Source organism: Strongylocentrotus purpuratus, unplaced genomic scaffold, assembly GCF_000002235.5.
Source record: "Strongylocentrotus purpuratus isolate Spur 01 unplaced genomic scaffold, Spur_5.0 spur5_scaffold_17, whole genome shotgun sequence".
NCBI lineage: Eukaryota > Metazoa > Echinodermata > Echinoidea > Camarodonta > Strongylocentrotidae > Strongylocentrotus > Strongylocentrotus purpuratus.
Genome location: NW_022145602.1, coordinates 78,353 through 150,441, shown reverse-complemented (window position 1 = coordinate 150,441; position 72,089 = coordinate 78,353). Strand labels below are relative to the sequence as shown.

The 72,089-nt window shown below is 37.2% G+C and overlaps 2 protein-coding genes across 3 annotated transcripts; one reads left to right on the top strand and one right to left on the bottom strand.

Annotated features, from left to right (window-relative positions):
* Window positions 1-17,882: 17,882 nt before the first annotated feature.
* On the bottom strand, window positions 17,883-21,375 carry LOC100890526 (trace amine-associated receptor 5-like). The gene has a single exon (XM_030988362.1). It carries the CDS (start codon window positions 20,614-20,616, stop codon window positions 19,540-19,542), a length of 1,077 nt encoding a protein of 358 aa, XP_030844222.1. The 5' UTR covers window positions 20,617-21,375; the 3' UTR covers window positions 17,883-19,539.
* A 14,915-nt stretch (window positions 21,376-36,290) lies between these two features.
* On the top strand, window positions 36,291-65,527 carry LOC577222 (carnitine O-palmitoyltransferase 1, liver isoform). Of its 2 annotated transcripts, XM_030988361.1 has the most exons (20): window positions 36,291-37,229; window positions 41,914-42,095; window positions 42,588-42,727; window positions 43,719-43,890; window positions 46,418-46,519; window positions 46,948-47,163; window positions 47,993-48,189; window positions 48,531-48,641; window positions 49,251-49,328; window positions 51,006-51,129; window positions 53,019-53,090; window positions 55,778-55,914; window positions 58,035-58,185; window positions 58,531-58,695; window positions 59,605-59,739; window positions 60,117-60,188; window positions 60,474-60,554; window positions 61,137-61,250; window positions 62,357-62,449; window positions 63,408-65,527. In XM_030988361.1, the coding sequence occupies exons 1-20, from the start codon at window positions 37,220-37,222 to the stop codon at window positions 63,480-63,482; spliced, it is 2,427 nt and encodes an 808-aa protein (XP_030844221.1). In that variant the 5' UTR covers window positions 36,291-37,219; the 3' UTR covers window positions 63,483-65,527. The 2 variants fall into 2 exon arrangements, with proteins under 2 accessions (XP_030844221.1, XP_030844220.1); XM_030988360.1 differs by lacking the exon at window positions 60,474-60,554 and having other exon boundaries at window positions 36,411-37,229; window positions 60,117-60,269.
* Window positions 65,528-72,089: the final 6,562 nt, after the last annotated feature.

The window sequence follows — 72,089 nt, the reverse complement described above, 5'->3', positions numbered from 1 at the left end:
TTCTTTGATTATATAAAGCCCGGAATAAATATTGCTTGAGATAATATCGGATCAGCCATTAACATAACTCGAGACTTCATTAAATATTATTTCATTTATAATTACAGATAACGTTGGCACCATCGAAATGATCAATATTGATGGCGCTTTTCACGGGAGGGAACTATATTCAAAGTTCAATTCAATTCAAAGTTTATTCAACACTCTTCATAAAAACATTTAAAACATACAAATACAGAATGGAGTTATAACAAAAACAAGAAAGTGATAACAAATACTGTGGCAATTTATAAGAGCATTTTGGATAGGCAGAAAGGAGGGATTCCTTATATAAAAGCCTACCCCTAAAAACACACATACAGGAAAACGAGAACAAAAGAACAGAACAAAAAACAAAGAACATACTAAAACTTACTATTATGCACGATCAGAGTAAAAAAAAAAAGTGTCAAAATTTGCCCATGCTGTTAATACTGATGATTATACTTATTTAACAGAAATTGTTTATATTTAATTTTAAAAAGATTGACAGTTTTGCATTTTTTAATTTCCTGAGGTATACTATTCCATTATGGTCCTTTAAAAAATAATTAATTTTTCATACAAGTCGTTCTAATCATGCATTTGGAGCTCCATGTATATCTTAATAATTAAGAAGAAACTCCCCGTGTATTATCCATCTCCTTCAACTAACCATGGGCGATCGTGACGATGTTCTTATTTTGGAACAGTTTTATCCGTACGACCGCGTGTGATATTACGTGAGAGCAGTGGCGTACGCAAGATTTTTACAAGGGGGGGGGGGGGGGGGGGTTTAAAATCGAGTCCAAAATTTCGCAACGACTTCAGGAAAATTTGAAAATCGCGCCGACCAAAAAGTCGCTCAGTGGGGGGGGGGGGGGGGGGGGGGGGTAAGCGGACATTTTTTTTTTTTTTTTTTGGGAGCCCAAAAAAAATCGCAACCACTCAGCCAGCCGAAAAGTCGCTCAGTGGGGGGGGGGGGGGGGGGGGGGGGGGGGGGGGGGGGGGGGGGGGGGGGGGGGTAAGAGGACACATTTTTTTTTTTTCTTTTGGTCTCGGAATTTAAAAATTTGACATTTTGCTCCGTTGGGGGAAGGGGTAAGGTCAGCTTTTTGGGGTCAACCATGGGAATTTTTTTTTTTTTTTTTTTTTTTTTTTTAAAAAAAAAAAAATCCAAAAGGGGGGGGGGGTTTTAGAGAAACTTAGGGGGGTTTACACACAAAAAGTTACCAAAGGGGGGGGGGGGGTTTTTAACCCCCCAAACCCCCCCCCCCCCTGTGTACGCGCCTGCGTGAGAGACTAAATGACATAATGATACAATATGCCGCATTATTTAATAATCGTGTTAACCATTTCACAATACCCGACCCTACCTGAGTGATTATGTGATACCTAAAATTGCTTCGTCAGAGAATTGTCTGATAGCCAATGTCTGACACTGTGTTGATGACGCGGCATGTCTGATAGATTTAGGTACATTAATGTTCACTCGAAATGTAAAGGAGTGAAAATCCAGTTTAGGGAGTGATATTAGGATTCAATTTGATACAGTAATGGTTTTTAATGCAATCAAAATATATTTGTACAAATGATTTTACATGAAAAGCAGTCGAAGCTGGATCATCAATGTTTACGCATAATGTTGGCAAAGTGTGTAACATTGTAAAAAGATAAGAACATGTTAAAACAAACAGACATTAAAAGGTTGATAAAGATGGCATTCCAAGATTATCTGTTAAGAATAGATATTGCACCGTGATCTGATTAAGAATGAATTCCATTTGCCCTGGTTGAAAAAAAATGATCAATCACCTTGTTTGGAATGACAATTTGTTAGATATTGCAATACAATTACCACGTAATGATGACTTGTATATACTTAACTAGACGTTTGGGGATGGAGTATGACTAAAGAACACCACAGGAGCTCGAAATAAATACTGAAATTACGAATGGGGGTTGCCCCTCCCTCTTACGATATCCCTGAGTGGTCAATCAACCTCTTGACCAAGGTCTCCGGACCTGTGTCCGTCCGGTGTAAGGGTCTGTTCTGTGAAGGTGGTCAGTCTGGCGGTGTGTAAGGGTCTGTTCTGTGAAGGTGGTCAGTCTGGCGTCGTGTAAAGGGTCTGTTCTGTGAAGGTGTCATGTATATCAGCCTCACCGTGCATGGTAATCATCCATTTCCTGAGCTTGAAACGAAAGGGATCATAAAATGTCATCGCGATAAATCCAACCTTCGATCGATGGGTTTCTTGCTCACATCTCTAAATCTCTGACACTCACTCGATTAGAGTATACCATCTTCATACTGATATTAAAAAGTTTAACATCACTATTACGTCACCTATCGTGGTAGATTATTCCAAGGCGCGTGATTGAATCACGTTAATTCTAATTGACATTGGCTTCAACTCTGAGGTGCTCAAGCCTCGCAGAAATTAATTCCTACTAAATATCAATTGACTCAAGTGGATTGAGGCAATTTATATTCCTTAAAATCCTGATCAGCACGAATGATGTGTTTTAAAGGGGTTGTCTTGTCGAAGAACAGTATGCCTTGCAGGGATTCGAACCCTGACCCAGTTGATCAACAGTCTCATGATTTATCCACAAGGCCCAGGGACGTAGCCAGAGTTTGATGTTTGGGGGGGGGGGGGGGGGGGGGGGGGGGGGAGGGGGGGGGGGGCGTACATACATGTAATCGATCGACGTCCTGGGGAGGGGTCTAAAAAAGTTCAACCGATCTTGGATTTTTTTTTTGGGGGGGGGGGAAGCACGTGCCCCCCCCCCCCGTGGCTACGTGCCTGACAATACCACGTCCACGACACATCAATAACTCTTCCATAGATCTCACTGTCATATTTCTAAGCATTTATTTCCTGAAAATAAAGCGAAAGGAATGCCTAAAATGTCATCAGTACAAATCATATCTGTTATTGATGATCGTGCGGCTTTGATTAGTAAAACTGTGACACTCACCACGTACACTGTATCTTCTTCATAATGGCAACGTGATTGGAAAGACTTTCAAGACAATAATTTGCAGGGCACTTTCAATACCCAAAGGTATTTCCAATACAAGCCTTGTTCGCAATATGTCATTGTCATATTCACATGTTTCATAAAATAGGTGACGCACAAGTCCTTTGAAAATGCCTAGGGGAAATTTTCAAAAAAGTCATTGCAATCGTATTATACAGATGTTAATATTCCCTTGTATTACATCATTATTACGTCATCAATCAAGGTTAATGAGTCGGAACTAGGCGCACGATTTAATCTTAATTTGCCAAGCTTTAGCTGAGCTTTGATGATAAGGTGCTTAAGCTTTGCAGACGTTTCGCGATTAGGCATATAGGAGCTCTCTAAACTCATTGATTACTGATTAGGTCTGCCTAATTTGGTTGAGAGTACTGGTAAATGAAGAGAAATGGGGATAAAAGTCGGTCATACCTGCTTGTTGGCCAAATTTGTAGTCTTAAGAAGCTTCTCCTGCACATTAATGGCGTACTCTGTCATGGGAAAAAAGTGACAACCAAACCTGCACGTTCCCAAATTTATGAAGAGCAATACAATGTGCAAGATGACATGTTATTGCGCGGTGAGCATGTTAAAATATTAAAGTATTCATATGGGCTAAATGCGCCTCAGTGATATCGATAATCGTAAACCCGGAAGCGAGTCACAGGTGTACTAATCACCCTTGACGTATGGTGATCGGCCGCTTAATAACGTCCAATCCCGATAATCCAACCAAGGATTTTTACCTTAATGTGATGTGTCCAGTTATGGTTATGGTGATGTATGTGCCAGTATATCACTGCGCTACTATCCATTGAACGTAATGCGTCAGTCTCTAACGCAGTACTGCGTCAATAACTGACGCATTTTTTGACGCACCATTATGAGACTGGCATCGCGTACAAAGTGAATGGAAAATAATTAGTGCAAACATTGCGTTGAATATCTGGTTTGATTAGCATAGATAATGACGCAATTGAAATGACACCTCGCATGCAACGGGTATGGGGGCTGTGTTTTAAGAGTTTTCTGTAACTGTCTGAATCAGGTTTAAATTAATTCTTATCATAATTCGCTGTCCACATGGATCTTACACAGTGTTTCTAGAGTTTCACCTACGCTATTCTAACCTGCTACGCCTTTCTTTCCCCCGACAATTGTGTACGTTCCATATGTTTTTAGTTTAATCAATGAGATAGGATTAGGTCTATTAAAGCTCCTTGGTTTAATTGTCTTGGCATGCAGTAGAGTGATTATTGTCACATCCCAAACTGTTTATGTTATAGTGGAGTATGTTAATTGACATGTAGGGACTCTATTATATTAAACTAATAGCTTACATGCTCATTGCATAATACACAGCGAGAATATCAAACTCTTTAGCGAGTCTTTCCGATATGCCCAGAGACCAAGTCTGGTATTCATTAACTGATTTCCACTTATTCCACTTAACATACATAATCACCAGATTCGTGATGATTATATTATTGCGTGTATGAACAGCTGACTGGTCTTTCAAAGTGGTCTCTCAAAAACAATTACGAAACCTTCTTTTGCCTCTTTTGGAAAGTGCAAATAAATATGACAGTTGAATTTATATTCTGTTATTGTTTTGGCAAGTGATCCAACCTCAGTGTAATCCGTTAAACATACTTTATTACTAACACATTGGATGAATTATCATAATGAGAAGCATGAATGGTCATTTGAAATTATATATTCATCATCCATGACATCTAACATGTTTTGATCACTGTACAGTACAGTTGTTTGTCTTTATTGTCGTATAATGCTTCTAGAATGATATTTGTATCCTGTAATTAATTGAAATGTTTCATTAAAAAAAAAAATATATATATTTTGAATGAATGACTGCTTATTTATCACAATTAAACTTTATTTCATTCAGCCTGGACCTGCAATTTTTATTCGGGCCCTTTAATGGCAGTTATAGTGTTTACTTTATCTAGTTGAATCAAATATATGATAAGATATACGTATTCAGAATTCTCTTTATATCATGACATATACAATCACGTACATCCTCAGTGATAGAAGATTTACAGCTCATGAACGTACGTCATATCCATGTTCAGTAAGAATTACAACCTATTACATCAATAATATTTTGCAAACAAAATGTTCAAAATGAACAAGGATAAATCCAAGGCAACATGTAGCTTGTATTTCTTTATCCAGACAGAGAAACGAGTTTTCATGATTTAGACAGAAGAAAAGCAGAATGTATACATTTTTTCCAGCAAAATTATCAATAACGTTACTATTACGTAATATTCAAATTTTTGGTATACTTTTCGACTGGTTAATATATAATGAGTAATGAAGGAAATCACTTGAAATAGAGGGAGTGTTAATAGTCATGACAGTGCTATTCTCGATCTTGCTAATGGGTGATTTCTTACTGTAATTGCGTGGTAATTACGAGGTAATTGATTAGCCGATTATTTGATTTCTTTAAGTGATGATTGATCGTGTATTCATATTAGTTTGTAATTAATGGTAATTGAGGGCATTTTCATTACATCATTCTAAAAGGCTCGTTTTCGAATCAAGTACAAACTGTTTATTTTCCTGGTGTTAAAAGGTAATAAGACCATCAAATATTAACCTCAGTCAGTTTTAATAGCTCGAATGTGCGAACATGACAATGCCATATACGTCATCTGAACACTATTTTCTTGGCAGTACAATAGGGTACTAACCATAGGCGCCGGAAGTGGGGGGGGGGGGGGGGGCAGGGGGGGCAGTTGCCCCCCCAGTCAAAAAAGTGGGGGGGCAAAACGCATTTTTGCCCCCCCTAAACGCCCCCCCCCCCCCTTAAAAAAAAAAAAAAAAACAGTAAAGGAGTAAACATGGTTTGTATTTTTAATCAAAAAGAACGTAACAATAATAAAAACCTGAATTAAATCACATATACAATTCCATTCAAAGAAAAAGGAAAGTTAACAGGAATTAAATTTCATAAACATTGCGCATGCCACCTATACGGGATTTATCAATGGAGGTCTCTATATAATAGCGATACGCGCATATCGTGGACATATTGTGCGAGAATGGGAAAGCGTGTCCGTTTTTTTGTTATAAAAGATGAGAAGACATGAGCCCCTGAACGCTGGCGTACTGATGGGGGGGGGGGGGGGGGGGTGATGTATTTTTTATTCGAAACAAGTGATTTGCAAATGTTGATGTTGTGACATGATTTTCCGGGAATTTTTCTCCATTTTTTTTGTAATTCATACCTTTTTATGCGTTTGTTGGAAAAAAAGAAATTCCCAAATTACAGTCAGGCGAAATACGCTTATTTAGAAGCCTTTAGGTCTTGGTCTGCAAAGTGGCTGGGCTCGAGCCCCCCTCCCCCCCCCCTCCTTTTTGAAAAAGTATGTTAAAGAGAAAAAGAAAGAAAGACGAAGAAAAAAATAAGTGACCTGCCAATGTCACAAATAAGGTATAAAATATGCTCATCTGACCGTAATTAAATGCTTAAAACCCCAGAGCTTACAGGGGCTCCGCCCCCGAACCCCACCAAGGGCCCTAAGGCGGGCCCCTGGATGCTCAACTGACCGTAATTAAATACCTAAAACCACTGCGCTCCCGGGGGCTCTGCCCCCAGGACCCCACCAAGGGCCCTAAGGCGGGCCCCTGGATGCTCATCTGACCGTAAATAAATACCTAAAACCCCCAAGATTCCAGGGGCTCTGCCCCCTGGACCCCAACAAGGGCTCTAAGGCGGGCCCCTGAATGCTCATCTGACCGTATTTAAATACCTAAAACCCCTGCGCTTCCGGGGGCTCTGCCCCCTGGACCCCACCAAGGGCCCTAAGGCGGGTCCCTGGATGCTCATCTGACCGTAATTAAATGCCTAAAACCCCTGCGCTTCCGGGGGCTCTGCCCCCTGGACCCCAACAAGGGCTCTAAGGCGGGCCCCTGGATGCTCATCTGACCGTATTTAAATACCTAAAACCCCTGCGCTTCCGGGGGCTGTGCCCCCTGGACCCCACCAAGGGCCCTAAGGCGGGTCCCTTGATGCTCATCTGACCGTAATTAAATGCCTAAAACCCCTGCGCTTCCGGGGGCTCTGCCCCCTGGACCCCACCAAGGGCCCTAAGGCGGGCCCCTGGATGCTCATATGACCGTAATTAAATACCTAAAACCCCTGAGCTTCCGGGGGCTCTGCCCCCTGGACCACACCAAGGGCACTAAGACGGCCCCTGGATGCTCATCTGACCGTAATTAAATACCTAAAACCCCTGAGCTTCCGGGGGCTCCCCCCCCCTTGGAACACGTCAATTGCCTTACAGAGGGCCCCTGGATGATCATCTAACCGTAATTAAATAGCTAAAAAGCCTAAGCTTCCGGGGGCTCAGCCCGTTGATCCCCTGCCGAGGCTCATGCTCTGGACCCCACGCCAATTTACCCTCTACCTGATCGATAATACTCCACTTTGAAAAACGTTCCGCGGGACCTGCTTGTAACGTGTAAGACTGGTGGTGATGCAGATTTTTCGTCTGCCCCCCCCCCTTCCGAACTTTATTTTTCTCATTACGTCACTGCCCCTGGAATGTGAGCCCCCTGGAATGTTTGCCCCCCCAATCCCAAACTGCTTCCGGCGCGCCTGGTACTAACACTGCCCATTGAAGGTGGTTTCTTGAAAGTCTATTCGGTTAAGTGTGTCAAGTTCATGCAGAGCTCAGAGGGTTTTTATTTCTCTTTTAAAATTGCTGTTTTCTCTCCTCTACCCGATTAGAAAACGCACGAACATAACACTAGACAAATTATCATGTTATCAATAATATGAAAGATTCTTAACTTTAACAAAATACTTTCCAATCAAACCATTGTTTGATTTTGGAAGCTAAGTAATATTTGGTTGAGCGATTGTGCTAGGTTTTTAGTTCCGATGACTCTTCATGATCTCAATAACTAGCCGCAATGAATATGAATTACAAATAGATTACAAGTATTAAATTTTTTTTTAAGATGCCTCTTGGAGAGTACATTTGTTGCGAGATGGGTGTGCATTAAAAAAATACTCGATTGGTGCTAAATGTATGCCATGCAGATAGGGTTTGCCGACGGGGTGTGTCATATTCGATCCACCCTTTATCCACCCTTCCATTACAACCTGAACGTAATGTAGTGTAGTGGTTGTTATTTTACATGACTGCTAAGAAAGCATAAATACTTGTTGGTAAGCAACCAGAGGACCGACGCGTCGCGACGGTTTAAGGTCCTCTCCGAGAGACCTGGTAGTGGTAATGAGGTTTAATGCCTTACAAACGAAAAGCAATTATGAGGAACGGTGTTAAGTGATGCTCTGGTGTCAGTATCATAAATATGTACATATATATTTTGTATTTAATAATTTTAATAAAACTTAGGAAAGAAATGGAATGCAACTCACCAATAAAACGAAATTGTAATCGAGTTATGGAGTCAATCACAGTTTCCAACAGTAGATGGCGCACTCACAGCGATGTCTTACAAAAACTGAACAAGGTTGTATACCTTCATTTCCATTATTAACTGTGGTGTATCTTCTAACCAACAAGCTTATTCTGGCTAATGACTATATTTCAAAACATTTAATAGAGTTTTAATAAAATATCATGAATACCCTTGATGACTCATGCAATATTATTGTTCGAACCTCTTCAAAATGAAATATGTGATCATTTTCAATCACTCACTCAATTGACTTTTTAAACTAAACTATTTTGTCCATTGGTTGTAATAATACAATGGTTAGAGAACTCTCGAAATCATTCGATTTATCCTATGTTTTATCAAGTACTCTGTATCGTATAAAAAACAGTAATATATCCATCTAAATTGTATTTAAAAGAATCAATAAGAATAATTTAATTGAAGGAATATAAATCCTGCCATAACCATGATGAATACATTGATACTGTTATTTCATTTCCCCTATGAACAGCAAAATGAATATGCGTGCGAAGCGCCCCTTTATGGCAATGAGGTCAGTTTACTTCCCCCAATATGGGTCAGATAGAGGCCCTAATATACACCTGTTTGCTCATCATCACATAACCCCATGCTCTTGAGTCATAGAGGGGGTGTCAGACAAGGGGTGCAAGAAGACCCCCTATACCACTTCCTTACCCCTCCTATATATATACCAATTCTCAAACCCACACACGAATCAAAATCATCAGAATTAGAGATCGGACAGGCAATTGGATGTTAATGATATCACATCTGAAAGAGAACTTAAAAATAAGTTGTAGGCCTATTATCATATATGTTATCTAAACAGATAGACGTGTGAGGAAACAGGACGTGGGATAAGGAATTTATAGCGATGTGTGACGGGCGAGAGAGAGAGAGAGAGGGGGGAGTATGAGAAAGAAGGGGAGAAAGAGAAGGAGAGAAGGGAGAGAGAGAGAGAGAGAGAGAGAGAGAGAGAGAGAGAGAGAGAGACATAGGGAGGAGGTGAAACGGTGATAAAGAAATAGATAGATGGGTAGATAAATAAGAGAGAGAGAGAGAGAGAGAGAGAGAGAGACATAGGGAGGAGGTGAAACGGTGATAAAGAAATAGATAGATGGGTAGATAAATAAGAGAGAGAGAGAGAGAGAGAGAGAGACAGAGACAGAGACAGAGGTAGAGAGACATAGAAGCAAGGGGGGGGGGGGAGGGGTGAAGAATGAGATCAGATATAATGATGCTATCACAAGTTAAAATCACTACGGTAACCATGTATTTGATATAATTATGAACCGACGAGTCTGTGTTCCTGGAGATGCTTTTCTTCATTCCCATCATTGAAATGAGAGCAAGAATACGATCATGCTGATAGTTGAGGATGTAGTCGGCGAATGTGGTATCAAATAAGATTATGATGAAGTCGTCAATAACGACATCATTCGCAACCTCAAGCAAAGATTATTCATATCCTTTATAATGGTGCATGTGGTCATTTTACAATGAGAAAAATAGCAATAACCTAAAAAGATTGCATAAAAAAAGACTGAAAGATATTCACATGGTTAAACAAAATATTGCGATGACGACTTGTTATATTTGTAATGTGGTTTTCGAAGTGATAATCAGATAATGGAATTAATTTTAGCCCATGAATACTACTAGAAGGTTCGACACTTAAGTAAGATTATGAAGATGTGATGAGGATGGTAATAGATGGTGGCATCTGTCAATACCAATTGGTGCGTGAAAGGTAATGTGGTAATGTGGTAATATTAATCAATCCAAGATGCATGGTTCTTGTCAGAAATGGAAATATATATATATATTATATTCATTATTTTAAGTGATTGACACAGGCAGTCATGCTGTCACGGAAAACAAAAGATTGTTAAAAAAAGGTCCTTTATTCCTATTTCACATTCAAATTATTGGGAATGGGCATATTTACTGATTTACCCAAAACTTTCTAACCAAGCATAAATGAGTTGACGTTTCCCTTCCCTGGGTGTCTTGCAACTGAAGTTCAAATGTATTTATTTCCTTTGTAGATAACCCGTATCAATAGTAGACCGGAATGGGGTAGAACAAGAGAGAAAAGAGAGAGAGAGAGAGAGAGAGAGAGAGAGAGAGAGAGAGAGAGAGAGAGAGAGAGAGAGTGACGGGGGGGGGGAGCAGGAAGGGAAGGGGGAGGGGGGGGGGGAGCAGGAAGGGAAGGGGGAGGGGGGGGGGGGGGGGAGAGATTGGTTGTTCTACCGGGCTAAGAGATACCTTGGTATCTAGGGTATCATGAATTACATTCTAGGGATAGGTAACCTTAGTAGGCCTAAGTCATTTCTCTCCTTTCTCAGTTTAAAGGCAACATGACCAACGAAGCACAACATTCACAAAAACAACAACATGAATATGGATTAAAACACGGAAAAAAAAGTACACAATAAGTAGTGGGCGTTATGTCATTGAAAACTCCACGAAACCTCCAATTTAATAGTTGCACTCTTCCCATATTAAACAATTTTAGTAACAAAGAGGTCATTTGTCAGAAGAATGAAATTCGCAAGTTTAAAAGAAATTAACAGGGAATACCCCCATACCCACACACCAACTAGGAGAAGGGAACATTTCTTAGATCATGACTGGGGATATTAACCACTTCTATTATGTTATACTCCATCTTATTAGAACCAGAACACTTGAAGTAGCTTTAAAATGGAAGAAAAAAAAATGGTTGAGCCCTTCGAGCATAGTAGATATAGCATCACTCATGAATAAATGACTCACACGCTCTACAATCAACAACATGAGGAGCATGATGTTCACCGTCATAATCACATGTTTTACATGATCAGACATTAATCAATTTATTAGACAAACTATGAACGTGGCGGCTCGTTATTTGACATAGTGTCACCCCACCCTACTTTAAAAAAAATTATACTACAGTGTGAGTTTCGCTGATGTATATCCTCCTTCTTCTTCCCATTCTTCTTCTTCTTCTTCTTCTTCTTCTTCTTCTTTTTCTTCTTTTCTCCTTAATCTTCTCCTTCTTCTTCTTCTTCTTCTTCTCTTCTTCTCTTCTTCTTCTTCTTCTTCTTCTTCTTCTTCTTCTTCTTCTTCTTCTTCTTCTTCTTCTCCTTCTTCTCCTTTTTCTTCTTCTTCTTCTCCTTCTTCTTCTCCTTCTTCACCTTCTCTTTCTTCTACTTCTTTTTCTTTTTCTACTACTCCTCCTTCTTCACCTTTTCCTTCTTCTTCTCTTTCTTCTACTTCTTTTTCTTTTTCTACTACTTCTTCTTCTTCTTTTCTCCTTATTCTTTTCCTCCTCCCCTTTCTTCTCCTTCACCTGTTAAAAAAAAAAAAAAAAATCCTTTCCTTTTTTTTTACCCCCTCTCTTAATGCTCCCCTCTCGTTGCTCGTAACTATCCTACCCTCGCTATACTTCCTGTAATAATACTTTAATTTTGTGCACAATGTCGAAATACGATACTTTCTAACCTACGAGTATAATTTTTGCTATTCTTTCTCGATTTCACCCGTCTCTTGATACCAATATATTACGCCCCATTCCTCTTTCATCATCCCTTATGAGTCACGAGAGGGAGATCCTTCTCATTGATCCTTCCTTCACCCTCCTCTTAGCAACCGTTGTTCACGTGTCTTCACTATCATATCTAAAGGAGGAACACAGGGGCAAGTATACCCCCCCCCCCCTGACAGCTTCCCGACAATCAGAACACAAGGTAAATTGTCAGGTAACACTAAACGTCACAAAAACATGTTTGTTCTCTTTGATTCTAGCTCAAAATTGAATGTTACTCTATACAGTTTCCAGTAGTTTCCAACTAAAACAAGTGTCTGACCCCTACCCCTCCCCTGAAACCAGAACCTTTTACAAAATGGATTCCCTTGCTGAACCATATATCATAGTATCTATTGTTATACACAATTGAGAATGATCCTATTTATTTGGACTATAATAAAAAATAATTGAATAAAATTTTAAAGTAAGCTCAGTTGTTTGACCCCTCCACTGTCCAGAGTATGGATGTGCCAATGTAAATCTTCCCTAGTGCTTTCTACAGTCCCCTTCTCCCGACCAAACACCCCTTCCCTTAAAGCCCACAATGGAATATGCTAACATCATAAATAGAATCAAACTGCAGTTAGCAAGGTTGGTTTAGGAAATTAGTTTTTCATAATTGGAGCTATCCGGGACGTTTAAAGATTTAAAAATAAAGATTTACGTTTCTAAAAAACAATCCTAACAAGGAATTTTTTTTTCTTCGTTTATCTTGAATAACGTGAGCACTTCGTTTTTTAGGCCCCGTAGGAAGGGGCTGTGTGTCTGTGTGTGTGTCTGTGTGTGTGTTTGTATGTGCGTGTGCGTGTGTGTGTGTGTGTGTGTGTGTGTGTGTGTGTGTGTGATGGTGTGCGTGTGCGTGTATGTGTGTGTAGGGGGGGGGGGGGTGGATAGGTGCGATGGGTGCGACGAGTGCGATCAAAACCTCTATATTTTTGGAGTAAAAGCGTGTATGCCAAAGCTGATGAATTTCTTCCCTCAAAAAATTATTCGTGCGGAGATGCATAAATAGCCGTAATTCTGTACTAACCCCTGTGCTACCTCCACGAATAAGACGGAGAACCATCCCTGAACAGCATCATGTTAATGAAATTATATATCTTAAATGTGACGTCTTCGATCAGAAGCAAAAAACGTTTCAAAACTGATGATATTTCTGACACGACAAATTTAAACAAAAAACAACAACCAAGAAACAAAGAAAGAACGTATGAATGAATGGATGAATGGAAGAAAGATATACATAAACAAACAAACAAACAAACATCAGAAACGTGTTAGGTTCTTTCAACATGTCAACAAAGTGATGTTGTCACGTACCTTTCCCCGCAGACGGTGATAATGATAACGAAACTTGCAGTGAGACTTTTGGCGGGAATATTTTTAGGACATTTCAATTATCGTCACTCCGGTCATCATTAACGATAATCACTCGCGTTAAAAGGAACTTATCTTGTCAATTTGTTCGCCGTCTGGCATGCCTCATTAACATGTTTCTATTAATATAGTATTAGCTGGCTTCGGCCTACAGATAATAGTCTATGACATGATCACCAATATGTGAAAGGTGGTCTCTCACCTCATTGTATATTTCTATAAACACGATTGCGAGTACTTCAGAAAACATATGAAACTAAGGTCATTTGAATTCGTCCTTGTTAATCGGCTGTTCAAATGGGAGAAAGTTGCAATAATTATTATGTAATCCTAGCGTGATTTCTAGGTTATTGGCCAATGAATTTTGCCGGGCCTTTGAGTTGATTTCTTGAAAATCTTTAAGACCTTGTTCTATATTTTGGAGGATAAACTTTATGAATACAAAAAATAAGGAAAGCATGAGATCTAACATGCTTAAAATTAGTTACCAAGGAATCGATATTAAATATCGCTTTAAATATGCATGTTTATTCGCATATATTGTCTAATGTTTATTGTTAAAAGGATGTCTTAATATGTTGTACTTTTCTCGTTTATGTTCTATTATGAATCTACAGTTTTAACATTCTAATTGGATTATTCTTCGTCCCGGCTGTTAATAATAATAATAATAATAATAATAATAATAATAATAATAATAATAATAATACATTTCTAGAGCGCAGAAACTATCCAACATCTACTGCGCTACCTTTTCTTTAATTAATATAATCATATTTTATCTTATTGTAATTTCGATGCACTATGTGAGTATACTATTCATTTGTAGTCAAACTAAACTATTGTCCCTAAAGTTGGAATATCTTTCTTACCTCTTTCATGAAATGGTTGTGACAATAGATAGATAAGGTTTATATCTTCTCAGTACTATATTAATCAATCTTTACTGATCAATCTTTACTGATCAATCTTTACTGATCAATCTTTACTGATCAATCTTTACTGATCAATCTTTACTGATCAATCTTTACTGATCAATCTTTACTGATCAATCTTTACTGATCAATCTTTACTGATCAATCTTTACTAATCAATCTTTACTGATCAATCTTTACTGATCAATCTTTACTGATCAATCTTTACTGATCAATCTTTACTGATCAATCTTTACTGATCAATCTTTTCATGATCAGTATAGCTCTGAGAAGAAATACGCTTTATCTATCGATGATAAATCCTATTGTTTGAAGGTTTTAAATGAAAAGAAGTGTATTCTAACTTTAAAGGCAGTTATCACTGTTAAAATTATGTTAGCATGTTTGATTGTCTATTTCAATACTGTCGTTTGTTTTTAGCGTCATAAGAAAATCGCTTAATGAAACATCCTGTTGCTAAATAAACATTGGCATCATCACGTTAACATTTGACCATCGTCGTCAAAACTCTTCTTATCTTCTTAGAAGTAGGCCTCACACCTTGTAGTGTATGACGTCATCAATGGATTAGTGGCCTTCTACAATCAAGTATTTGTTATGGCTACTTGATTAATAGTGTTTGTGATGACGGCCAATCGGTGATGATTACACATCATTGTCATAGAAGAGGATGTGACGTACAAATTAAATTATCATAGGAGCACACGTTTTCATACGAGGCGAAAGGAAGGCGGGGGTTGGAAGGAGTTTCTCAAGTGATTGAGATTGACTAGTGGTCAGCTTCCATCAGCTTGACGAGTGGTCAGCATTACTTACGTAGGTGAAGAAGGGGCAACGGGGAGGGGGAGAATTTTCCCTCTTATTGGCCCCTCCACAAAGATTTCCGGGAAAAAGCAAACAAATTCCTATTATAATTATACTTAGTACAAGTAAGCTGGTTACCTGCCAATAGAATCGCACGAAACAGAAAGTAGGGCCTTTAAAAGTTTCCTTTACTGGATCACAATAAGCTGATATTATGCCCCCTCCCTCCCTCCCTCCGAAGCCATGTCCTGGATACGCCACTGAATAGCATGTACTCATGTAGTGTTTTTGGTTTGTTGGATTTCTTGAGTACGCTGGGTTTATTGTAATTCTGCTGGTTAAAAGACTAACATCATAACAGAAGGGGGGGGGGGGGGGGAGCTATATTACAGCTGGTATTGGGGATGTTAGATAGAAAGTTAGATAGAAAGATGCTTTTCCACTTCAAAAGATCATATGGAAACATATAAATGGAGAGGGTATATAGGCCTCTCCCTTTAGTATAGGCCTATCTTATATTTGTGGAAAGATAAAGAGAGAGGAAGAGAATGAGGGAGAGAGAGTGAGAGAGAGAGAAAGAGAGAGGGTGAAAGGTAAGAAAAGATTCGAGGGGGAGAGAGAGAAAAGGAGAGAGAAAGAGACAGAGAAAGAGGAGAGAGAGAGAGAGAGAGAGAGAAAGGGAAAGAGGGAGGGATGGAGAGAGAGAGAGAGAGAGAGAAAAAGGGAAAGAGGGAGGGAGGGAGAGAGAGAGAGAGAGAGAGAGAGGCTAGAGAGAGGGAGAGAATTAGGGGGAGATTGCAGCGGAATAAAGATTCATTATCAGAATTGACCTAGAAAGAAGTACACTCATCACACGTGACAATTGAAAGGGGATTTAAAGTAAACATTATTATAGTGATTAATCTCCCTTGACAATAGTGAGTAACAAGCAATTGTGAGAAGGATGTTAATCAAGTCAAGTTATTAGCATGGCATGGATTCTATCCACCGGTCAGGGCTGACCACGGTCAGGGAAACGAGGGAACATCATAACTCCTAATTTGCGATTGAAGCGGGAGCGAATTCGGACACATCTGAAAATTATCGATAACATAGAAGAAAAAACATTAAAAACCGATGACTAATATCGTCTGTTCGGAGCCAGAAGGGCTTAACATTGATGCCCTTCTGGCTATTTTTATTCATAAAAATGGACCAAGTTAATGCTACTGTCACAAAGGTTCGTACCTACGATAATTTCGTACGAATTTCCCTGTTTTTCCCTTGTCTTTCTGAATTTGCATTGTCTGAAAATCGTTCGTACGGCGTTCGTAGCAGTTCGTAAAGGCATTTGTGACCGAGGCTTTAAGTCCAACTCTCCTCCGTCACATCGCCAAACAGAATCCAAACAATATAATCATCAAATAATTTTGAGTTGGGTTTTAAATCCCCCATGCACATCAACCAATGTTTCAGTTCTTTAAAATAAGTTTCGTAATATGTATGAAGATTGGAGAATGCATATAAGATACTAAATGTTTAAATTAAAAGGAATACCTGTTATGGAAATTAAATAGGTTAACCAAAATAACAATTATGACGTAATAAATCGTTGTAAGCCTGTCACATCACCTGGTGATGGCGCTCTTTCAGATGGAGCATTCATTGAGAGAGAGAAAAAAAAAAAACAACCCCAAAATATTACCAGGGTTTGAATTATGCGAGCGAATTGTTGGGTTTGTGTGTGTGCGTGTGTGTGTGTGTGTGTCTGTAGGGGGGGGGGGTAAATACATAATTATGAATAATATATATAACTCGGCTCTCTGTGGAATGAAATTATTAGGACAATTATTCTGATTTCATGGAATATTTTCAATAGTATATGACGTTCAAGCATGGTGATATAATTGGAAAACAGTATTTGACTATACCAGAAAAGGGCCCTTGTCGTGAATCAGATGAGCTGAATTCCCCATCTCCCAGTAATGCACCTTATATTTTAAGTCATTACCATTAAACCGAGTTAGGAGAAGAAAATTAGGCCTGAATTATGAACAAACAATCATTAACAATTATTATATAAATTATTTATGTAATATAAAATTTAAATCTTTAATCTGAATAATTCACGGCTCTAAAAACATAACGCCAGTGACCATTTGTATATCAAAAACAGCGTACAGCGTTAACAAAAAGTACACGAAATTTCGAACCTCTCTGGTATTGTAAAAAACAACAACAACTATCAAATAAGTGCAAGAATGATGTTATACTGGTTATCAGTATTTCTTTCCATTATTTTATTGAGTAATTTATGCCCCTTAAAGATAAACTGTAGTACTGGTAATGCGATTGCATTGTGAAAGAAAAGGTGTGGAAAGGATCAGAAACAGTTGATCATGTAGCATGTAAGTATTGGTGTGCACTGCAAGGTTCTGGAGTCAAAATCATAATAAATTTGACCTAGTCTTGGTAAAGTAACAAGCACTGTACACAGAAAGCTATATATGGGACAACACACATGGTGTCGGGGCTAGTACTACCTGGATTTCCTTGTCTTTCTATGCTCATTCATCAGCCAGTATACATTTTCTTCCAAAATTGTTTGGCACATGTCATTTATTTGTAATCTTGAACATTCAGTGTAAGTTTCGTTTGATTCTGTGAGAATTAATAATTTTTTATTTTTTTTTACCAGAACTGGAGTTTATCTTTTTAATGGCGTCATCATGGGTTGAGTTTCAAAGCAGCAACAACAACATTATTGTACAAAGGGAATAAAAGCGGGGGGAAAGTCTATCATTGTGAGAGATTGGTGATGGCGCTCTTTCAAAACACACCGACAGTTCCGTGAAGTCGATGAGATGGAGGAAGGGCAAGGGGGTGGGGGTGATTCTGTTGAAGTATCAACATATCTGGAATCTGAAAAAGTGAAGTCATCTTTCCTTTCTTTTCCTTAGTATGATAATCCTTTTATGTTTGTATGCTTTTTCAACAAATCATTTTGATTATTTTTTTTTCTTTCGATGATGACCCCTTTTTTTTACTTAAAAGAGCCTATCTACACACATGCTTTTCAGGACAATGACAAAGAAACTTTATATTATTCACATGAAATGGTTCAACAATAGCTGCTATGTTTTACAACTTCTGTCTATTATTTCATTCTCTAATTTGATATGTAACCCAACCTGATCAATATCAGAAAGGGAAGCACTTTTCGAAATGGCTCTACCCAGTCTACGGGTATTTAGCCATGAAACATGTACAGTTCCACAGTTCATAAGCTTGTCCATTATAAATTATTGGACCCTATTGCGATGTTAAAAGCATATCGAAAACATCTCTATAAAATATCCAACCTAAGGGACGGAGTTCAATTTTCGTAAAAGCAAGTATAATTCTAATAATTTTTCCAAATTTTTACCAAACAATTTGATTGAGCTTGCCTATAATAGAAAAACATTAGTAGAATAAAAGGCCTATTCACTTACATATGAATGTGATCAACACGTTCAGGTTGTACGAAACATTATTGAATTGTTATAACATATTCGGACTTAACATAAAAATAATACAGTGTTTAAAAAAATAGTACATCAATGCTCTACATACTGACTGCATGACACTAATTCAAATTATAATGAAAGAAGATTTCTTTCGAAAGGCAGTTTATTACCAGAATCCAAGATGATTTAAAAAACTGAAGAACGTATATTTACTTTCATTATTATTAATAGTGAATGAATATTTGGACATCAACATTTAGGTGCCGATATCATACGCAAATGATGTTGATAATAGTAGGTTGACTTAATGATCACATTTTTTGCTCTATACATTTATCTGATTACTCCGCAATATATTTCCGGCGACTGTTTTCTTACTGCAATGTATTTACAAGAAAAAGGCTAAAACACGACCCATCTTTTCCCCATTATAAGATTATAAGAGATTATAACCTTTACCCTTCAACCTTCATCCGATTAAAAGCTAAATGAATGAACTACTTAGCCATAGTACTTCACATTGATAATGATATGCTATTGTACTGTTATATTCTATTATAATGATATATATTTCAGAGTATGGTAAGTGAAATGATACGATTGGAGTGTCTTACAACATGAACAAAAATAATTCGACTAAAAACTGGATTATCAAATCATCATTATTGAACCATGCACGCTCATTCTTATGAAAAGTAAATGTTTGTTTCTGTATTGTTCCGTTCTTCAAAAATGCGTTGAATGAAGCTTCAAATTTATTCAGATCACCGATTTCTCTATAGAATCAAATTTAAACTATCATGTCATCACTAAAATGAATGTTTAACCCACATTCAGTTCCTTTCATTTTCATTTAAACAACGACAGATGTTACCCGCATAGATTCTGCCCTATTTGGCTGCTCCTTTTGCATCATACGCATACATGGTAGTCTCCATGCTTTAAACAGCTTCAACAAGCCTCTGCGAAACTCCTTATTCTTCCATCCATATATGATTGGATTAATTGCAGAATTCACACAAATGAAGAAGAAACAGAGTTGATTAATTATGAAGAGCTGTTCATACGTCAGTTCCATACTATTTATATGATGTGAAATGATGAAATAGATCGTGACGGGAGTCCAAGACACGACGAATGTTCCGACGATTCCTAGAACAGTTTTTGTCGCTTGCAAGTTTCCAAGTCTCCGCTGTTTCTGGTCCGCATTCATCGCACGGAACTGGTCCCTGATTTGACTCGCTTGCCGAGTAGCTACCCTCCAAATGTACAGATTGAAGCATGTTAACAGGAGCAGACCTATGAAGACAAGCGAGGCCATGGCTAACTCGAATTTTCTGATGGGTGGGGTGCTGAAATAAGCCCCACCCCCACACTGTCCTACCGCGTGATCGTCTGCCATGCTTGTGATCCACACGTAGAGAAAAGCAGTGGCGGGAAACGTGCCACCAATCCAAACAGATCCTATCGTCATAGCAACGCGTTGTTTGGTCACAAACTGACAGTACCTGAGAGGCCAGTTCACAGCCAGCAAACGATCCAGAGTTACAATTATCTGATGCATCAGTGACACACCACTCATGAAATAAGAGGGCGCTAGCATGTACGTCATCTTGTAACAGTTCATCGTATTGGTTTCTGCGTCAGTGTACAACTCGCAAGGAATCGTCAAAGCTCCTGTTACAAAGTCCGCAAATGCAAGACTCGTTAAGATGAAATTTGTGGGCGTGTGCAAGCGATCCTCACGATACACTGTTGCCATGACGAAGAAGTTACCGATTACGATGCAGAGCGATAGCGGTACGAACGCACCGAGTAAGATGACGAGATGTGACGAGGACATCGTCATGTCAGCGGTGCTCATGTTCTGATTGAGCCCAAGTGACATGTCCGTAACAAGCTCATTATCATTCACACTTTCCATTGTCATGAATTGTATTAACACGCTACAACCTGCTTATTTAAAATCCAACATTGACATCCTCTATCACCATGGTTACAACTTTACTGCTGTCTTATCTTTAGACCTTGATTACTTCTTAAGTGTATCGTTCAGAAAGTGTAGTGTCCTGTAAAATGAAAGGTCCTGGAACAATTAAAAAAAAATCTCGTCAGCAGCTATAACGATATCGAATCATGTATGTGATCTTAGGCATATACTCAAAGTCTTGAGTTCAACTCGCGCATATACACAAAAAGGGCCAACAATTTTGCTGAAAACATAAACCCTTTCATATTTGCCTTTCCCCAGAATGCACAATGACCCCACACTATCTGCAGGACCGTTCACGTATCATGCACAGTATCAAACCAAACGAGATCACTGAACACTGTCAGGGGTGAATACTGTTCTTCAACGTTCTCAGCAGCCCGACTTGTCCAGATATCTCGTACTCGGTACTAGGTCGGTCAATACCTCCAACTGATCAACGGAATGACACAAATTGCATGCTCTAACACTGAATCTGAAGATGGTCAACTTCACAAGATTTTTAATAAATTGCCTTTTAGCCGACATCTAATTTCCGCTTTCTGATCGTTATTACAATAAACGCAAGGCTATAGTATGTCTTTGGTTATTGTGCATGTTGTATAGAGTGACCGATCATATTGATTATGCAACTATTTCCTTTCCAAACGTCGTGATGATGCGGTAAGCTTTCCGGGAGTCTTCACTGCTCTCTGAATTAATCCTATGAATGAGAGAAAAGGAAAATAAACAGGTCAGTCTGAAAGAAAATCTGATGTGTCGTGTATTCTAACACCGTTTATGTATAAGTGTATCATTATTAATCTTTCAGTAGTTTATTGAGGCGGCACAATATAACATTGGTATCACGATCGAGATTAATTAAAATCTTCTACAGCCAACACGCGCCATTTTGCTCCAATTAAGCGCGCTGATTTTGTGATGGCGGCAACAATAAAATATTCTTATGCGTCATTAGATCGTGTATGTAATCCTGCTATAAATACTTTGACTAATCACGGAATGATAATGATTGTAGCGAACTATCTGTGGACATGTTGACCTCGGTGATCGCAGAAAAAATGATCGAGGTGGAAAGCTAAATGAACAAATTAGATAACCGATAGGTATTCAATAGAACCAACATTTGACCTATTTACTGTCATGGCAAACTTTCAGTTTTGATTTTGACGTAACATAATCGATTTGGGGCAGCTGCACATGGCTTCTGTGTGGACTGTCTCAGTTTTTTGTTTGTTTTGATACAGAAGAATTCGAATATATCTCACCACAGACATAGATCATTAATATCTTGAGACATTGTCTATGACGAGCCAGAAGGCCGTTAACTCTGTGTATCTATATTATGAGCTAATTTTGAATTTCTTTATTGTCATGCACAAAAAATAAGATGAAGGCCCCTCTGACACTGAACAGATGATAGTGGCAACAGGCCTTTCTGCGTGTCATCATTTTATTAAGTGAGCGTCACCGCATTGGAGGCACGGATGGGGTCCAATTTGTGTCCTTTCGTATGTAAATCTCAATCTAAAATTTATATAAATATTGTATTGATCTAATTGCGCAATTTACAAGGATGACGCCTTTGCGTGGCTCTCCAACTTCGATTTTAAGAAAGAATCAAGATTCTCACTTCATTCAGCCGAATTACCACTGTAGAACATAGATACTTTTGTCTTTAAAGGGACTTAATTGCATTGTCCAGATTGAGAGAAAATGGTTCAATGCTAGATGTAAAATTAAAGATAATCTGAAAGTTTGAGTGAAAACAGACCATTATTATTGATACAAATTGGGAAAAACTGATCTGATCGGTTTCTTAATGCTCCCAACTATATTTTAATTACATTGTAGGGGACTGTAAATCGTCACAAAGCAATGAATTGGTAGATACATACCATTCCAGACATTTAAGAGTTTAAAGATTTTGGAAAGCCTGTATTATGTCTTATTTTCATAGAAAAACGGTTGGGAAAATTCAAAAAATGGTTAGGAGAATATAAAGGGTGCTGCACAGTGACGCCTTCAAAGAAAACCAATATCTTTGTAGTTTGTGAGAATTTTTCAGAGTCTTTTTCAGATTAGAGGTTTAGAAAGGTAGAAGGAATATAATAAGTAACATTTCATAACAAAATTACGCAGTGTTTTCATCAACCTTCAACAATGTTACTGAGTCACTTTCAGAACAAGGCCTGGTTAAGGGTTGTTCATAGACACGAGGGGACAAGCAAGGGAGCCATGCGGCATAGAAATTACATTATTACAAGATGATACTACATATTAATAACAAGTATAACAGAACAACGTCCTGAAAGAAAGAAAAATCAAAACAAAACGTATTTTTTATGATGGTATATAGGATAAACAAAATATATAGAAAAACTTGTATTCCAGATAAGTTTCCTAAACATTTCCCTATACAGAATATAATGTATGCAGATACATATGCCTACTTCGTGGCAATTGGAAATGCATGTAAACGAACAACCCACTTGAACTTGCTTTACTTCTTTCTAAACCTTGGAGATCAAGGTTGAGTGACTGACCATTGAATTCGATATCTGATCGTAGTTTTGCGCTGGTACCATAACGGTTTCAAGATAAAGATAGATGGATTCAAGGTCACGCGATCGCATATCGCATTCATGTTCACGTTCCTTATGCTTAGAATTTTAGAGAACATTTAATGTTGGGCTGAAAATTTGAAGTAATCTTATGCTACGGTCACAAAGGTTCGTACGAACGATAATTTCGTACAAATCTCCCTGTTTTTCCATTGTCTTCCCGAATTTCCATTGTCTGAAAATCGTTCGTATGGCGTTCGTAGCAGTTCGTAATGGCATTTGTGACCGAGGCTTTATATGGAGTGCTTGAAGTAATTTATTTCATTTTCTATAATGAGAGCGCTGACGTCCTCTTCGATAATTTCTTTAATGTATTCCAATTTGTGATTATCAAAAGATGGTTACTTGCTTAAAATGATAATTATGAAACAAAGAAGCAAGCAAACAAACAAACAAACAAACAGACAGGGTTGTTATAAACCTACCTGTTATAATGAATCTTCTTGCTACATCTCACATTGATCGTCTTGGATTGATTAATTGTTCGAGATAACCTTCGACTCAGTCCTTCTTTCAGCCCGATGGCGATGGCTTCCTTCAAACAAAGATTTATTCTCCAATATTTCATGTTCATTGTGGCTGAAGTGTGAAGAGATTATGAGATCTCATGTTTGTATCATCATGCACACTTCGTAAAATGCAACTATGCCAGTATATAGCAGTGCATACAAAATATATCAGTACTTATCATGTTCATTCGAAAGTACCCAAATATTACTTTAAGGCTCTCCAACAAATCTGTCCTCAATTATTGTCCCTTGATGATGTTGGTGAAGACGTCAATCGCTTGAAAACCACCGAGACTGACGATCCAGTCAGGAGCCCGAAGACAAAGGTTTTCATGATTGGGCACATACAAACATCTCATTGCAATGTCCATATCAGGACGCTGTCATTAGAATCGTATAAAAACGACGCTGTCAGGGAATACTTTGTGGACGTACCAATCCTTGTGAAATAAAATGAAGAGTTAATAATAATCATATTCGCGTATAATAGCGCCTATATCAGAAGTCTCTAATAATGCAACATAATTACACTGGCTTTAGCAGTGCAGCTGTCACGCGCTGTCACGCGTTTTAAGGAATAAATTCCAACCATGTCTGTCTCCATTTACTTCACCTGGAGTGGTTTATATGACAGTATGAGCTGCAAAATGATTTAAAATCTGGCATCAATACGTAGCTGCTTAAAGTGTTCAACTTCGTTAGTTTGCACATGAGATGATCCAGATGCTCGACCCTCTGAGTCCCTCTCTTCCATGGGTCATGATTGCAATCAGATTCATTATAACGAAGATATTAAATTTGTACTCAATCACTGTGTTTATCTAGGAGAGGTGTGCGAATAAGTTATTCCAAAACGATTATAGATTTCCGAAAAAACAAGCGATGTTTGGAAGTCTTGATATAGAGACGAGGACGACAGTAATGATGGTAATTGAAAATGTCCATAGCGAGGATCCTCCATTGTTAATATAACACATTTTTATTCAATATAAACTTTCATATTCACTAAAGATCGAAAGCAAGGTGATTGTCTTACTTGAGAGGCGACAGCTTTCTCGGTAAACATTAATTGTAGTGATCGTGAACGAAACCAACACTGCGGACCTAGTAGAAACACGCGACTGCTCTTGATGAAATCATAACACGATTGAATTGAATTGATCATGGTTTTATCGAGAATAATAATTGAAAATGACGAGGGTCTTGATGGTACGCTCCGTACGTAATAAAAATACATAATTCATGCATAGTGAACCATGGTGGTTTTAATGCTGAAGAATCGTTCGCTTTAATAATTATAGAACATACTCAATAGCAAATTGATTTTTATATTTAATTTATAAATTTCACATATTATCAATAACCATGTGGCAAAGAGGTGCCATCAATATCATCCAGGGATAGTGCTGAAGGAAGGAAGCGGCAACGGCGGAGGGACAACGGGGGGGGGGGGGGGGGGGTGGGAGGGGCAGATTGAAGTGAAGGTAGAGAGAGAGAGAGAGAGAGAGAGAGGATAAGGGACACACAGACAGAGAGATAGAGAGAGAGAGGGAGTGGGAAGGGAGAAAGAGAGTGGAGAGAGAAAGGGAGGGAGAGCGAGAGGGGGGGGGGGGAGAACGCTGGGGGGAGACGGGTGTAAGTGGTAGAGAGAGAGAGAGAGAGAGAGAGGAGGGGGGGGGGGGAGATTTTTAAAGGCCCACTGCACTACTTGTAGCTACTTGCGCCCTCTATATAACAAACAATGACTAATCGGTGACCATTGGTCCCCCATGATCCTCTTTTTTCTTATGTTAACTAAGAGCTGAGTTGATGAGATAACCACCTGTCCAGTGACCTTGCAGGGCAGTCTAATCCCTCCTATAAACTACGGCAGATAAGCTTTAAGTTGACATTAACTATGTGGTAAAAGAATTTGTACAAAAAGACCACCTGCCTACAAAGGCCACCCTTTTTGTCTTCCTTGGTGCATGGTGTTTATAATACAGGTTTTACTGTATAACCTTTGTCATCTTGCTAACGATCTCTTTCCCTCATCTTTCTCTATTTCTTGGCATTAAAAAAAAAATTACACATTTGTTTCAATTTCAAAACGAATTGAATATCTTCCTTCTTTAATTTGTAAAATAATTATATGAAATATATCAATCTATCATTTTTCTTCGTATAACCAACATAACACACCTTTGTTGTTTCTATGTATTTTTCCTTTACGGATTCAAATTGCATCCCATGACATGAAAGGAATATTCCTCTCGACTGGGACTAACAATAGGTTGCCACGACAACCGATGTTTGTTGAGAACCATGTCAATGTACTATCATTCATCGAAGGTGAGAAGCCTCATACAAAATGAGATCAAGACTAATTCAGGGGCTTTGATTATATCATGGACCTAACACATCCATGATTATACACGGTGTGAGAGAGAGAGAGAGAGAGAGAGAGAGAGAGAGAGAGAGAGAGAGAGAGAGAGAGAGAGAGAGAGAAAGAAATGATGAGGGTGGAAGGGAGGGATAAAAAGAGAAACAAGGAGGGAGAACAGAAGAGAGGGAGAGAGAGAGAGAGAGGGGAGAGAGAGAGAGAGAGGTGAGGGAAAGAGATTCGACTAGTATACCACAAGAAGCATCAAAATTCCAATCGATAAAATCGATCGATTATAATTATTACTATTATAAAAATACCCATCAGGTGCAGCATCTAATCCCGCTTCCAGACCATTGAATCTCAATACAAAATTAACATATATACAGGCTCAATATTTCCATCTTTTATTTCAAAATGATGAGGTCGGTGGTAATTTATTTCTGCACACGTTACCGCATTCGGATCTACCTCAGAGCGAATCATTATTCATTAATTATCTCGATTCAATGCATGCTCGTTTAAACCGGACAATGGATATGGCAATTTATCCAATTAACAGAGTCGATATATATCTCTGTCTCTCTCTCTCTCTCTCTCTCTCTCTCCCCCCCCCTCTCTCTCTCTCTCTCTCTGTCACTCTCTCGTTTTCTCTCTTGATATAGTCTAATTGATTTTATTGGAGACACGTTGAATAAAACGTGATTGATAACCATCATTGAATTTACCTGAATACTGCCGAGAACAATTATATAATTAAATAGATATTTGTCTGTTTTAGTATTTTGGTGAACAATTTGACATTAATTACGAACAGAGGCGGCACTCCGGGAGGAGGGGAGAGGGGGAGGGATGGTGCAGTTCCTCCACTTTTTCAAGTACCCCAAAAGTGCCCCTTTTTACATAGGTAAAGTGCCCCTTTTTCTTTCTTTTTTCACCTCTGATAGGTGCCCGTTTTTATCACTAGTAAGTGCCCTTTTCAGGTTCAAGAAGTGCCCCTTTTCCTTTGTAAGAAGTGCCCCTTCCCTTTTGAATAAATCCCCCTCTTTAAGTCGGATAAGCGCACCTTATATTTTCACATGTGATCCTTTTCTTAATGATAAGTGCCCCTATTTAAAAAAGGAGCCCCTTCACCTCCGATGATTGCTTCTTTTCAAATCTGAGAGATACTCGTTTTTACTTTGAAAAATGCCCCTTCTCCTCCTGATAAGTGCTCTTTTCATCTCTAATGAGTGTCACTTTTCATCTCTAATAAGTGCCCCTTTTATTTTAACATGTTCCTCTTTTTCTTTTTAATAAGAGCCACTTCCCCCTTCTCATAAAATCCCCCTTTCACCTTTGATAAATACCCCTATCAAAGTCTGATCGGTGTCCCTTTTTTCAACTAATGCACAATTTCCTTTATTATATTAGTGCCCCTTTTCGGTTGCGATAAGTGCCACTTTTCACCTCTGATAATTTCCCTTTAAACAATGATACGTGCTCCTTTTTCTTTCTAATGGGACCTGTCCCCTTTTTATAAATGCCCCTATCAACATCTGGTGGGTGCCCCTTTTCCGTCGACAAATGCCCATTTCAATGATAATAATAATAATGATAATAATAATCTTTTAAAGTCCACTCCAAATTTTATTAAGTTAAACAGAAAATGGAAATTCTTTTTGCCCAATTGATCGTGAGCCCGGCAGCCACTGAGCAGCGCCAGATCGACGTTGCTCTATCCCTTATTGTTGAACGCCAAACAAGGGTAGCAGCAACTCCCGTCTTTTGACGTCTTTTGGTATGACGCGGCCGGGGTTCGAACCTAGCTACGACCTCCCGGTTGTGAGGCGGACGCTCTACTGACTGAGCCAACAGACCGGCAATCATTCTCATTCTCATATAAAGTGTCTTTTTTCATCCCTGATGAGTTTGTAGGTGTAAGAAGTTTTCCATCTCCCTCTGATAATTACCCTTTGTATTTTTACACGTGATCCTTTTTTTTCTATTAAACGTCTCGCCCCTTTCGATAAGACAGTCCTTAGATCCCCTGCTGCGACATAGATTTAAGCAATTCACATCTGATATCAGCAACTGAATTTATTTGCTTTTATTTTTAATTCATTTTCAACCTCCTACGTTGAAACAAATTGATTCAATACCTAGAGTCTAGTTATATAATATTACCAGGCGCGTACGCAGGGAGGGGGGGGGGGGGGGGGGGGAGGGGGTTGAAACCCCCCTTTGGTATTTTTTATGTGTGTATTTTGGAGGAACCCTCCCCCTTTGGTTTATTTTTTTTTATTAAAAAAAAAAAAAAAAATTATGCCCATGGCTGACCTAAAAAAGTTGAACTTGCCCCCCCCCCCCCTCCAAGTCAAGGGAGCAAAATGTCAAATTTTCAAATTTCGAGACCAAAAAAAAAAGTGTCCTCTTACCCCTCCCCCGCTTATATGTAGTGAGCACAATCTCTTTTTTTTGGGGGGGGGGGGGGGGTGTCCCGAAAATTTGAAAATCGGGCCGGCCGAAAATTCGCCAGGTGGGGGGGGGGGGGGGGTAGTAAGCACATTTTATTTATTTTTTGATCCTCGAAAATTTAAAATTTTGCATCCCCCCCCCCCTTGAGCACCAGGGGGGGGGGGGGGGGGGCAATTTTCAAATTAATCTCATATTCGTTGGATCCCACTGTCTTCACTGTAGACCGTGATTGTGATGATCGATGACGTAGGTGGCGCTTTCCATTTACAGCATCGGATACGGATCAACCGAACTGGCTACACCAGCGTTTTCAACCTTTTAAGAGTCACGGCACCCTTTTGAGAAATAAAAAGTTTCGCGGCACTCTTATTATGATCCTTATCCCAAATCCATTATAGAATCAGAATATTCATTTTCCATCACTCTGGTACACATCAACTGCCATGTACACGCGTACAGACACATTTCCCCGAAAATTTGCGAGCGAGCGAAGAGTGCCAGCAAGAAACAATGTCATTTTTACCATGGTAAAATATTATTTTGTAAAAATAAAACACTAAAGATAAGAAATGATATTATGTATGCGGGCATCTCGCTGCCCAATACATGAATACAAAAGTCATATATTCAGTTACCTTGATGCAAGAATATAAGAATCTCGTTCTCCAGAATTGTCCTGTTTCTACATGTTCTGAGCGATTGAAAACATAATTACGATATACAAATATAAGATAATACTCGGGCACCTTGCTGCCCGAATGTGATAATATTCGGGCACATCGCTGTCAAAGAAATATACTGGCACCTCGTTGATTATAATTATGTGGGTATTATTCAGGAACTTCGATCACTGAAATCATAATGGTTTCTGAATGGTATGAGCGAGCGAGGAAAAAGAGACACTTATTTGTTTTTAAAAAGTTATTTCTTCAAGAAAATACACAGCGGTTTGTAGTATTTTGTTTTCACGAAGTCGACCTTTATTTCATAATGGATAAAAAAAAATTAAAAAAAATTCAATTCATTTCTGTCGCGGCACCCATAGAGATGTCCTGCTTTACACTATACCTATACGCGTAGTGCATAAAGTTTAGGGAAGGGATCTCTTTTTGTGCTGCCGATGAACCCCATCTAGGGCCATCTAGCAGCCTATATTTTTATTTTGAAGAGATTTTGCTTGTTATTAAAATCATCTTGATCACTGTCTTGTTGTAGTAGAACCAATTTATTCTGTGCAAAGAACAACTGATTACAGACCCATTTAACACAATAAACTTATATTTTGTAGCAAGTTCGGAGAAAGTTGCACTGATAGCAAATATCGTTGAGGATGAGGTTCCATTCAGCAGCATCACATTGAGATCTACTTCTATGTAATCTCATTTATTTTTCTCATATCACTTGCAGTTCATCTTCGAGCCTATAGGCTGTATAGCCCTTTAAAAATAACAAGAAGAAGAATAAGAAGAAGAAAAAGAAGAAGAAGGAGAATTTAAGAAAAAAAGAAGGAGAAGAACTTAGAAGAAGAAGAAGACGGGTGGAGTGGGGGAGGGGGTGCCGGTAGATATCTCTTGACTATTAATGTCATGACTCACACCCTGGAAGAAATATTGATCTGAAAAACTCGAGGCCTATTCATTTTATGGTGGACTCGGTTAAAACTGGGTTATAAATAGAACTAGTTATGTTGTCGAAGTTTGAAGCACTATTGACAACAACAAGGGCAACAACAACAAAGGCCAACGGTTTTGGGTAGGCCTACATCTTCTAGTACCGGTTTCTTTCCCCCCTCTCTATTTTTCTTTTAAAAAAAAATGCTTTATTCATTTTGATATTTTGTTGGTGATCATGATCGTGCATCCCTTGTTGGTGGGGGTCTTACAAAGTATAATGTGGATAAACAAGACAAACGATTGGGATATATGACTATAAGCCTCGGGTCGTATTATTTTCTTTTTCACGCTCTCTATCCCCTCTCAATTTGTAATATTTTCTTTCTTTCTTTCTTTCCAATAACTACGTAAAGAAAAAAAAATAAAGCTCTATTCCCCCCTAAAATCGCATGACTATATTATATAATTTGCAGTTTCACCCAAGGGCCAAGATGGGAAGATAGTCCACCCCATCCAGGAAGATCCTGCCCCATCTTTCCGTTTTAATTTGTGAGTCATTTCTGAAACACCGCTTTCCACCGGCGAGAATAACCTTTGAAAGTCACAACAAGGACAAAGTTTGTTGACGACTGAAATTCAGCCAACTCTATGTTTGGCCTCCTCCACGCCTTCGAACAGCGCATTCATAAATAGGGGTGTAAACAAAACAAAAATGCAAATAAATACAAAATATATAGCTAATTTACAATTTAAAAATTGAAATATAAGATTAAATTAAATAAATTTATTTTTAGGTGTATATGTAAAGAATAAATGGACATTTCTAAATAATTTAGTGTATATGTAAGAATTTGTTTAATGGGATTCAAAAAAATCTCCCCCCGAAAATGGGACGTGCTACCTTTCAGTGACGTTCTAACTGTTTACGCAAGCGCACTGGCGCCACGTGAGTTATAGTAGGAGCTCGGAGGCGAGGAATAGAGTACCGTACCGGCAAAAAGAAGGAAACAAAAGCACTTGTAACTAAAGTTAAAAGATAATAAAGGTAAGTTGATATTACATAATTGTACCATTATATTTAACAAATTTCGGCAGTAACATAAGAACCGAAAATATTTGAGATATGATACTGTGGTGGGGAAATACAACTGGAGTAATGACCTGCGTCATGCCGGTGCAGCGGTGAAGCTGAAGTAGACTATGAAAGTTGTGTGTTATTTCAGCGGTGCCACAGTGCAGCCGCTGGGCCAGGCAAGCTAGAGCCTGAGGTTGGTCCATGGTACCGGGGCCGGGCGGGGGACCTACTGTAGCTCCTAGGGTACTAGAATGATATACTAGTAATTCGAAGGGCCAATGTTTCACAACTGATCTACGTTGGCCTGATCGCATAGTACAGTGCTATTATTATTACTCAAATAGTCTACTTCATTGTAATCTATCTCTTGATGTGTTCTAGATCGTAAAGCACAACTGAACTGAACAGAATCACCGACTGAGTCCGAGTCTGAATAGATCTAGGCCTAGACCTATTTAATAATGGATTAATATACTAGATCTAGATCAATACATGTACATGTAGGCATTAGGTCTATGCCCACTGCTGGAAAATTACAGAGCGCGGACATTTTGTAAATGATTAGATTGTTTCTTCAGGGATTTGAAATCACACAAAAAGCAGCTCTCCCATTTCTCACAAGATTCGCATTATTTGGCGTATGCCACTTTTATGATGTTGGGGTAGTGTTACCCTTCTCGTTCGGTCGTTGGGAGCGCAAGCGCAGTGGTTCCTGCAGTGAACAAGCCTCAGCATCAGAAATAGATTAATATAAAAGTGGTATGTTAGTGAGTTATGACAGGATTCTCCCATCTAGATCTAGATCTAGTTTCTTTAAAATCCAATTATCTGATTTTTTTATATGTTTCAGATGATATTTCTGTATTTTTTAGAAATATGCAAATTTTGAGCAAGGTCAGGTGATGGTGACCATTTTCATTGAGTCAGTCTACTATGGCACCGAGGGACTTAGCGTGGCTTTTATAGAAGTTGCTCAAAATCTTTATATTTTTTCAAAATCCTGTGAATGTATCATCTGAAACATTGTGACATTTTGACACAATTTCGTAAATCCTTAGCCTACCCTAACTGTGTCAGTCTCTTGTGTGAGGGAGATCTATGTGAGTTGGTCTAGACTCTAGCGATACGTCAGCTGTCTTTGTCTACAAACTGGCTCAGACGGACCCCAGTTTAAAACTGAGACATGTCTTTCAGATGGTTACGTTGAAAGGTCGGTCCCCAGATGTTAATAATCATATCTGATTGATACACACACCCTACATGTAGATAGGGCCTATGGATTGCAGAAGACTGCAGTCTACTTAGTCTTTACTGTTTAGGCACTTTGTTTATGACAGACAAGGGTTTGTGAATGCAGACTAGTGTTAATGGCGCTGTATTGTGAAGGACGTCATTGAGCTCTCTCAGTGTACTGGTATCTTTGTGAGTGAGCCTGAATGCAGTGTGTAGTAGAGAAATGTAGGTCAGGTTTCATTATACTTGGGTATACTTGGGTGTAGAGACTGGAAGCTTGGCTTATTTGTCCCTCTTTACTGTTGCATCCCATCTCAAGTATGGTTCAAACTTAATTGGATTGTTTCCCCAATACCTTTCTAGGGATGACTTGAATTGGTTAATGGTGGCAGCATTGACTACTTCCTTAGGCAGGGCATTCTAATTATTTACACTCCTTATTGAGAAACTATACTGCCTAAGTCTTGTATTGAAACGTTGTTTGTTATGCCCCTCATTGGTCTGTTGGAACAGTTCAGAGTTGAACACACATGTAGGAAGGAGTCATTAGAGATGCATTAAAGGTAAAGACCAGTATTGGAAACGCCCCGATTTCAAAAAATGAAATGGAAGCTCTCATTACCAATCATGTGAAAGAATATGTTTTGACTAATACATGATGATAAAAAATTTGCCGGGAAACTGCCTACTAATTCATATATTTGGTAAATTTGTTTCTCTCATGGTCTGTGAGAGATATAGGGTAGTCCCATGTACATCTTTCTGTGTATAGTGCTTGTAACTTTACGAAGAATGGGCCAAATTTCTTATCATTTTGATGATTCCAGAACCTTGCAGATGCTAGATGCTAGATGATCAACCTTTTCTGATCGATTCCACAATGTTTCTTTCACAATGCAATCGCATGACCATAACTGGTCTTTACCTTTAATAGAGATCTGTTGAAATTTTATTTTGAGTTTTAGCTCATTCAATAAAAAAGAAGGTTTTTAGTATATTTGTAGTGCTACATACATGTATGCATGAATGTGCACCTGCAGTCGTTGACAAGCTGTTTAAATTGGAATATTTTTTTTTTTTTGGGGGGGGGGGGGGTGGTGGTGGTGACCTGGTGGGCCTTTATACAACCAGACTTGACCCTTTTGAAGTTGGTGAAGCTAAGCCACAAAATAGATGTAAATTTACAAAATGATTGACCCACCCTCTCCAATAAAAAATAAGACAAGAAATTAAATGAAAATTATTTTAAAAAGATGTGTGAATGATTTAATGAAATTATGTTCTCACAAATGATGTGATCTGTTGAGAGCCAGAAGGGCGTTAACTCAATTGATTAATAACCTTGGTCTGCTTCTCAGGAGATGATTGTGACATTCATGTGACACACAGTCAAGGCAGATTGAGCAAACTCTTCTTATTTGGATTGTAAGAGATAAGAACTGATAGATATGACCCAGAAAACTGTTTCAGTTGTTTAATGTACAATGTAATGTTTGATGATGCAATTCACAAGTGTTCATTAAACAAACATTGCATCATATAAGCACTAGAAACTTGCTTGTTATTACTAATGTTTTGGGTCATACAGCAAGGATCCACATTCATAATTTCCTGAAGCCCTACAGTAGGCCTATGTACAAAAATCTTGAAAATTCTTCAAGCTATTTTTATAACCACCTGTCTCATTACCAATATCATGTAAAGGTAATGATAGTAATATAGTATGTCTATCAAATCAAAATGTAACAAGATTGTATTGTGAATATACAGTCTATATGAGTCTACATAAACATGTACATGTACCGTATGTTCTAAAAATGATTCAAAAGATGACCAGGATAATGGTCTTTAGAGCTATGTTCAAGTAATTGATCCATATCTATTAAAGGTCATTCGAACACGACTTACCGGTAATTTACAAGTTTTGTAGATAAATGCCAATGTCTGTTTTGACTTTTGAAGAGCTTTATCTTATCTGAAGTCAGGACTAGACTTTAGATATAAGTTTGTCTCAAGTTATGTACACCTAATACGTCCATGTACAACTGTATGAAGTACCGTACCCTCTTGTGAATGGCACCCACTGACCTAAAAAGAAGCAGCAGTATGATTGCATCCGGTTTTACATTGTGCACTGTTTACTTAAGTGTTTACTTTCGTTGTTCAACAGTTGGTTTATGGTTGATAGCACTGATCCATACTTTTTGGAACACATTATATAGCTTTCCCCCAAAATACATATTTTAGGATAATGGTTTATTTATTCAAGAAATAATTTAGTATTTACTGTACATGATAAAAAATACACTACTGGTATATAAAATCATTACAATACAAGTAAAGATGCAATTGGAAATTATTCATGAGTATAAGGCCTAAAAAAAAAAAGAGGTTGTATTGCCCTTTAGTTGTCAAAACATGGGTTGGTCGGTCTGAAATCTTTTCTTTTAAAATTTTTTTTTTTTAACACCCTCTTTGGGCTGATATTTCTCAAGTTTTGAATGCTTTAAACACCAAGATTTAATCTCTGTTTATGTGTACATCATTGCCAATTGCCAACATTTTTATTTTTGCCACATTAGGGGCATTTACACTGTCTTCCAAACACGCCCAAAAATGCCAAACTGGAGCCTGACCACGATGTTACCAAGGGCAACTACGCTTTACCGGCAGAAATGCCAAGCCCGAAACATTCCAAAACGAAGTGTGATCTTTTGGCGTGTTTGGCAAGTATGAACGCTCGCAGTTGTAACATCGCGATGTTAGGTCACGCGACTTTAGGAGCGGAGTTTGCTGTCGTCCTTGAAGAAAATGATAGAAAGATGTAAACAAAGAATAATATAAGAGAAGGTGATAGAAGGATTCTGAAGGAAGAAACAAACAATAACATAAGGAAACACAGAAAGAGGAAGTAATAGAATGATAACAAACAAAGAATAACATAAGAGAAGGTGATATAAGGAAGAAACAAACAATAACAATGAAATACAGAAAGAGGAAGTGATAGAATGATAAAAAAAAAAAATAACATAAGAGAAGGTGATAGAAGGAAGAAACAAACACTAACATAAGGAAACACAGAAACAGGAAGTGATAGATTGATAAAAAACAAAGTGATAGAAGGAAGAAACAAAGAAAAACATAAGGAAAGACAGAAAGAGAAAGTGATAGAATGATAAAAAAAACAAATAATAACATAAGAGAAGGTGATAGAAGGAAAAACAAAGAATAACATTAGGAAAGACAGAAAGAGGAAAGTTTTTGCCTCGGAGTGCTGCGCATGTGCATTACCAACTAAAACATGCCAAAACATCACTGAGCTTTTCAGTCGGTGATGTTTCCGCACAAGTGTAAATGGGTGCGCAAAACATCGCGACTTTTCAAAATGAGGTATTTGACAGTATAGATGCGCCTATTATGTGATGCTTGTGTGCCTATTAAAAACAGGGACAAAATCCTACGGTGATAATGTAATAAAGTACTGTTCTTCTGTGGTGTATAATTAGTAAGATTTTAAACTTCCCCCTAATTATTTCCCTTTTGATTACTCAAGTTTTGTCATCATAACACCTACTTGCAAATAATTGCTGACTTTGACGACTTTCTCTGAAGGGCAGACAAAAGTGAAACATGATTTTATTTTTGCTCCCCGCAATATTCTACCGGTACCATGCATATCCATTTCCTGTATGGAATACACCCTTATAAAGAAAAAGACATTTCCTATTTTTGACACTTTATACAGGTAGACGGATACTCTTATATTTGTTACTGGTACATGCATAAAGAGTGAGGGCTAAAAATATTATTAATTCCATCGTCATCTGCTTTTAGATTGGCTGTCAAAACTGTTGAGTTTTAATATACCAGCAACTGAAGTGAAAGTGATAATTATATAATTTGCTAGATTTCTAAAGGTTAATTTCATTAAGAAGGTTTCTCATATGATGGATGGCTGGATGTATTAGAGGTTCCCTTCTACCTACTGTACACATTGAACTTTGAATATATTAGGAAAACATATTAAAATAGGTAAAAGTCATTCAAAGTACCAAAAACGATATTTCCGCTAGATCTGTTGCTGAAATTGGAGGAGCGTATTGCTGTGCTTGTATTATCTGCTGTCTCGCCTTTCATCATACTGAATTAGATTTGATATCCTGGGATTTAACTTCAAATAGATATCTCGTGCTGTCTAGATTCTATTACGGACTCTCTAATGTATAAACTATATACATGGATTAACACTCCTGTACTGAATCCATATTGACTAGTACTTCGCAAAGGTGTAATGCTGGGCAAGAGAGATGGGAGTTTTACAGCGATAGACTTAATCGTTTATATACCGATAATATGCATCGAGTGGTAGACCTGAGATTTGACAAATTATTGCATCCATTCTGCACAAGTTTCATCAAAAGTTGGATTGATTGAAGTTATTGAACTAAAGTTGAGATTGATTGAACTAAAGTTGGATTGCTGACGTTGACATTCTTCAACCCACCCAGACGTTGTACTGCCGACTATTCTTCTTGGATCATTCATTGTTCAGACTTTTAAGCCGATCTCACAGAATTTTCAGCTGATTGTACAAAAAAAGTTGTGCTGAATTTTTGAACCGTGTTCTTGGCAAAAAGAGGACTTCAAGTTCAAGCAACTAATATTTCACAATGGATAGCAGTAAGTAATGTGTATAGTAATACATTGTATCTATCAAAGAAACAAGATACTAGTAGCACAAGCGTGAGATAATTTAAGGCCCACATTAAAAAAAAAAAAAAATTGAAATGCAGTACTTAATTTTGCATGTGTTAGCCTAAATGTAGATGATTTTTACCTTTTATTTAATAGAGCCACTGGCGATTGACATTGTAACTTTTTTTTCTTCATGAAAACTTGTAAAAGTTTGTTTATTGATTAACTCTGCTGATATGATTATTAATTTAACAATCATATTTGTAGAATAGATAGATAATCTGTAGTTTCCACAAAAAAGGGGCAACAAATTGTTGAAGCTCGAGTAGAGTACGGTAGCAGTAAAGTGATGACATATTTTACTTGTGTAACATTGAGGTCAGGGCCCATTTTATTAAACTTACCTTTGATGGCAAAGTTACCATCAATTGTAAGTTTTGTCCAACAGGGGCCCGGTAGGCAGTAGGAGTAAAAAATAGAAATTAAGACAACAAGTAAAAGTAATTTTCCAGACTTTGTTGATCAGGAAAGTAGTGGTATTCCTCAAGGAAACCCCTGACCACAGTATGACTGTCACGTTTTTGTCTCGAGAAAAAGTGTTTACTTTTACTAATTTGCTTATGAGTACTAGCACATACAGTAGTGCACTCATTTTTGTCCATTAAATGGTTAAAACCTTTAAAATTTTCTGTTTGAAATTTGGTTTATATTTCTTTCAGTTTTTTAAAATAAAAGTTGAACACATGACAGGAAGAGTGCGCTATTCTGAAATAAAAGTAAAGAAATTTGGGCTTGTGAAATTTGGTGATGCAATTGACCAAAGACTATGAAAGTACATTTTTGTTGCATGGTACATGTACTGTACATGTATCTATTATATTTATAAAAGTTGAGAGGAAATCCTGATTGCTCAATATCCTTCTGGTTTTTCCTGATTTTTTTTCTTCTGAAAAGGAAAAGAAAAAGTGAAAATAGTATTTTTAATGTGGTTTGTTTCGTAAAATTTGTATCACAACGTACATAGATATTACAAGCGCAGATTCACACTTCCTCAATTAGTGGTTTAAATGTTTTAATTTGAGGTCATTCAGTTACTTTTACAAGACAGTAATATAAGTGGATTGTGTGGTCACTTTCACTTGTAAACTCATTTTGATTTACAATTCATGTCCACTACAAACTGGTTCATATTAAAAGGGATGGGGGAATTAGAATGGTTTAAAAATGTCTTGATTACATGTAGGTCTTGGGATTTGAATAGTTTTATAAGTACATGATAGCTTGATACTGGTACATAATAGTTTGATAATCTGGTTAGGGATTTGTTTGATCTATTCTATGTTATTATCCAAACTTATTTTTTTTCTCAATTCAATTCATTTTGTTTTTATTGTTAAAAAAAGAAAGCGGCTAAAGTCTGGAGACAAATAATAATATTGATATATTTACTGTTCATATACATGTACAGTAAAACACAAGAAAACATGAAATAAGGTTATAAAATGTATTGACATAAAAATATACATGTATACTGTACATGAAGATCAATAAGGACAATGCGACTTCATGCATTAAGAAGATAATTTTTAACACTAATTGTTAAATTGGATATATTTTTACAAGACTATTTTTTTTGCCATGGATAAATAAGATAAATAGTAAGCATTAAACAGTAAATAAACTTTGAGTTTGCCTTTTCATTGTAGGTCCCATTACGAGTTGGTACATGTACATGTAATCACTAAATCAGCTCAATGATGCGCTTAAATAGGCTCTCTGTATGGCATTCTGCCAGCCACCATACAACAGACAGACTTGTTTACAAAAAGATGAACAATAAACCTAGATGCGGTCTTGGGGAGATGTGCATTATTCAATGAAAACAAATCAATAGAGTCTACAATGTAGGTCATGAGCATATATAATGGGAGATTATAAACTGAATAATAGTTGATCTACTTTACATGTACCGTACATGTATGTCTATGTGATGTGACCATTTACAAAGATGTACAGTGTGCACATGGAACTAGTGTGCTGAAGGATTTTTTTTTTTTTTTTTTTTTGGGGGGGGGGGGGGGGGAGGGTGGTGGTAGCTTAGACTTGATGCTTGACCATATTTGGGGGGTCTTCTATGTGTCTGTGTACTTATGTATGTACATGTAAATACAGGTACAATTATACATACATTTATACCTGCAAAATGTACATGTTCTCTTCTGTGTATATGGGTTATATTTTTGCTTTGCTTGCATCATTTTAGCTACAAGTTCAAACATCGTTTTCCTATGAATTCCGATCCGTTCACTTACATATTATGAAAAATGTAGGCCTATCTTGTGAATACATGTAATATCAGTTATTGAGACCAGTATTGTGCAGTCATCGAGGCATTACTTTGAAGAACTCCCCCCCCCCCCAAAAAAAGGTTGGTACATTATCTTCCTCCTCTCACATATTTATCAACAGCCTGCAGTCTGCGGACGTACTGTGATGATACCTACAATTTTACCTACTGTATCTGTAACTGTACAAGGCCTGTTTCTCCCCAAATACGCTCCAATTGTATTGAAGCGCTTCATAGTCATATAATGCAATTGATGTGAAAATCATTATTTATATACGGGTATGTACAAACAAACTTGTGTGGATGTATTCGTGGAAATCTCTATTTAGTGTGTGCATTGTCGGAGGAAGTTCCGGAGCATACATAATTCTGTGCCTGCACATTCAAGTCTGTGACTTTGTGTTGTCATTCACGCTGTTTGGATTTTATTGCCCTCACTTTGGCATTGCCGTGCAGGGCTGGCCGGGTTGTATTACATGTAAATATTAATAGCATGTTTTATTGTCATATAATGAAATGTAGAGGTGTCGTGGTCGAGTGGATACGTCGCCGGACTGTCACAAGGTACGCGGTTCGAGTTAAGCCTCGGCACTAATGTCCTTTGGCAAGACATTGATCTACATTTGCCACACTCAACCCAGGTGATGTAAATGGGTACCGGCAGGAATCAATTCCTTGAAATGCTGGAGCGCTGTAATGGCAGCTAGGCTAAAGCCGGGATAATAATAAACGCGCCTCGGACTAGAATTCCCAGATAGATTGCGCAATAGAAATGCCTATTATTATTATTATTATTATTAATGTGAAAAACATTATTTATATGTACAAACAAATGTGTGTGGATGTACATGTATTTGTGAAAATGGTTACCGGTATGTATTATGCATTGTAGGTGTAAGTTCCGAAGCATACATGTCGTGAACATAATTCTGTGAGGTGTGCCTGCACATTCAAGTCTGTGACTTTGTGTTGTCATTCACGCTGTTAGAATATTGCCCTCACTTTGTCAATGCATTGCAGGGGGTTGTAGTATTAATGGCATGTATCACATGACCCGCATTCCACCCGGGAGGGATTATGTTAGTGTGCAGACACAAACCCTTGTCTGCTGTAATGTAAAACAGTGTCTGGATGGTGAGACTATGAAGCTCTGTAGTTTACTGCACTCCTTTAAATAGGCCCTGTGCTATTGTAGCGTCAGACATTATCAGAGACTGATAGAGTTAGGCTTGACTCGAGGCTTTAACGATTCATGTTCAATGTCAAATAGAGTCTGTGCTTGAAGAATAGGATTGAATGTGTGTACACTGTAGTAGACTCAGGCAGGGCTGAAAGGGGGTGTGTCCTCTATGTAGTCATAACAACATGTAGTAGTCTCAAGCCTGAACTGAACAGACCTCTTACTACTTGTAAGCGTACAGTTGTGGATGTAAGCTTCTTAGTGGGCAATATTCACTCAAATGTGTGCCTTGGAAATAAATGTTAGGTGGCTGATCGAATACTGCAGACTTGTACTTGTAGATGGACCAGTCCAAAGTTCATTGTACATTTATATTGTCCCACAGTTACATCAAATACAATTGTACTTAAAATGGTACATGAACATATACATACATGTATGCATGTAGGCGATATGTTCAGCAAAACAAGACCCCCAAAATTGTCAAAACTTGCTTCAAACTACTCCATGAACATTATACACATCAATTGGCTTTAACATACCGGTACAAGGCACGGATAACTCCAGTTGAGCATATTTTTTCTTTTATCTTTGAGTATTTGCAATCAAGATTATGAAGTATGCATACTTGTGGTAATGTTTATTTTGAGATTAATAGGATCCATGATTGATGTGCCCTAAGAACCTCTTTTATTGAGCATTAAGGTACTGTGTAGTGGTATACTACCCAAGGTGAACCTGTACTTGAACTGTGTTTAAGTGTCTCATTAAAGCACGGGTCAGAGAACATTAGGAGAAAGAAAACAATTAATCATGTGTACCTGTAGGTCACATAAAACAGTGAGCCCTTTTTTAGGGGGGGGGGGGGCACTTCAACTGATCTGCTTTTTCTAATCCTTCAAGACAGAGCATTCTGCAATGTAGGCTCTGTATGAGCAAAGCTAATGCTACGGTCACAAAGGTACGTATGAACGATAATCTTGTACGAATCCCCCTGTTTTTCCATTGTCTTCCCAAATTTCCATTGACTGTAAATCGTTCGTAGCAGTTCGTAATGGCAATTGTGACCGAGGCCTTGGGCTGAACAAGCAATTGAATGTACATTTAATGAATAATTCATATATTTCTTTTTCTCCTCACAGATTTCATTCCTAAGTTAGTGAACGGGTATCAGAGTCCCAACATGGCTGAAGCTCACGCGGCCGTTGCGTTTCAGTTCACTGTCACACCAGACGGCATTGATCTCAATGTCAATCATGAAGTCCTCAAAGCAATCTTTGACAGCGGCAAACGATCATGGGGCGACAAGTTCAGGAGATTCCAGGTAAGGCTATAAAACTGATAAAAATACTGTCATCAGGTAGAAGCAAAAATTAAGTTATATAACAACTCTTAAAAATCCTCTAATGAAAATACATTAGACAAATATTCTACAGGTGTATTACCATACATATACTTTTGGGGTCACTTTGTTTCCATGGTTACACATGGTATTTTACACCAAATTGCCCCATGGGACAATGTGCAAGTGGTAGTTGGATAAACACAGTTGAAAACAAAATCATCTACTCTTGCTCCTTTTGCAAAAGAAAGATAAATAATATTGAATATAAAGCAGCTTTTCCATTACGAAAAAATGCTCAATGCGCTGGAGAAGTACATGAACAATATATTAATGGGAAACAGAGTATGCTACTTAAAATATATTTTGCTGTGTCTTATCCTTCTCTCTCTCTTTCTCTCTCTCTCCTTACCCTGTCCCCTCTTTCATACTTACCCCTCTCGTCTTCATCTCTCTCTCTCTCTCTCTCTCTAGAACCATATGGTCACAACGACCTACCCAGCTAGTCCTGCTAGTTGGTTAGCTGTCTTGGTAGCTATCGTAGCCTGTATCTTGGCTAAAATGGACCCATCTCTAGGAGTGATTGATTTCATCAAAGATCACTTCTTACCAGTGTAAGTTCTCTTGAGTTGAATTGATTTGGGTCATTATAAAGTCTTTGGGTTTTTCCTTAAAGGGATCCGGTAACTTTGTCTTAGATCCTTTAAAAAAATCTTTGATTTAGCTCATGCTACAATGATAATTATAAACCTTTAGGTCAGTCAGGAACTCCATGACTTTTACAAGCCAATCGACTGTCATCATTATCAAATCGAAATCAAATGTTGCGTTTGCCAAACGGTTTTCATAACACTACAGTCTATTGGGGAAAATGAGTATGGTAAAACCAGTCTTTCAAAGGCTTTTACTTTTTTGAGGCACTTCTTGATCATTTTGAAGTGCAATTTTAACACCATATCACAGACACTGATAACACGTTGGGCCGTGCATCTCAGATTTAACATTGTTAAACGATCCTTTTAAGAGCCATTTCTTGTGCTTTCCAGAGCCCTGTGGCACAAAACATACCATTGATGGTAACTCTGCCATCAATGGTAACTACCATGGAAACCTTGATTTTGATTGGCTGTTGAGCCCTGTTACCATGGTACTTTCCATTGATGGCAAAGTTACCATCAATGGTAAGTTTTATGCAACGGGCCCAGATCTCTCTTTCTGAGCACTGAAAAGCCCAAACCACTTTTTTTCTTTTGTGCGTCCTTCTTATGTTTTGGTACCCTCATCACTAGTTAACTCATCACAATTCCCAAATGATCACTGACGTACTTAATCACCATGATTCTCTTCTGCATCTCTTCCTTGCTACTTGTTTTCTTACTATATTTATTATATCTAATTCGATAGGAAGCTGTCCAGACAAAACCTTTTCTTGTTTTTTTTTTTTTTTGTACAGCTTTGTCTTATTCTGTTTTGTATTAAATCATTTCACATGTATATGTTATCCTAATTTATGTATTATATTTTACATGAAATTGGGTGTTTTTGCTTTGTAAAAATGTTTTTAAAGATGGAATTCAATAAACTGAACTGAACTCTTCCATACAGGAGCCTGCTGGGTGAGATGGTAACCGCATCCCTATCGGTCCTCATCTTTGTGACCCTTCTCTGGCTGTTCATCATCTACATGCTACGATACACACTCAAGATGATCCTCTCTTACAGAGGATTCATGTATGAGACTCATGGCAAAGTGTCTTGGCAAACTAAACTGTGGCTGGTAGGTCTGATCTTGTATTAAAACACACTATACACTCAAGATGATCCTCTCTTACAGAGGCTTCATGTATGAGACTCATGGCAAAGTGTCTTGGCAAACTAAACTATGGCTGGTAGGTCTGATCTTGTATTAAAACACACTATACACTCAAGATGATCCTCTCCTACAGAGGATTCATGTATGAGACTCATGGCAAAGTGTCTTGGCAAACTAAACTGTGGCTGGTAGGTCTGATCTTGTATTGAAACACACTATACACTCAAGATGATCCTCTCTTACAGAGGATTCATGTATGAGACTCATGGCAAAGTGTCTTGGCAAACTAAACTATGGCTGGTAGGTCTAATCTTGTATTAAAACAATTAACTGAACATAACCAACAATGAACATGAACACACTATACACTCAAGCTACTGCTCTCTAACAGAGGCTTCATGTATGAGACTCATGGCAAAGTGTCTTGGCAAACTAAACTATGGCTGGTAGGTCTGATCTTGTATTAAAACAATTAATTGAATGTTAAGCAAAAATGAACATGAACACACTATACACTCAAGCTGATCCTCTCTTACAGAGGCTTCATGTATGAGACTCATGGCAAAGTGTCTTGGCAAACTAAACTGTGGCTGGTAGGTCTGATCTTGTATTAAAACAACTAACTGAATGTAACCAACAATGAACATGAACACACTATACACTCAAGCTGATCCTCTCTTACAGAGGCTTCATGTATGAGACTCATGGCAAAGTGTCTTGGCAAACTAAACTGTGGCTGGTAGGTCTAATCTTGTATTAAAACAATTAACTGAATGTAACCAACAATGAACATGAACACACTATACACTCAAGCTGATCCTCTCTTACAGAGGCTTCATGTATGAGACTCATGGCAAAGTGTCTTGGCAAACTAAACTGTGGCTGGTAGGTCTAATCTTGTATTAAAACAATTAACTGAATGTAACCAACAATGAACATGAACACACTATACACTCAAGCTGATCCTCTCTTACAGAGGCTTCATGTATGAGACTCATGGCAAAGTGTCTTGGCAAACTAAACTGTGGCTGGTAGGTCTAATCTTGTATTAAAACAATTAACTGAATGTAACCAACAATGAACATGAACACACTATACACTCAAGATGATCTTCTCCTACAGAGGATTCATGTATGAGACTCATGGCAAAGTGTCTTGGCAAACTAAACTATGGTTGGTAGGTCTGATCTTGTATTAAACGATTAACTGAACGTTAATCAATTATCAGTGTCAACACCCTACATACTCTTACTACGTACAGTAGGTTCTAGCAAACTAAACCATGGTTGGTAGGTCTAATCTTCCATTAAACGATTAACTGAACGTTAATCAATTATCAGTGTCAACACCCTACATACTCTTACTACGTACAGTAGGTTCTAGCAAACTAAACCATGGTTGGTAGGTCTAATCTTCCATTAAATGATTAACTGAACGTTAATCAATTATCAGTGTCAACACCCTACATACTCTTACTACGTACAGTAGGTTCTAGCCAACTAAACCATGGTTGGTAGGTCTAATCTTCCATTAAACGATTAACTGAACGTTAATCAATTATCAGTGTCAACACCCTACATACTCTTACTACGTACAGTAGGTTCTAGCCAACTAAACCATGGTTGGTAGGTCTAATCATGCATTAAAAGGATTAACTGAACATTAAGCAACCATCAATGTAAACACCCTATACACTGAAATGAGAGAGGTTTCATGTATAAGACACAGGGCAAAAGTTTTACTGAACGCAATCCAACTATCGATGTAAACACAGTAAACACTGCAGTTACTCCAATCCTACAGAGATTGATGTACAAGATACAAGGCCGTTCGTCTTGCAAAGGTTGATGAGTCAATCAGGCCTACTTCCGGCCTTATTTTAAAATGTTTACCGCACTAAAAGTTTGTCGTCCAGGAGGTAAATCTAGGGACCAATTAGAGGCCTAATTGGGATATTAAGTTCCGATGGTGAAATAGCCCTGAACCTGCATAAAGATTTATAATTGAGTTGACTCACCTAACCAGCCACCTATTCTCAGAGTATTCATTGCAAGTTTTGTATTTACTACAAAATTAAATACTTGGGCCACTAAAAAAAAGATACCGGGCCTACAATTTGAATTCACAACATTGATGTAATTTGAAACAAATTGAAATGGGAGGCGATTGCTGAATTGTTAAATCATTTACAAAGACAATACAGGATACAGTATACTATCTGTTTGGAGCGAGAAGGGTGTTAACTCATAAACTGTAACATAGAGTTAACACCCTTCTGGCTCTCAACAGATGCTATATAAGATAAACATGCACAATAAATATATACACAAGAAGCCTTGTAAGAATTCATGTGTGTGAGTGGTGTCATAATGCACCTGATACTGAGGCAGCAAATATTAACATTGTAGAAATATTGAATTTTGGAAGTTGAGTATTAAAGCGATGTGCTCCAAGTCACAACCTGAACTTGTTTTGTTTCTTCCCCATACAGATAAGTCTGAGGGTGTTCTGTGCAAGGCATCCCAAGCTATACAGCTACCAGGCCTCTCTACCAAATCTGCCGCTACCAAAGCTCAAAGAAACTATGGAAAGGGTAAGTAAGACAAGGCATGCCAACAATTGATGACTCTTAGAACCCAGTTTTAGAAAATGGATGAATGATTAATCTCACATTAGTTTGGTCCAGGTATTCTTTGCTGTAAAATGGTTACTCCTCCACCCACCCACGTGGAATGGTGAGACATTGATTCAGTCTTGATAAAAAGCACATGTATGCTCTGCACACAGAAGTTGGTATTAACATGTGGCATGAATGTTTGGTCCAAATACCTCAACCATTTCTCAATATATTTTGAATTTCAGGAATTTGAAGCACAATACTTTGAGGGAATATTTCTACTGTGATATTCTTCCCTACTGAAATAAAAAGATTGCGAAAGCTCACACGTTACTTGTCACCATTTCAAGAAATGGAGCTTCTGTTTGATACCCATACTATTTGACCTTGTTTGTACCTGACAGTACCTGAGATCAGTCAAAGGCTTCCTAAGCCCTGAAGACTACGGTGAAATGGAACGTCTTGCTGAAGAGTTTCAATCTTCTATCGGTGATCGCCTCCAGCGCTACCTACAGCTCAAATGGCTCTGGTCTACAAACTACGTCAGTGACTGGTGGGAAGAATATGTGTACCTGAGGGGCCGCTCTCCAATCATGGTCAACAGCAACTATTATGGAATGGTATGTAGACTTCATTATCTGGGCGTAGGATATCATATGGTGGCAGCACCAATAAAGCCTTTGGCTTTCCTAACTGTCTCCGCAATGATATGACATTTTTGTTGTTGTTGTATTCTGCTGTGAATGTTTCTCTTTAACTTGTACGCTATGTTTTGTATTTTATATGTTTTTTATGATGTTTTTATGATAAATGAAATAAAGATCAATTCAATTTGATATTGACTCACAAGGTGTTTACTATGACACTGTGGTTTCTTTGATAGGGGTACTGTAAGCATCATAGTGAAGTTTTGTTTGGTCTCTTTGTAATTTGACAAATGATGTTTTCATGTGACAGTTTTACACCTCTATTTTTATTCTAATGGTGTCCAATAAATATTTCTAGTTTTCTATTCTTTTATAAAGGATGATATCTTAATAATGCTGCCCTAATGTGTAAACTTGAGTGGATGTAATATGACCTCCATGTAGCAAGAACAACTATTGCATTGACATATCCTACATTACCTACTGCAATAAGTGTTCCTCTAAGTCCTCCTGTTCAATTTACAAATCATTTCAAGATCTATCATTTGGTGGAATAGGAGTAGTAGTACGGATAGACTCTTTTGGATAACTTATTTTAGTAAGGCTAAGCTGCCACAAGCTCCTCATACTGTTAACGTCACAGTTGCTCTTCTGAAATTTAGACAAGACAAGTTCAGATTGTCACTGTTCCTCTTTAAAGGAACCTGTCATCACAGTCACACCAACAAGACTGACTTCAGCCAGACAACAGATCAAATGAAATATGACTGATGTACAATACCCTCTTCCAATCTTTTTACAGGACGGTATCGCTATCAAGCCCACCTGCTTCCAAGCTGCCCGTGCTGCTAACGTCACAGTAGCTCTGTTACAGTTCAGAGAGGAGATTGATCATGAAGTGGTGAAACCCATCATGGTCCAGAAGGCTGTACCTCTGTGCTCTCAGCAGTATGAAAGAGCTTTCAATACGACCAGAATCCCTGGCTTAGAGACGGATAGGTAAGATTGATGGATGGATTGAGGATAGATAGATAAATTGATGGATGTATCCAGGTCTCTGTCTTTTAAACAGTTGCGATTAATTATAACTTATTTGTGATTGTTATCAAACACAACTATTTACATATGAGATAGGGGACTGCAAACTTGCTATTGATTGGAGGACTTGGATTCAGATCAATTGCAACTCTTTATAAGATGGGGTCCTGGTTGCCTACAGTTTGCTACAAGTACACACATTATAATATTGAAGGTTTAAGTTGGAAATTGTTTAAATTAGCATGTTAATATATCTTGTTTTAGAGTGTAATATTAAAGGTGTTTGTGTTGAAACCTTACAGACTGATCCATCACGCAACCAGCAACCACATTGTCGTCATGTCTAAAGGACGCTATTACAAGCTTATCATCCAGTCAAATGGAAGCCTTATCAAGCCGTGTGAACTAGAGAAGTAAGTATCCTCAGCATCAATAAACTAAACAAATTATCTTCGGTTGTGCCAATTATAATCCATGTGTAGTTACGGTTACTTAAAATCCAATCCAATCCAATCCAGGAATTTATAAAGCGCCAATATCTAGTTGCCTAATCAAAGGCGCTGATGAGACTGTAAAACTACCAAAAATGTCTGTTCATGATTCTAACTGGGAAAGACAAAAAAGCAGTGACTAATTGTAAGCAATCTAAAATAGATATGTCTTTAGTTGAGTTCTGAAAGTGGATAACAGGTGACAAGGGCGAAGGTTAATAGGTACCATTATTGCCATTGCATGCATCATACAATCAGCTATGCATAATCTTTATTCACATATAATTGATTAATGATTGTGTGGAGTACAAGGAGAGTCAAGTTTTACAGCACTATACATGTAGAAGAATTCACAATAATAGATATTATTAATCAAAAAATTGAATATACTTCATGTTATTCTCCTTTGATTTTTGTAATGTAGCGAGTGCATTTTTGATGATGCACACTATAGAAGCATAGTGTTTTATTATTATTATTATTATTATTATTATATTATCAAATAATGGTGGAATTCAATTAATTTTTTAGGCAATATCAGGAGATTTTGGATGACCCAGAGGAGCATCATGCTGAGCGTCGTCTAGCCGCACTCACTGCAGGAGATAGGTACATATACAAATCATTTAAAGCCACACTGTCCTACTTGTAGCTACTTGCTCCCTCTATATAGGAAACAATGCCTAATCGGTGACCATTGATCCCCCATGATCCTCTTTTTCTTATGAGAGCTGAGTTTATGAGATAACCACCTGTCCAATGACCTTGCAGAGCAGTCTAATCGCTCGTATAAACTAGTACAGATAAGTTTTAATTTTTCTGATTTATGCTGATCAAAAGAACCTGAATGTCAATTCTGAAATGATATTTCTGAACTAGGAAAATATCCAGTAACATGTACATCACCAATATTACTTTATCTAAAAAAAAGAACACCTATAACTTTGTCTGATTTTATGATCTGCTCTATCCCCTTGAATGATGTAATCTCTTTAATGAATTTGCAGAAAAAAAAGTATTTGTTGACAGAAGAATAAGTGTCTGTCTATCATTGAAACTTCTCGAAAACCTGGATTTGAGCGAGCTAATTAAAGATTAAGTTGAGTACCGGTCATGCGATTGCATTGTGAAAAAAACGGTGTGGAATCGATCAGAAAAGGTTGATCATCTAGCATATAAGTATTGATGTGTACTGCAAGGTTCTGGAATCATCAAAATGATAAGAAATGTGGCCCAGTCTTGGTAAAGTTACAAGCACTATACACAGAAAGATGTATATGGGACTACTCAAATGGTGCCTGGGTTACTTACCTTGATTTCCTTATTTTTCTATGCTCATTACTCAGCCAGTATACATTTTTTCCCAAAATTGTTTGGCAAATGACATTTATATGTACCGGTAATCTTGAACATTCAGTGTAAGTTTCGTTTGATTCTGTGAGAATTCATTTCCATTTTTTTACCAGAACTCAAGTTTATCTTTAAACAGCAGCAACATAACAATACCTGCCAACCAAGTCAGTTTGGCTCCAATAAACATCGACAATAGACTTTTATAAGACTGGACACTTACCGGTATTAAAGCACTAGCCTTACCACATCAAATATTGAGATAAACATTGAATTGACCTATGTACCCTTCTACTAAACAGTTCAGCAGATGCTTCTGCATTTTGTGACCAATTCTAATCCCAGAAAGGTGATTGAAATGTCAGTCAATAATTCCATGTTATGTAAACAAATTGTGAAGATGACTTTTATATTATCTATCTTTATTACACATTAGTATTTTTCATTATCAGATACAGATAATGATATCGAAGGTCCTCACGTTAATGGCAGATCAAATACAATAAAAGGGTTGGGAAGAGGTCTATGAATAAAGTTTTACTTTAAAGCATTCATGACTGCCTGACTCATTTTATGAAGCCACTGAGCATCACTGAGATGTATAAAATGATATGCAAGGTAGAAAAGATGAAGGGTAATAGGAGGTTCTGAATTATTTATGATGGTCAGATCTCAGTAAGAAAATAAAATAAATAATAGCCAGTCAAGTAATTTTGTGGAATTTTCCCCTTACATCTAGACTAATTTTCTTGTGCATACAGTTGTTTCTGGTTTCTCAGAATATAACAACAACAATAATTAAACAAAAACATTAAAAGGGAAAGAAAAAGAAAACGAACAAAAAACAAACAAAAAAACATTCAAGATGAAGAAATCAAAACACTAGTTGTGAGTACTACCGGTAATATATACCCCTTTCTCACTTGTCTAAATTAGAATCCCATGGGCCGCAGCTCGTCAACGCTTCTTCATGGATGGTGTGAACAAGACCTCTCTTGCTGCCATAGAAACAGCTGCCTTTGTGGTTGTCCTTGATGAGGAGGTGCACGAGTATGATATCGTAAGTCCCCCAAACTCCAATAAAGTACCGAAGCTGTGACATCATAAAAATCTATTCTTAGAATTTCTCAATTTTTTCTTCATTTTCCGAAAGAGCATAACAAATAATGTCCAAATGTCGAAAACCAGTTAAAAAGGTTAAGTATTGGCTGAGGTATGACCATCTGAATAAAAAGATTTCCTATAGGAACTCAGTGTTATATTGCTCTCTCTCTCTCTTTTGGACATTATTTTTCATGCTCTTTCAGAAAAAATTGAGAAATTCTAAAAATATATTTTTGATGATGTCACACTTCACCACTCTATATCATTTCTCCCGTGTGTTCTGTGTGTTTGATTAAATCATTTTGCTTTATGTCTCATTCACTTATGACACAGGAGACTATGGTGGCTAACTATGCAAGGTTTTTTTTTTTTTTTTCTTTTTTTTTCTAACATGTAAATGAGTGGTAAGTGGACAATAAAATGGGTTGCTGTTTGTTATGCATTATAAAACATGTTGAGCTATTACACTGTCATATATGATCGAGCCTTTATTGGTATATTAATCTCTCTTTCTGGTGATATTGAGGAGAGATTTTGGAGTTAAGTAAAATGAGTTGCAGTGGAATTGAAATGAGGGAAATTCACATTTATTTATTGGTCCACTTGTGAAAGTATTTCTTAGTTAATAAAGCTTCTTGTCACTTGGCACATGTAAATTTAAAGTTGCTTTCATATAATCAGGCTTCTTGATACATTCAAATATAAGTGAAAAGGCATTCATCTTCCACACATTCAGTGGCTGTTATTGCTTTCAACAACAATTTTATATTATGTCATGCAATATGTCACTTTCTAGCTTGAGGGAATTGATGAAATTGGATACATATGTGAACTTCACTCCCCCGGCCCATGGTAACAAGGGTCTTCATACGTGTACATATGTGAACTTCACTCCCCCGGCCCATGGTAACAAGGGTCTTCATACGTGTACATATGTGAACTTCACTCCCCCGGCCCATGGTAACAAGGGTCTTCATACGTGTACATATGTGAACTTCACTCCCCCGGCCCATGGTAACAAGGGTCTTCATACGTGTACATATGTGAACTTCACTCCCCCGGCCCATGGTAACAAGGGTCTTCATACGTGTACATGCAAGCAAGCGTGAATAGGTGTATTCTTGATATACATGTACATTGGGTGATAAGCTTTATGCTCTAGCCTTTGTATAAAGTAAAAGCCAAAAGGTAACATTTTGGTCTAGGAGTTTGTTCCTTTTCACAGTAATGACTGCTGTGGATTTCATTAAAACCAGAAACTCTGCGTGACTTTAAATGTCGCAGATTGCCAATGATGGCTGTGACAAGAAACTTGCTGACAGAAAAAGTTGTTGTAATGACATGAATGAATACTGGTACTTAGTTTCATGTCCTGCAACTTTTGAGAGTCTGGTGCCCTAATAAAGTTTCTTGCAGAAGTTTCTGGATTTAATTCCCTAGTTTTCGTAATACTACTCCATTTTTACTCTGTTTTTTTGTTGGTTGAAGGACAATAACAAAGTACTAATTTTGAGAGGGTAATTATAATTTTATTACCAAGGGGTAACATTTTAAAATCTATTTATCTCCAATATTTTAACCACCTTGTGCATATGATATTTACCTGAGTTCTTTTATAAGCTATTTACCTTCATTACTCCTGTAATCTCTATAAACTAGATTTTAACCATTGACTTGTTTCTCTAATCCGATATTTGTTTGCTTTACACATCTCTCTGATTTTACACTCACTCCACCTCTTATATATATATATATATTTCTGATAGGTTTGCCTCATTTCATTCTCTCTCACCATTGCTTCCGTCATACCTGTATGATCTATGTATTCATGACTCATTGCTTTAGGAACCACTAAGAGAGTTTCTCAAGAACCAGGAGATACCTTCATGGGTCAAGGGAGATCCTTTCGCACAGAAGGTAATTTAATCATTCAAAATCATCTTTATTTTGTTTTTATGATCTAAAGATGGAACAATAAAAACCCATCTCCTCTGCCAATAGATCAAAATCATGATTTTTTTTCTGCTGGCATGAGGCAGGGTGACAAAATGTTTTTTTTTTTTTTTTTTTTTTTTGCATGGTAATTGTATATTTAAGATTTTAATCATATTTTACATACATGATATATATTGTTAATCTAACAGCTTTTTTATCAGATAAGACTGAAATATCCCCCTTTCCTAAAGACCAGGCATCCTAAGCTTTATATAAAACCATGTGGAGCAATGTGTGCAGTGCTTTGTAACTGCAATGAAAAGGTGCTACATATCAATACCTTTTAGATTGAGAAGGAAAAGAGAAAAGTAACACAATTATGTGAGCAAGATTTGATAGAGAATGTCATTCATAATACACTTTTTAAAATGTTTTTAGTTACAGAGTTACAGAGAGTACATGTTAACTTTGAATGTGTAAATTGAAACCAATATCCTGAATAGTTAAGATGTGCTTCAGAGAAATGGTGATAAAGAGAAACTAAATAGTCAAAAATTCTCCTTAAAAAAATAGTAAAAAAGATTACGTAAGAAGAGCTATGTTGCTTACAAAGTGGAATAAAGGGAAAAGAAGAGAGTTTGAGAGAGAGAGAGAGAGAGAGAGAGAGAAAGAAGGGGGGGGGGAGGGGCACGGTAACATTCTATTATATAAAATCCAGAGCTACATTGCTTCATATAAACCATTGCTTACCTGAGATGAATGCATGATGTTCACATATTTTCTTCTCATTTGCCCGTCTGCAATCTTCAACCAATCATGAATGTAAGTCCCTCGACATGAGCTTTGGCAAAATATACATGATTATTATTGGTTAGAAATAGAGCGTCATTAGTTTAGATGTACATATAGCTTGTAGCTTGTTTGGTGTTTTAATGTGACATGATGTTTATTATTATGTTCAAAATATGCTCAGCTACCTTTGTAGAAATCATGAAGCTATCAGTATATCCATGGTAGTAGTCCGTAGCTTGTTCATTTCATTGTACAGATAGTGATTTATTCCATGTAGTAGAGCTAGGGCCCGTCGCATAAAACTTAGCAATGATGGTAAATTTGCCATCAATATTAACTACCATGGCAACATCACTCAAAAGCCAATCAAATCAAGGTTTCCATTGAAGTTACCATTACTGGCAAAGTTACCATCAATAGTAAGTTTTATTCAACAGGCCCAGCAGTGACTTGTTATAACTTTTGTTTATAAGTGGCCCAAACATTGTTGAGCGGTGCGTGCAGCGCTTTGTAACCGCAAGGAAAAGGCGCGATATCAAATATCTTTTGGATTGGATAAACTAAAATGGGTGTATGATACATTCCTCTATTATATAATAATTAGTATGTTGCATGTTATGTGTCATGAAACCCTGGAAAGTGATTTCATACTTTATTGGCATACATGGTATGTTTTGAAGATAGTAAGCATCCTAGTACATGTATGTGGTCCATGTAATAACACAATGTAGTAGTCTGTATGCACATTGTGCTTTTCATGTGTAGTTTGTAAGTTTAATTTATAAATTAGATTTATAAATAGGGAGAAGATTCTGCAAGATAATTTAGAAAACTACCGGTACTGGAAACGACAAAAAGCTTTTGTATCATTAATTTTTGATAATAATGTTAGATGAGTTTATGAACTGCAGCTGAATTACCATGGGTTAAATACCGGTAAGCAACATTTGTCATGTTTTCTCATCTAGCAATAACCCTTAAAGTTTTGTGACTAACACTCTAAAATTTGATCCTTTTATGCCTTGCATTTCAAGTATTCCCTATCTCCAGCTTAGGCGTACCTCAAATTAACACATAACTCATAATGGCAAGTGATAACCTGTATTTGTGATTCCTGCAAGTGTTGTAATGTGTTGTAGTGCAAGCTATGTTTGTTACAAGCTTTGTCATATATATGCTATGGCTTTGTCAAATACATGTAGCTGTGTTTAGTAGTTATGTGAAACTTGTATATTTTCTACATTGTATATTGCTTTTATTTTCTACCTTGGTAAATTTGTTGTTTCATTTGTAGATTTCTGTACTCTATTGTTTTATAGAATCACTGTAATCTATTTGAAATCTCACAATCCTTCTAGTTGTACACTACAGTATGTGTTTTACATACATGTTTTACATGCATGCATATATGCACTAATCAATCATGACCACTATGAGAGACACCACACCACAATATCCTCGTTTAGTTGCTGAAAAGGCTTTTGACGAGTACCAGCATAGACGTAGACAGTACAGACAGTAAATCCCAGTATTGATGTTCACTGTAAAATTCTCTAAAATTTGGACAATGATTGAAAATATTCAAACCTTATCTGGGGTTATTTTGATAGCCATAGCTCTGTAGTCATAGTCATAGTAAGTAAAAATGCCAGGGAAAGGCTCTATACATAGTTTACACCGATCACCATAATCTATTCTATTTATGTAGATATTTTGGCTCAATTGATAAAATAAAACATGCTGCGGGAAGGTAATCATGAAATAAAGAATTGAATTTAAGTATTTGAGGTGCATCTTTTATTTTGATAAACTATTGCATCCTTACATGTGTATTGAGTTGATATTTGACCTTTGACACGACCTATTGACCTTTGCAGGATCAGGGTGATGGAAAGTTGGACAAGTATGCAGCCTCCCTTCTCCATGGTAACTGCTACAATCGTTGGTTTGATAAGTGTTTCAATCTCGTTGTCTTCAAGAACGGACACATCGGACTCAATGCTGAGCACTCACTGTAAGTTCAGCATTACTCAACAGAAAACATGCGGGAATAAGATTGATTTTAACCCCCCCCCCCCCCCCCCCCCCCCCCCCCCAAAAAAAAAAAAAAAAAAAAAAAATGTTGTTGTTACAATCATTCTGATGTAGCATTGCATTGTTAAGGTTAGAAATCTCCCTTTTATGGTACTGGTACTCAATACTCACAAGAGACTACTCCAGATTAGGGTTACAGTTAGGGTTAGGGTGTACATGTATAAATTTGAATGATTTTGCAGTGAGACTCATTGACTTGATTGTAAATTGATATTGGCATTTGATATTGGATCTAATGATGGGGGTTATACATGTACCTGTAATATAGACTATACATGCATATATGTAGGTAATGATGATGATTGATTGTTTGTTTGTTTATAGGGCTGATGCTCCAATCTACAGTCATACATTATGTTTGTCTATGCTTGTTTGTTTGTGTGTTTATAGGGCTGATGCTCCAATCTACAGTCATACATTATGTTTGTCTATGCTTGTTTGTTTGTGTGTTTATAGGGCTGATGCTCCAATCTACAGTCATACATTATGTTTGTCTATGCTTGTTTGTTTGTGTGTTTATAGGGCTGATGCTCCAATCTACAGTCATACATTATGTTTGTCTATGCTTGTTTGTTTGTGTGTTTATAGGGCTGATGCTCCAATCTACAATCATACATTATGTTTGTCTATGCTTGTTTGTTTGTGTGTTTATAGGGCTGATGCTCCAATCTACAATCATACATTATGTTTGTCTATGCTTGTTTGTTTGTGTGTTTATAGGGCTGATGCTCCAATCTACAGTCATACATTATGTTTGTCTATGCTTGTTTGTTTGTGTGTTTATAGGGCTGATGCTCCAATCTACAGTCATACATTATGTTTGTCTATGCTTGTTTGTTTGTGTGTTTATAGGGCTGATGCTCCAATCTACAGTCATACATTATGTTTGTCTATGCTTGTTTGTTTGTGTGTTTATAGGGCTGATGCTCCAATCTACAGTCATACATTATGTTTGTCTATGCTTGTTTGTTTGTGTGTTTATAGGGCTGATGCTCCAATCTACAGTCATACATTATGTTTGTCTATGCTTGTTTGTTTGTGTGTTTATAGGGCTGATGCTCCAATCTACAGTCATACATTATGTTTGTCTATGATTGTTTGTTTGTGTGTTTATAGGGCTGATGCTCCAATCTACAATCATACATTATGTTTGTCTATGCTTGTTTGTTTGTGTGTTTATAGGGCTGATGCTCCAATCTACAGTCATACATTATGTTTGTCTATGCTTGTTTGTTTGTTTGTTTGTAGGGCTGATGCTCCAATCTACAGTCATACCTTATGTTTGTCTATGCTTGTTTGTTTGTTTGTTTGTAGGGCTGATGCTCCAATCTACAGTCATACCTTATGTTTGTCTATGCTTGTTTGTTTGTTTGTTTATAGGGCTGATGCTCCAATCTACAGTCATACATTATGTTTGTCTATGCTTGTTTGTTTGTGTGTTTATAGGGCTGATGCTCCAATCTACAGTCATACATTATGTTTGTCTATGCTTGTTTGTTTGTTTGTTTGTAGGGCTGATGCTCCAATCTACAGTCATACATTATGTTTGTCTATGCTTGTTTGTTTGTGTGTTTATAGGGCTGATGCTCCAATCTACAGTCATACATTATGTTTGTCTATGCTTGTTTGTTTGTGTGTTTATAGGGCTGATGCTCCAATCTACAATCATACATTATGTTTGTCTATGCTTGTTTGTTTGTGTGTTTATAGGGCTGATGCTCCAATCTACAGTCATACATTATGTTTGTCTATGCTTGTTTGTTTGTGTGTTTATAGGGCTGATGCTCCAATCTACAATCATACATTATGTTTGTCTATGCTTGTTTGTTTGTGTGTTTATAGGGCTGATGCTCCAATCTACAATCATACATTATGTTTGTCTATGCTTGTTTGTTTGTGTGTTTATAGGGCTGATGCTCCAATCTACAGTCATACATTATGTTTGTCTATGCTTGTTTGTTTGTGTGTTTATAGGGCTGATGCTCCAATCTACAGTCATACATTATGTTTGTCTATGCTTGTTTGTTTGTGTGTTTATAGGGCTGATGCTCCAATCTACAGTCATACCTTTGAGGATGCTGTGGTCGAGGACATGCTACACATGGGATACACACCAGAGGGACACACGAATGGAGAATCAACCAGGGTGCTGAAAGCCCCCCAAAGACTACAATGGGAGATTCCAAGTGAGGTAGGGTTGTGTAGCAGATGGACTAGTCTATTGAGTATTTAGGGGAGGAATCTTTCTCATCTTCAAGAATAAAGGAAGAGCATGGTTCAAAAAGAAGTTTTTTGACTCTTCTTTATGAACTACAAACAGATAATCAAAAGTAATTTATTTTACTATGTAGTTCTTGAAAATTATTTAGATGTTTTGAAAATTGAGTTGAAATATGCTGAAATGTCAATATCACGTAATATTTTATGTTTTGTAACACAAGAATGCTGTCAAATAGAGAGCTTGATGAAGAGTTCATAACATCTTTGGTCCAGGAGCCATATTGGAAGAATCTTTCATTTGTATTTCTCATTTCAGTTGGAAGACATCATTGAGACGAGCTACCAGGTAGCTCAGAAGCTTGTAGATGATGTTCAGATACATGTCAGAGTTCATAATAAGTTTGGTAAGGGTGCTATGAAGAAGTGTAGGATCAGTCCAGATGGTTTCATTCAACTTGCAATGCAACTTGCCTACTACAGGGTGAGTCTCTCCTTCTAGAGTTTCTCTTTATAATAATAATAATGCATAGTATTTGTATGGCGCCAAATCCACTTGACAATCAAATGCTCAAGGCGCAGCTTGTGCAAAGATGAAATACATGATAAATATATACAAAAGTGCAATAGGAAAGGTAATGGTAATCAATTAAAAGCTAAATTAAACAGATATTTCTTTAGATTTGTTTTTAACACTTCACCAGAACTGCTATTTATTTAGTTCTTTGGTTCATTACTATATACAAATGAATAAACATTGCATAGACACCTGTGCCCCTATTTCTATATGTTTATTTTGAAAATATTTATATGATCAAAGAGTAATCAGCTCACATGCTTGTTCACTGGACTTTACTGAGGCAACTTAAATGAGTACACTCATGACAGGGAAAAAATTAATATTTATTTTTCGGGGGCTACTTTTCAAGCTTGCCTGCATGAAATTAACACTCTAAAATTTGTTTTGCATTGAACTCTATGCAAATTTACAGGGGCTCTTTTCTGATTTTCGGGGGCTCTTTTGGGCATTTCGAGGGCTAATTCGCCCCGAGCCCCCGTGTATTTTTTTCACTGACTCATGAGCAGTCCATCTCATATGACACTGATCATATAAGAATTCTAAAAATTATTATATAGTGCCTTTACCTGTAACAAGAAACTGATCTAAGTGTGAAGTTATATTAACCAGTCAGTGGATTCAGTTATGATTCTGCACATTACAATGCAGACTCTTCTGTTATATTCTTACGTTTAAAAAAACACAATATAACATTTTTTTAAAAATCTTTAAAAATGTTTAGAAGTGCTCAAACACTTCCATGCACTTTGTACACTTTTATCCATCATGCCTTTTTTCATATTGTTTTGATTAATATCCTCTGATTGTCCTCAGGATGCCAACCGTTTCTGTCTGACCTATGAGTCATCCATGACCCGTCTATACCGTGAGGGTCGTACAGAGACCGTCAGGTCATGCTCGGTCGAGTCATGTGACTTTGTACGCACCATGGAAGACCCAGACAGCACGGTAAGTTATTATCAATAAAAGCGGGATGACTGAAATTGCATTAGACCAAATTACATAATCTAACATATATACATTTATTGGTAATTTTTCAAATGTTGCTCTAGATATTTCTGCAGCTTGCCAGATGTTTGCTTGATGAAGCAACAAATTGTGTACACAGTGTGGATTTGAACAAATCAAAGTGCATCACCAGAGGTACTTTGAAAGAACTCAATTATAATTCGGTCTAAATAATGAAAGTAAAGAAATACTACTGACACATACGTGAACACGCTGGGGGTACATTTATTAATACAGTACCTTTGAGTAGGAGGGTTTCTATTAGTTCTCTTTGATGATTGAATTGTCTTCTTTCTATTGTGTGTTCCACTGTGTAGAAGGAGGAGAAGCTGGCCAAGTTTAACCTCGCTGCTGTCAAACATGTCCAGAGCTATAGAGATGCTATGTGCGGCAAGGGAGTAGACAGACATATCTTCTGTCTCTACGTCGTCTCCAAGTACCTCAACCTGGATTCACCATTCCTCAAGAAGGTATGATACACAAGATTGAGAGAGAGAGCGAGAGAGAGAGAGAGAAAGAGAGAAAGGGAAAGAGAGAGGGAGGGAGAGGGAGAGAGAGGGAGAGGGAGGGAGGGAGAGGGAGAGGGAGGGAGAGGGAGGGAGAGGGAGGGAGAGAGAGAGAGAGGGAGGGAGGGACAGAGGGGGAGAGGGAGGGAGAGAGAGAGGGGGAGAGAGGGCAAGGGAGTAGACAGACATATCTTCTGTCTCTACGTTGTCTCCAAGTACCTTAACCTGGATTCACCATTCCTTAAGAAGGTATGATACATAAGATTTAGAATAATGATTTTAGATTTGTAGAGGACCAAGAATTCAAATTTGAGATTTCAGTTTTTGATCTAGATTTAGAAATTGATTTCCAGTGGTGTTGCAAGTGTATAAACATTTTGGACACATGGTATGGTGTGTTGAGAGCATGAAGGAAAAGATGAAAAAAGAGGGAGAGGGTGAAAGAGGGAAAGAGGGGTAGAAAGAAAGAGATAGAGATAGAGAGAGAAAGGGGGAGGGAGAGAGAGAAAGAGGGGGAGAGAGGGGGAGAGAAAAGGAGGGAGAGAGAGAGAGACAAGGTTGTGCATACAATTAAGGACATGTGCCCTTGACAAGGATTTGAACCTGTAACCTGCTGATTAAAAATCAATTTTAATGAGATAAAGCCATCATGTTTTCATTGGTTGTCCTAGATAGTTTCATACTGTTTTGAAAGAAATAGTTTTTTCAGTGTATCTAGCTGAAATTTCAAAATTGTTTCAAAGTTATAGTTTCTTCCTGTAACTGGTTACAGGGTACATAATCACAAGGCCTTAATGGACTAGATTATCTCTATTTATCTTTAATCTGCAGGTTTTGAGTGAGCCATGGCGTCTGTCCACTAGTCAAACACCGCCCTCACAGACGGGTAAAGTCAACGTCAATAAGAATCCAGAATGCCTCTCAGCTGGAGGAGGATTCGGACCGGTATGTATGCGTCACCAAAAGACATTAAAATTGTGCTGTGAAATTTGACATTTAAAGCCACACTGTCCTAATTGTAGCTACTTGCACGCTCTATATTAGAAAACTATGCCTAATCGGTGACCATTGGTCCCCCATGATCCTCTTTTTCTTATGTTAATTGAGAGCTGATTTGATGAGATAACCACCTGTCCAGTGATCTTGCAGGGTGGTCTAATCCCTCCTATAAACTAGTACAGATAAGCTTTAAAACAGGAAAGTGTGTCTGCTATCTAAATTTGTAAATGTCTCGGTCAAAATGATAAAATGAAATGTCAACTATTTATTGGAATGTTGTTGTTAACTTGTTAATATTCTACATGTCATTGACTTAACCCTTACTGTACTGGGCTATTTTGAGCACCCACTGACTGGGGGGGGGCCTGGGAGGCCCCCCCCCTATGATCTCGGCCGTCGATTGTCCAATGAACACGAAAATTTGCACGTTTGTAGATATTTACGTAAGGAACAAGATGGTATAATTAGTTTTTTCCGAATATGCAAATTTTTGTCGTTAGCCTAATTAATTATGCAAAAATGCTAATTTTATGCATTTTACAGAAAACGTTTCAAACTCCACTTTTTGAATGTTGAAACTCATTATTCATATGAAACTTCTTTTTTAACTCAAAAAAGTTAATTTAATGTAATTAATAATGATAATTTATGCAAATTTTGATGCAATTTTTTTTTTTTTTTTTTTTTTTTTGATGACATGCGCATACTAATTGTTATGTAACGCCTTACAGGTATATCCGATTTCGACGAAAATGGTATCAAAATGTGCGTGAGACTTGAGGGAAAAAAGTCATGAAACGACAATTCAAAATTCCAAGCGGTTGCGGCGCAAACTCCGAAAATGTCGAGGGGGGGGCCTCCCAGGCCCCCCCCCCAGTACAGTAAGGGTTAATAGACATGCAAGGTCATCTGGATCCTTTTCGCAAACAATGAGATATTGAAATAAACTTGCAATTCGTTCAGGTACTCTAAGCATAGGTATACAGATTTCTACTAAGGCCTCAAACTCTTGATACCATTAATACTGATATTGGTTATGTTTAATGTAACAGGTTGCTGATGATGGTTACGGAGTATCTTACATCATCGCTGGAGAGAATCTTATCTTCTTCCATATATCATGCAAGAACAAGACTGGCAACACGGTAAGAATGAATTGTATTTCACAAATTTTGAGTATTCTGCAAGATGGTATAAGTTTAAGCGCCATGAGCACCGAAAGGTGGACCTGTGCGCTATACAAGTAGTCACTATTATTATTAGTATTTCACAAATGAGTATTGTCTCTAATACATACGTTTTCAGTATGATTTGAAAGTACAAACAGTGTATACTCTGAGTAGTTGATGGTCTTGTAATAGTTCTCTCAATGTTGAATTGATGAAGATTGTCAAATGGAACCCTTAACAAACTACTAACCGCTAAACAATTTGACTTTAATCAACATTTGTAGGAAACTGTAGATTAAATTTGAGATTATTACAGATGAGGGTGTTTTTGAGCATAACGATCTCTGCACATCTGAAACACACAGAAACAAACACTCAACACAGGGGCGGATCTAGGAATTTCTTCGCAGGGGGGCACACGGGAGGGCACACGGGGGGTAAGAGGACATGAATATATATATATATATATATATATATTTTTTTTTTTTTTGGTTCCCCCCAAAAATCGCAACGACTCAGCCAGCCGCTGAATAGGCGGGTGGGGGGGGGGGGGGGGCATGTCCCTGTTTGCTAGTACATATTTGGCAAATTTGGGGCTGATTTCAACATTATTTTGGGGGGCCGGGGGGCACATGCAACAGTGTCAGATTAAGAAAAATCACTCCATTTAATCATTGTTCAAACTCCCCATGCATATTAAACAAATAGAAGATTCATGAATATTCATAACCCCATGTATATAATTACAAATAGTAGATTCATGAATATTCATAACCCCATGTATATAATTACAAATAGTAGATTCATGAATATTCATTATATTATGCACAAGATTTATAAGTACAACTGATGTATCCTTCAGTCATGAAAGATACATGTTTTACATAAAATCAAAATATTCTTATTCTTATTCTTATTATATCTTCCCATGCAGAATGCTATTCGCTTTGGAGACAACATCGAGCAAGCTTTGGCTGATATCTTAGCTCTCTTTGATAAGGATAACTAACTTCATTCCCTCCCTAATCAAGCCAGCAAACATTGTATTATTCTGCATTCATCAAGAAAAGAACCATCTTAGGAATAATCTGAGTTCAATTATATGTTACCAACATAGGTATAATCAAGACCAGCACAAATCGTATTATTCATGAAATAATCATTTTAGGCATAATCTCGACACCTTTACTTGAATTTGAAATAACCCAGTAGTAAATATACAGGTGCATTCAACCATGACCATATGAACATGGACCTCAACATTTCAATTTAGAATAAATTACGTTTCCGTAACCATAATAAGAGGTACTAATACATTATATTATCTCTTGATTTTAATTGTGTAAATAAATAAACAATGCCCATGCCATAAAAGCCGGCATGGATTGATTTGATGAGGTTTGAAATTAAAGACACAACATAATAACACAACTTTTTATTAGAAGGTAATTAAAATGTATTGCAAAGTATTCCGCAAGATGGTATTAAGTTCTGTTTCATTGAAGTTTTGATGTTATATAATAACACGTTCAGTGAATGTACTATATTGGTAGGCTTTATGTTAATGCTACACATTATTTGATTGGCATTGAGTAATACCAAGTCTTTGATAAGGCAGTGCAAGCTATTCATTGAGGATAAGATATATTTGTTTAAAACATTCTGAAATAAGAAGAAAACTAACTTGTATATGAAGTTAAGAGATCATGAAAGATATTCAAATAATAATAGTCTAGTTTTCCAGTGAATTGCTTTCTACTTTCTACTTTCTAGAGACATGTAACATACAGTAGTTAAATTATCTGTAGAATTTATTTTTGATAGGAATATAATTTATTGGGAATCGTTAGGTGTAGTTAGAATGTGAATTTTGAATAATATTCAGCCAATTTTGGCTCAAATTCAACCTTGATGTAGGCAATGCCAGCAATAATTATGGTAGAATATATTGGGGAAAAATCTGAGTAAATTTATGTGAGATGAACATAAGTCACCTTAATGATGATTGGTTAGTGGACTTTTATTCTTTTATTTATTGTATACTTGGATACACACAAGTGTATTTATATGTGTCTGTTTACCAAGAATTTTTTTAAAGTTCAAACTAGGGGATTATTGCTAATTTTCACATTAAACATATAACTGGTGGCCAGGCACAATGTCAATCAGTATTTCCAAGCATTCAAATATTGAAAGACAGGTGAGATAGTAAAATTGGAAAACGATCAGCTTGGAAAAAAATAGAAAATGCAAATGTGTAGCATTAGGGAAGAGAAGAAACATTTGAAACAATCAACTTCAATTATGATACATGTTATATTTTGTGTGTGATTGTTGTATTATTATAATCTTCTCATAGTCCAACTACCATGTACATAGCCGATGGTAAGATTGATGCGTTATTACATGTCGGTTGTATGTCAGATATTCATAGGCAGGTATGTGAGGCCGTAAGCAAGGCGGGTGTTCTACTTTTCTATATATTTGTTTGATGTGTCTTATAAGTTATATTTATTGGATATTATGTATTGCCAGCTGTATATATTCTTTACAGAGTTTTTTTTGTTTTGTTTCCAAGGAGATTTTTAAACACATATCACTGTTGCATGTCATTACTATAGTGATCATAACACTGAGTAATAATTTCAACTGTTGGGCATAGGAAAATGTATATTTTCTAAATGTTATTTAGTTTTTTAAAGATGAGGCAAAGTTTCTGTGGTAAGATCACTAGATGTGCTATTTCCCACTGTAATCTCTTCATTAAGTTTGTATCAAGAGCCTGTTATATATTACACTAAATTTTACCTTCTTGCTTTTGGGCAATTCTGCTGAGTTCACATAGATATGAAATATATATATATTACCCTATTGTGTTAGAAATATCCTACCTATGCTGCATATTATTTATTCCTACCTTTCTCTCAGTAAACTTACTTCTCTGCACATACATGTGTAGACCTACAAATCACTGTTCACACACAGTGACAAGAAAAATGTTCAATTGCCCATAACATAAATATTTGTTGAAATTCAAGACAAGGATAAAAAAAACATGTTGAATCACTTTCCTTTAGATTGTAGTCTTGCCATGATACTTGGTATTTTGCTCTGTTTTTGGAGTACAGTCAAACCTGCTTTAGTGACCACCTGTCTACAAAGGCCACATTTGTTGTTTCCCTTGAAAATGATTTCTCATTGAAACATGTACTAAAGGAACCTGTTTACAAAGACCACCTGTCTATAAAAACCAATTTTTGTGTTTCCCTTGGGCGGTCACTATAGACAGGTTTGACTGTATTCTAGATAGCTTCTCTATTTGCTGTAACCCTTACCTCATAGTTCCTTTGCCCTTGTATCATATTGTACAGCACACAGACTGTCAGGGTATCTAGGGTGAAACCAACTACACTCATGTGCTATAGAACCTAGGTATCATAAGAATGTTAATACCACAAGAAACACATTGTTATAAGCTATCAAGTAAAGTGTTATATGAAAACGTGTTATAATGATGCTCCACTGAAGAGGTTTGAACACAAGAGAAGATACTGTATAAATAAGTTCAAGTTCAAGTTTCAAGTTTTATTGTTCCACATTTTACAAAAAATATAGACATACATATAAAATAAAAAATTACACAATACATGTAGTATAAATGGGCATGTCTCAATGATTCTCAATTCATATAATAGATGTAGTAAAATGAGGAACCAAGCAGTGCTTGTATATTATAGGTTTGATGTGATCGCCAGTGATCGTGTGTTCAGTTAAGATGGACCAAGAAAGGGATCTTCACCCACTTGTGTTATCATTCTACACTTGGGTTTATAGAGAAGATATTTTTTATAGAGCAATTGTATGGCACATATTTTTCATGTCTGTGTGCTTGTATCATGTTTGCTCAGGTCCTGGTTGAGCAGTTAAGACTCATCATTTGTTTCCCAAGGTTTAAGGTTCAATACCCAACCAGGATTCAGCTAAGGTACCCATCAATGCTTAATTGTTTAATACAACTCTACCAGGAAGAAGGGACAGACATGATGTGATGAAATGACAAACAAATAATTCTTCAATTGAATTTCAAAATGTAAGAGAAACTGTTTCAATGAAATGCAGTTTACATTGAGAATTGGTTTGAGAATCAGAAAATTCTTGCCAAATAGTTAGTCATATGACATTAGCTTAAATCCTTAACCCTATTTTAACTGGGCTATTTCAGACCAGGTTTTTACTGGGGGGGGGTCAATTTGACCCCCCCCTAAGATCTCGGCCGTTTCACCGTCGATCGCCGCGAAAATTTGCGCGCATGTCAATTGAAGTGTATAGAATACTATGGTAATTTCAATTTTGTGAAAAATTCACTAATTTGCATATTTATGGTAATTTATGCAAGTAAAGTCATAAAAATCACATTTTTACCCATAAATCATATATTATTCATATTTAAGCATTCTTTTTCACTACATATATTCATAAGACCATTATGAATAATAATACGACAACAAAATTTGGAAGAGCCAGCTTATTCCTTATGTTATCCCTTGTTTTGATAATTTCTTATGTATTTCTTTGTTTTTTTAACTTATGTATTTCATTGTTTTTGTTGTTTTATTTCATTTCTTACTACAATTCAACTATAATGACTCCCAAAACAACCACCTAAACTTTAAACAAGACCCAATAACCCATGTTTGATCTGTTTTTAGGAAAAATGACTTTTACATATGTTTTGTACACAAATCACGAAAATGAGCGATTTTCGGGCTGACATGCAAAGACAAAAGGTCATGTGACCTTGTAACCGTAGGTCCGATTTTCGAAAAAATCGTCTTAAAAGATGCGTAAGACTCGAAAGTAAAAAGTCATGAAAGGAAAATTTTATATCTGCCGCGGTTTCGGAGTAGTCGCGAAATTTCTACAGGGGGGGGGTCAAATTGACCCCCCCCCAGTTAACATAGGGTTAATTACCACAACAGGGCTGTCATATTTACTAATAGAATTTTCTTTTCTTCTCTCATTCATTCATTTTTTTTTTTTTTTGGGGGGGGGGGGATTAATTTATTTCCCTTTGGGCTATCATGGTGCTTTGCTATTTTTTTTTATCCCACTTGCCAAGAGTAGTCATTAACATATTGGAAGATTAAGAATATAACCAGAAAATTTGATTTTGTGTTTCGATAATGTGCCATGAATTATTCTAAGAATTTACAACAATTTGAAGACAGTTTATTATCTGCATGAAGGCTATGATGTTATCGATTGGCATTAGGCGGCCTGAGCTTAATTTTATAACTACAGAAATTGTTATGAAATACAATAAAAGAAACATTAATTTTAAAGATTTCCCTTAAGATGTAGAGATATGTACATCCATACTATCATTCCGTTGAACGATTGTAATAATGCTATTTGCAGATGGGTCGTTATTGACTGTATACATACTGCATGTAGGATTTCATGATTGACTAGCGCAGACTCTGATGTGCCACACGAGAGTGATATTGCACAAAGTAATGAGAATTTAACAATGTTAACACATTATAGAATTAGTGTTGCATGCATTGATCACATTCATGATTTTGATTGGTGCAGGTTATAATGCAATCAAAATGAGGCCTCTTGTTCAAGGGGCTCATTCATATGAATAGATAGTTAGATTCCATTCAAAATTGTACAATAGTCTTTTTTTTGTAAATAGAGAAACAAAATTCTTCATCAAAATTTTTCATAAGATCTTCCCAGATGATGCAAAGTCTTTTTATATTTTATAAAATTATTATTGTACTTGATTTGATTGCAATTATGTATATAGAATGTAATTATGAATTAACTGTGATGATTTTACTGCACCTGTAATACGCTTAGGATCTTAGAATTAAAGAATCATATATGTCTTGTATTCTGTATTCTAGCCCAGAAGAAACCCCATAATGAGCAGTGCTTGTGTCATCACTGTAATTATATTGTGTTTTCTCTTGATTTCAGTTACATAAGCACAATCACCTAATTATGTTTGTTCACTTCATCAAAGTTTGTAAAACCACCTCAAACCTTTGATATTTAGTTGAAATAATAGATATAGAGTTTTCCATAAATTTGGTACAATATATCAAATCAGCTATTGGTGTTTGCATGATGTGGTACACCGCATTTTATATACCAGTAGCTCTTTATTTTGATTTAGGTTTTGTTTAACTTGAAGTTCCAGGATTATGGGAGTGCATAATATAGTGGGAGTTTCATATATCATTTATGGGTGTTTTGTTGCTGTATTTGAAATGTGAATATGGGAAGTGCAGTGTGTATCTTATTGGATAACTTAGTTGATATGAACTAGATGTTTAATCATACATCATTGTATCTTTGTGCAAATTATTCATTTGTTTGAAAATAAGATAGTGAAAATGTTAATAAACTTTTATGAGACAGTGATTTTGCAAATTTCACGCCGTTGAATTATTTCTAGTCTGACTCCAAACTACGATGTATCACTCAATACACTAGCTCTGTAGGTATTCAATCAATACATGATTACATTTCCATGCTTGTGGTTTTGTTTTTCAATTGATATGATCAATCTTGATATGGATCATCTCGTTTGATACAGTAAGAATGATGAGCTCTATTTTTAGAGGATGAAGGTCGATGTCTTGATGTGACTTGAACATGCTTGTAAACGCACACCTGAAACAAACACATTTTTTTTCCGAGGCGTTTTATATCACACATTTCACATTTCTTATATATTTACATCAATTTACATTTCAACATAATAAAAAAAAGACAGAAGTATTTAAATAAATAGTTATAACCTTAACATTTCTTGAAAAATTTCGTTGTGTTTCGTCAATAGGTAATATCGTAGTTTTAATTTGAAATTAATGAACAGACTTTTACCATTGTACTCTTTTCCATCACACCGAAGTTTAATATACCTTTAATATGTATATTATGTATTGTCCTAAAATTAACATGAAGTTTATCACAAAGTTTTCCTTTTTTAAAAATAAAATAACCTATAACTAATGCTTTTTCATTAATATTTATTTGTTCATGAAAGTAATTATAATATAAGTTTTCAATAATTTTCCTAAAAACTCTAACCTTGTTACAGTTTAACAAGACATGAAAAGTATTTTCTGTTTCTTTACATATATCACACTGGTCATTTTCCATTATACGCCAGCTGCATATATTATGGTTGAGAATCACAAACACATGGGCCCTTGGTAAATCTTACAATCAATAATTGCCTTAAAATAAAAAGTGAAGAGGAGATGAAATTAGAAATAAATTGCTGGATTTGAAGTACATAATAATAACCGCATGAATTGTGAAGTATTAAAGTGCTTATCAGTTGTGACCTCCTTAACGTTGCAGTCACTTTAATCACAGCACTTGAAATTAAATCTTGAATCACTTGCCTGGCAATATGTCAACAATAATATAAATGATTCATTTATAATTCTCGAGCAAATGAGTCTGAACTAAATGTCTCTAATCCCTCCACTCTCTCTCTCTGTCTCTTTCTGCCTCACCCCCTTCTCTCTCTCTCTATCTCTCTCTCTCTCTTTCTCTCCCCTCTCTATCTATGTCTGTCTCTCTCTTTCTCTCTCTCTCTCTCTCTTCCTCGCGCGCGCTCCCTTTCTGTCTCCCCCTCTATCTCTTCCTCTCCCATCTGTCTGACTGTCTCTCTCTCTTTCTCTCTCTCTGTCCACCCTAAACTCTTTCTCTGTCTTTTCTGTTCATGTCCCTCCAAGTGTATTTCTTCAAATTTATCTTGACCTGCTTTATTTATCTTATTTTTATACTTCCCATCCCTCTTTCCCTCCCCATCTCATTTAAATTCCTTGCCGCAATTTCATATAACCTACCAGGGGCGTACGCAGGGGGGGGGGGGGGGGGGGGGGGGGGGGGGGGGGGGGGGGGGGGGGGGGGGGGGGGGGGGGGGGGGTTTGGGGGTTCAAACCCCCCCTTTGGTATTTTTATGTATGTAAACCCCCCTAAAAAAAACTAAACCCCCCCTCCCCCACTAAGCGACTTTTCGGCCGGCGCGATTTTCAAATTTTCGGGAGCAAAATATTTTAAAACCCCCCCCCCCTTGAAAAAATCCTGCGTACGCCCCTGTAACCTACCCTATTATAATGTGTGGTTAGTTTCACGTTAACGCATTTAGGGTTTGGCTTGGAATTTAACACAGTTATGTTGAATGAATCAAAAGAATTTGTAAAGCGGTAAAACCAGCTTTCGTAGTACAAATGCACCGTCCCTGACATAATTTTACAAACTTGGTTATATCGTGTGCAGTCATTTTCTTTATGCCTGGGTTTAATTTGTACGCATATTTCCGTATATCATTTAGAGTTCTGTTTGTATTTTTAAATACAAATATAAAGCGTCTTTTGACAAGAAATGTTTTGTTTGTAGGCCTAGGCAGTGGCGGATCCAGGGGGGGGGGGGGGCCCGGGGGCCCGGGCCCCCCCCCCCCTTGAGAAAAAAATCATGTAAAATCACGTGATTTTTACCTTTTTTGGGGGTTGGGGCCCCCCCCCCCCCTGGCGCTCAAGGGGGGGGGGGGGGTGCAAATTGAAATTTTTTTGAGGATCAAAAAAAAAAATGTGCTCACTACCCCCCCCCCCCCCCCCCCCACTGAGCGAATTTTTGGCCGGCGCGTTTTTCAATTTTTCGGGAGCAAAAAAAAAAAAAAAATGTGCTCTGTACCCCCCCCCCCCCCCCCCCCCCCCCCCACTGAGCGACTTTTCGGCCGGCGCGATTTTCAAATTTTCGAGAGCAAAAAAAAAAAAAAGTTGGGCCCCCTCCCCTAAGAAATCCTGGATCCGCGCCTGGGCCTAGGTGTTTTATTATGGCTCTTGCAGGTCCTACATTTGATTATTTTCTAAAGTTTTGATCGGCCCAAAAGACAGACAAAGTGTAATCATTACATCAGTCAATATACTCTATATTCATTGCATTGGTCAAGTTCAAGTTAGAATATTAGACTGACGATTACCCTAACTTCACCAAAAAACTTAAGGTTGAAAATTCATGGAAATATCAAAATGGAAATGAAAATATATACCTGTTTATTAAAGGAATGTCAACGAAAGTAATTAACAAAATATATTGTTTCAATTCAGAAAGTATTATGAGAATAAGCTGGTAGCGTTAAAGCTTAAATTTGGAATGATTTAAGGCAAGGTATACTCTCTACATGACTTGTGATGAATGTAAAGGAAATTTCACTTTTTAGGGATCATCTTATTTTGAGTGGAAATCTACAGTAAAACAGTGGAATGCACTCTCGGAAGACTTATTCAATCTCTGGTTTTAATCTAATTCCACAGTATTCGGAGAAGATTTAACTCCAACAAAAAGTGCTCCTAATGTTTTCCACTGCTCTGCCAAACGAGAGACAACGGCGATGTAATGCGAAGCCTTCTCTTGTAGGTTGAACTCACATCAGTATTAAGTGACAGAGGGCGGTAGATACAATGATATTGTTTGCTACTTAATAAAATTATCATCGAAAACAACAGTTACGAGATAACCGGTGCCGCGCTTGATAATGGTTTCTATAACAACCGTCTATAATTGATCGTCCAGGACGGCTAAT

Bases quoted from the DNA above. Each gene is read 5' to 3' on its own strand.
- LOC100890526 (XM_030988362.1), bottom strand. From the start codon at position 20,616: ATGACAATGGAAAGTGTGAATGATAATGAGCTTGTTACGGACATGTCA.
- LOC577222 (XM_030988361.1), top strand. The intron at 42,728-43,718 runs GTAAGTTCTCTT...TCTTCCATACAG, and splicing joins AAAGATCACTTCTTACCAGT to GAGCCTGCTGGGTGAGATGG. The intron at 47,164-47,992 runs GTATGTAGACTT...ATCTTTTTACAG, and splicing joins ACAGCAACTATTATGGAATG to GACGGTATCGCTATCAAGCC.